We start from the raw sequence: 72,089 nt of genomic DNA on the forward strand, positions 1-72,089 counted from the left end.
GTAATATCTTCTGTACAAAATTAACCTCCTGTAAGATGTGACCTGAGTCACTGTGAAATACACACCATGTCTGTGGAAAATAAGGTATGGAACTGTGTAATATAGAGACTGTCCTGGAAAACGTGTGCAGCCAGACAAGGGAAGGCTGTTGGGGTGGCCTTTGTTGTGGTCCCTAAAGTGTGCATGCTCAATTTTGTAAGCTTATGGCTCCTTCAGCCAAGACCACCTTGAAACAGCTGCAGGTGTTAGACCTGTGGATCCATAGGTCAGGGTTGTCTTGCGAGAAAAAGATTGGTACTAAGAAAATAGTAAAACATAGTTTTCCTGGTTTGCAGATGATGTTACTGCAGTTCCAGCTTTCCTAAACTTGTGAGGGTTTCTTTCAGTTTTTTCTTTTTCTAAGAAATGCTGATTATTCAAAGAATGGTAAGGTGAAAACATGTTAAATTTTCAGTTATTATTAAAAACGTATTTACTACATTATTCAGACAGACTTACAATAAAATACCTGTTTTCTACTAGTTTAGCAACTGGACTAAATCTATCATATATACAGCTGCTTATGAGTATGGAATTGCTATCAAGCGAGTCTAGAGCTGTTTGTTCTCAGCTGTTGCAGGAAAAAAAAAAAAGAGGAAGAAAACAAAGTTGCATCTGTTTGCTTGGTTTTTTTGATGACATGTAAAAGTCTTAGTCAAGGTGCTTTTTTCCTTCATTTGAATCCTATCTGTACTTTGCTTGCATGGTGTGATCCCCACTTTTGTTACCAATTCAAGGAGGAACCCCTCTACCTGTAGGTAGGATTGCACATATGCCACCTGAATGGCATTTCTTAATGAGTTTTTGAAATATTATTATGGATCTGTGAGGGGTACAAGTAGAAATTGAGACATTTGAGAGACATCAGAGGTATTTTGTGCTAGATTTACAAGAAAGTGACACTGAGGAAGTTAGTATAGCTTGCTGATGCCAGAAATTCAGGACAAATTAAGGAAAATGTTAACAGCCCAGTAAAAATTGTCCTGTACAGTTCTGTACTATTTTAACTTGAAAAGAATGAACTAAAAACGAACCTGTGGAATACTTTAATTCCGGTCTCATTTCCATAAGAGTATTGTGGAAGATATTTCAGCCAAATGGAGAAGAGGACTTGATGAATGTATTTTTGCTTCACACAGGATAGAGTAATCAACAATATGCCTCACTCAACTCAGTGAACAAAGTGAAGGATTTTTGCAATGACATCTGGGTTTAGATATGAATTTGGGTTTGGTCACTGTTCTCCACTACATCAAATCCACTTCAGGATTAGAAGATTGCACTGAAATATTGACGGGAAATACTGTGGGCATCTGATTTGAATGGCGGTTGGCGCTGTTATGTTGCCTGAAAAGTATAGGTTTTCACTTTCAGATGTTTGCTTAATGTATGTCTGAGCTTAAAGTAACTAGGGATTTGCAAAGCTAAAAAAAAAAGTAAGGCTTGAGAAGGGCCGAGATACAATTTAGGGTCTTGAGGAAACTATTGCTTTATTTAAGTCTGAGTACACATCTTTGTTGGCAATCAGTGGGTGCAGGCAGTGGCTTGGCTAAGCAAGGCTGCCATTTATACTACATAGAAATGTGTAACACCTTTGATCATAACAGAAAGCTGCGTTTTCATGGTAAGTAAAAAGTAAACTCACTTGTCAGGTAGTACATGCTGGGTTGAAAGAAGGGGTTCTTCACTGCCTACGTTACAAATGAGTAAATTTTAGTTAGTATTTACTCTTGACTTTATCACTGGGGAAAAGTGTGAACAAGCTCTTTCTAACAAAACAGAAAATGAGTAGCAGCAAAGACAATAAAAATAAAAGTATTGTGTGACCAGGGAGTAGTGAGGAAGCAGGAGGTGGCGAAATGCAAAATAAAAATAGCTTAAAATAAGATTACAATGGATTTATTACTAAAATTGAAATGGTACGAAAGTGAATGACAATCAAAGGACAGATCTATGTGTTTGGAGTATTCTTTCATTGTTTAGCAGCTAAACTGTGAATCTGTTTAATGTCCGCTGTTCTTCAGAATGCGAAGAAACTAGATTTGGTATTTGCTCCTTCTCAGGTATCCCTTCTGATCCATGATGAAAAGCAAATTAGGAACTGTTAGGACAGAGTGTCTAACAATTATATGCAGTTTCATTTACTGATTTGTTTCAATTACTTTCTCTAGCAAATGATTTTGAAATATCTGCTGGATGTCACTGGGTAAGCAGCCCGTGAATAACTACTGAAAGCTGAAGCAAGTGTTCTGCTTGAAGCATAGCAGTATGCATCTATGTTTAGACAAACAAAAAGTGGTTTCAGAAGCAATTTAATCCACACCTAGCTAATCATAAACTAACATAAAAACAGGGATTTGTTGTATACTGTGGGGAAGAGCATTGTGAAACTTAAATACCTCATCATTACGTGCAAGTTCAACTTCCACAGGTATATAATAAGTAATATTGCTTTTCTTCAGGCAACTTTAGAGTACAATTTTGTCTAGAGGGGGAATAGCAGGTGAGAAATCTCTGCCCGTCAGTAGCCCTTCTGAGGAAAACCACAGCAGTAAAACACTATGAAAACATCAATATAATGAATACTAATACAACACAAATGATGAACACTCGGTGTTCAGTTGGCAGTTCTGAAAAGACCCGGAGTAAAAGCAGGACCTATTTATGTTGCCTTTGGAAGTGTAGCTTAGACCTACAGGGGACATGGGGGATTCTGCTCTTTCGAGCCATATACTGGGAGGATATAACCATGACTTCAGCTGGTTTTGCTGCCAACCTGTTCCCTCTGTGTGTGCTTACCTGGGAGTGAGAAGGTGCCATGGCACGGTTGTGGCAGCTATTGTCTATCAACAAGTTAAAAAAAAAAAAAAAAGTACAAGTAATTGATATCTTCCTCAGTTCTCTGCACAGATGTATACTGCAAATTGTTGTGTGTTCATATCCCCTTCAGTGCCAATCAGCTACAGCTACATGCTGTTGTATTTAACTCTTTAAGATATGTTTTGACTTTTTCTTCTCTGTGGCTCCTCTGCTGCATCCCAATTATAGCTGGAATGGTGGTCAGTACAAGGGGCAAAGTCAATTTGCATGGATTGAGTTTTTAATTAAATTAAAGCTTAATAGCTATGGTTATAAATAATTTTAAATGGATGGAAGTTTGGAGAAGAAGGAATTAATCTTGTCAGAAAACAGTGCATTTTTTATCATTTTTCATTCTGAAGATTTTTTTTTTACCACATTTGAAGTATATAACTTCATTAAAGTCCCTTATAAACATGCCAGTCAAACTTGAAACCAATCAGAAGTCAAAGGTCCGATGGTTGTACTTTTTTCTTTAATTTAAAATAAATATATGTAACCTACAGCCAAGTAATGCAAATCTTTATCTGAGGGATTTTTAATATCTTCCAAAGCAGCAGTAAATCTTTACTCTTTCATGCATACCTCACAATTATCCCAAATCCATATGCAATTTTGAGACTGTTCCTAAGTACTCAAGAAACTTGTGCACTTTTAACCATGTATTCTGCAACTTCACAGTTTTATCACATAAATTGTGTCCTTAACACTGTGAAACCTGTATTGCCTGGTAAGCTTAACATTCATGCAAGCTCATTACATTATTATTTTTTTTTCCTGACAAAGTACTGCTTTCTATAGCACGATTAATCACATATATCTGAAAAATCCATTCCTTAAAACATTCATTCTTATTTCACAACTCTGTACATCTTTCAGAAAAGAGTGTAACAAGTTTCCTAGCAGTGTTTCTGGGGCAATCAATGAATTCCCTGAGGTTTTCATAAGTATCAATGTTATCAAAAAATTATAGATTTTTCTGAGTGGTATTAACTTTTGAACAGTATATGACGTAACGTACTTGCCCCCACAGACTTACAGAAGTCTTCAGTGTGAATATTAGATTTTGCTGACTTTGTTGTATGCAAAAAAAAAAAAAAAAGTGGCATACTGGTTTCACTTTTTGAGGAAGGGTTTGTACAATGTCATACAGCAGAATTTAATTGTAACCCAAAATTTCAGTATGACTTTTTACTGATAATAGTTTTGTGCATGTTTCCACTTAGAAATCATGAACTAGGGTGTGTGGTGTCTTACTACCCACTACTTTTTTTTACCAAGCATTAAATGATTTTCTTTCTTCTGAATAGAGAACAATGTTCTAAAATAGAGGAAATGTATTGATAGTAATACCCTTACTTTTCCTAAACCATGGAAAAACACTTCAGCTGATACAGCAGGACATTTGTTACAGAAGTTGTCCTGGTTCTCATTTTTGTTGGTTTTCTCTGGTTTTTATTTGGACCACCACTGAATTTTCATTTCACTCTCTTTTTTTGTTAATGTTACCCTCTTACAAATGCAAGTAGTGTTAACTTACTTTCTGTAATTTGTTATATTTGTGTGTATATATGTTTATGGAGAAAGAACTGGCCAAAGTGAGATTTTTTTAGTAATATTTAAGTGTGCCATGTTAGAACCATGCTCACTTGATTGAAGAAGGATGGGTCTCATTACTTTCTTCATCTTGTCTACAACTACGTCTTTGGTGGATGCCTCCCTAAGATTGATTGTCTGTATTGTACCAACATATCTTTCATGAGCTCAGATTCTTTAGCAGACTTGTGGTGATGTGCTTACTACTTCTTTGAGTAATGGCATAACTTATTTATATCTTCCCAGTTCCTTGCTTTTAATTAATAGTAAAGTTTCTGTTACCAGCAAAAGAGACAAGACTTCTTTAAAAAATATTTTTTGATAGAACTGTATTTTTCAAATATGCAAATGTGAAAGGCAGACCTTAGCACAGATATCATTCACTCAAGGAGCAGGATTAACTAAATAGCAGAAGAAATAAATGAAACATGGAACTGTGAAGTTTAACATTCTATAATTGCTGGAAAATTAAGTTATATTTGTATTCTGTGGTATGGCCCAAGTTTAGCCCATACATATTAGGAGGACAATGAGAAGAAAACAAGTAACTCCCCCTCAATTATGGTGTCAGACAATAGGGTGTGTGTGTGTGTGCATTAAATGTAAAAAATACTTCAGACTCCCTCTCTGTGTCTTCAACGCTCTTTCAGAGTAAGATTTATTTATTCTAATGGTCCCCTGATAGCTTATAGCCACGCAGAAAGTAGTAAATGCCAGAGGTGTCAGCAGCAGCAGCCAGCAAGTCTGTCAGATAGACTTTACTCATGTCCCGACCTGTAAAATGTCTGATCTGACACATCCCTTGGCAGTTCTGGTTGTCCGGCCTTTCCCACCCTGTAATTCTGCTTGCTAGGCTTGCTATACATGGTATTAACACATGCAGCAAAAACTGCATGGCTTTTTACTGGAGCGATGAAAACAGCTGCCTGTGATAACATGGGAATAGACTTGGTGGTCCAGGAGGTCCTTTTCATCTCCTGCAGTTTCCTCTTAGTAGATGGGATTCTGGGTTCATCTTAGTATATTCTGAATAGTGGTCTAACAACTTAGAAAAAGTACAGAGTGGCTCCAACCGACCTGTTAAATTAGATCCTGTGCAAGAATTAGCCATTTCAGGTGGCCAAGAGCCAAATCCTTCCTTTCCGTTACAATTCTCCCCCCTGTGTGAGCCCAGTCACAGACCCTGCACCCATATCTACCTCTCCTCAGGGTTTTCGTTCTCCTTCCACTCTCTAAGATTGCTTATTCCTTGACCTTGACCATGCAAACAGCACCTGTTTCTAGAACTTCATCTCTCTGTTTTTTGCAGTCCTACAAACTACTAGCTGAACTGGCTAGGGGCAGGGGAGCCCTTGAACTGAGTGACATTCACCACCTAGCTAATGAGTCCCTCTCTCAGTATTTGCAGAGTGTGAATGTCTCAAATGCAATAAAATTTCTGGTTCTCCACAGCAGGGACCAAATTCATGGTCTTTATGGGTGGGGTCTCATCTTGCACATTTGAAATTATCTACTTTTTTTTTCTTTTTTTACCCTTCTTTGAAACTCTATGCCCTGAATGTAAGAATTTGCCCTAATCTGTGTTAGAGATGTGTTGGGATTCACAAAACAGGATGGAAGTGTTGCTACTGCAATGCAGTTGCAAGTGAGCCTCCTTATCCTGAGAAAACTCTGGAAGTCATGTGCCCAGCCACATGTTAATCAGTCAATCAATCATGTTACTCAGTTTCCTTTGGTCTCTTTAGACAGAGATGCATAAAAAACACTCACAAAAGAGATGAGAGTCCTGCTTGCCCTCTAACTGCTTTTCCTCTGCTTGAGAGCCACTGTTTTTATCTTTCTGTAACTTTTTTTTTTTTTTTTTTTTTTTTTTTAGCTTTGGTAAATTGTACTCTTGTTCCTTTTGTCTTAGGGCCGTGTCCTCCTGCACTTGCCTGTAGGCTCATCTTAGATGCTGCTCCATATGGCTAACCTGTTCTTAACGTATTTTGCCAAGACAGCATTGTCTCCTCTTAGAATCATAGAAACATAGAATCATAGAATCATCTAGATTGGAAAATACCTCTGACACCATCAAGTCCAACCATTAACCCAGAACTACCAAGTCCACCACTAAACCATGGCCCTAAGCGCCGCATCTATGCATTTAGAACTAAACACCTCCAGGAATGGTGATTCCACCACCTCCAATACTTGACCACCCTTTCAATGATTTTTTTTTTTTTCCTAATATCCAATCTAAATCTCCCTTGGGGTAACTTTTGTCTTGTCACTTGTTATCTGGGAGAAGAGACCTACCCCTACCTGCCTACAATCTCCCTTCAAGTAGCTGTAGAGAGCAATAAGATCCCCCCTGAGCTTCCTTTTCTCCAGGCTAAACAGCCCCATCTCCCTCAGCCGCTCCTCATCAGACTTGTGCTCCAGTCCCTTCACCAGCCTCGTTGTCTTTCTCTGGACGCGCTCCAGCCCCTCTGTGTCCCTCCTGCAGTGAGGGACCCACAACTGAACACAGTATTCCAGATGCAGCCTCACCAATGCCGAGCACAGGGGGACAGTCACTGCCCTTGTCCTGCTGGCCACACCGTTTCTGATACAAGCCAGGATGCTGTATGCTGCATTGGCCACCTGGGCACACTGCTGACTCCTATTCAGATGGTCATCAAAAAACACCCCCAGGCCCTTTTCCAGCTTCCCAGCCACTTTTCCCCAAGCCTGTAATGTTGTGTGGGGCTGTTGTGACCCAAGTGCAGGACCCGACACTTCTTGTAGAAGTGGCCCTGTAGTTGGCCCTGGCCCATCAGTCCAGACTGTCCAGATCCCTCTGCAGAGCCTTCCCACCCTCAAGCAGATCAACATTCCCACTCAGCCTGGTGTGGTCTGCAGACTTACTGAGGGTGCACTCTATCCCCTCATCCAGGTTGTTGATAAAGATATTAGATAGAGCTGGCCCCAGTACCGAGCCCTGGGGAACATCACTCGTGAGCTGAATGGGACTCCATTGACTACCATGCTTTGGGCTTGGCCGTCCAGCCAGCTTTTAACCCAGCATGGAGTACACCCATCCAAGCCATGAGCAGCCCGTTTCTCCAGGAGAATGCTGTGGGAGACGGTGTCAGAGGCTTTACTAAGGTGCAGAGTGTAGGTTACTTTTCAAAATACTCATATTCCAGAAGGTGCATAGAAAAATACTTTGTTGCACTGAGATGGCAGTCACTGGGAAAACTGCTAGGTATAACAACAGGAGCTCTGTGGTGAGTTGACCCTCACCAGCAGCAAAGACTCCTCCCAGTTGCTCACCTACTGCCCCATGGCCCCCTGCCTGCCTGCCCCCCAAAAGATAGGGTAGGCAATCAGAAAAGTTAAAAAAAAAATAAAAATAATTGTGGGTCAAGATAAAGACATGTTAATAAGAGAAGAAAAAAACCCACATAAAAAAACAAGTGATGCAAAGGCAATCACCGCTTTGCACCAGGAGACTTAATAATACATCATGCAACACATAAACACAAAAATCACAAAAGTGGTATTCCCAGCTCCAGGTTCACTGTTGTCTTTTTCTTGTGCATCATCCCTGAGTTTATAGAATACCTCTCTCACTTTGGCAGAGTGGGGAAAAAATATTGTTTTTAAAATAGTTTTTAATAGTTTACATTTTTTAAATAGTTTTTAATAGTTAATGTTTTATGAAACTTTCTGTACCATGCTAATGCTGATATTTCTGTCAGCCACTGTTAACAGAAGATGTATCTTTGCCATTATTCTTATCTATGTAAAAGCTCAGTAATGGGCCTGCTAGTGGCTGAATGTTCAATTTATTATTAGACTCTGTATTAAAATACTCCTAAAGGGCTTCAGTGCTGCTTGCTGCTAAGGTTCATCTATAGGACTTAAGTCACCAGGTAACAATTTATTTGCATTTTAAGTAATATATAAAAACACACTGAAAATGTAAGACATTTTAATCCCTTATCTTGTAATTAATTATTTGAAATAATCAATTCAATAGCTTTTTTTAAAAAAAAATCTGCAATCAAGCTTGTATTAGGTAGTTAATTTGAAGAATTTGTCCTAATGAGGTGATCACAGTTATAAAGTGTCCATGCTAAGATTAAATTTGGGGTCTCTGACTGGATCCTTTACCCATGAGAAGGTGCTGTGCTGCTTTTTTGTTCTAGTTGCAACAAAGCTCTCGTAGACAGGCTTAGCTTCAGCGGGTATTAATGCCTATGCACTTTATTTTGCTTTGAGGTATTGTGCAGAACGCTGCCGTTTTCAATTAATATAGATTGCCATGGTACCTTGGGGAACTTTGGAGAATACTGATTTTATTTTCTCCTCAAAAATACTAATAAATAATCTTTTAGTTCTGTGATACTTGGGTTGCTTTGGTGGAAAGGGAAGTGGTATATCTGATAGCCAATAATTATGGCTTTTTAGGTCAGGCGATTAATTAATGCTGGGTTTTGTTTCAGATGTAATAATTTTTATTTTGTTTCTGAACACCATTGTAAAATCCCAGATGACTTTTACTGAAACGGGAATGAAAAAATTTAGCAGGTGTTATTAAGAGAACATGTCTGTTGCTTTTGCAAAATGCCAGAAGTTGATTTCAGACCAACTGGGGAAGACCTATGAGACCCTTCCAGTGTACACAAAAGGAATGAACCTATAATTAAATTACAGTTAAACACAGATGGTTATTTTACAGCAGGTGCTCAACTTTGAAAATGTATCTCTGGACTATTTTTGTTCCAACATGGTGTTTGGCCCCTGTTGGGTTTCTGGCATCGTTTTATGGTTGGACAAAAATATTCCTTTGTATACTTTTTTTATTTTTTCTGCTGGGATACAAAGCTATCATGTGCTGCTGTGTTAAAGGAAATCTAGAAGAAAAACATGAAGCAGAGATTAAACACAGCACAGGGAAAAATAAATATTAGATAGTAAAAAGGATATCTGCATACCATTTATGAGATCTAGAGGACTAACATACAATTAAATGAAGAATGCAGAATTTGTAGTTATCCAAGGTGAAATAATTGCTATGCAAACGTTATAACTGAATGTATCTTTTATTTGAATGATTATACCAGAATGTTAAATCATTGCAAGGTACATTTGCACAATTTATTTACATAAAGTATAAACATTTCAACGACTACATAGTCTTCGTATGTGACCTAAGTTAGCTAGACGTTAAAAATGCTTCTTAAAAGTACCTCAGTTCAAATTAGAATCATTCCCTGAAGTATCACATGCTGAGATAAACAATTTGCATGAAAATCAAATTTGATTTCGTATTTGATTTCAAATATGGCAAAGATCTCTCTCACAGATGTTGACATGCTAACAATCAGGGAAGATATAAAAGGTAGTACTGTAGTAACCTTGCCTTTTCATGAGTATTCAGGCTGTGGATGTAGGTTGATAATGAGTGAAATTTTAGTGAAATTAATTCATCTATTATTACTATAGCATTGTATATTGAATTAGACTTTAGAGGTTTGGTTTGTCAAGATATTGCCCAAATAGCTGAGGTTAATAGTTCAGCTTGGGTATATCGACAAATGTCCAGAGGGCATTTGACTTGAAGTAACCAAACAGGTCAGCCTATATAAATAAATTTATATAAATTAATATAAGTTTAATACATATATTAAATATGTATGGATATGTTTAATATATATTAATATAAAAATATAAAAGCAATACAGATGCAGGAGTTACAGGATAATTTTAAGAGCAGTTTAGATAAGCTTTCCAGTTCTCTCATTGTTCAGTTCATATTTTTAATGTGCACCTCCACCTTCAAGCAAAGAGTTAGCTCCTGCAGCCCTGAGGCAGGAGAAACCTCATGAGATGTCCAAAGAGTGAGAGGAATTTTGATGCTTTTTCCAGCCTAAATGCTGCTGAACAAAAGGAGTCTACATTTACTTGGACATTAAAGTGGTCCTTTGTGTAGCCGGTAAGCTTGCTATTTCTAGATCTCTAAATATCTCTATTGTAGGAGAGGTCTGCCTAAATATCTTGTTTCCTAAGCTATAGAAATTCACAGAAGGATGTTTTCTGGTAATATTCCCTTTGACTTACTTGCTTAGCTAAGTAATGAAGATGCTAGTATAAGAAAAATCAATTTGTTTACAGCGGACAGATCATCACTTATAAATGGCCAACCTGTCTCTTCTTTCAAGAAAAAAACCAGGAATTTTTACTATGATCAATTGTGCAAGATGAGGAAAAGCATTCTACTCTAAATCAATGTAATAATTGTCTGAACATTTCCCATTCATCTCCTCTGGAATTGTTCTTGCTCTTTACCTTTGTGATATCAGTCCTACCTTTGTCTACCGTTCTCTCTCTTTTTTCTCTCACCCTTCCTTCAACTCACATATAGCAGTGCAGTATGCTCTGCTCCCTAGTGGTGCAGACAGAACCTCTCATTTATACTGAGATACCCACTCATCCCATTCTTCTTTTGCTTTTTTTTTTTTTTCCTGAGCTCCACCATTCTTGTTCTTATTCTTGCCCTCTCTTCTGCATTGTGTCTCAGCATTGACCTTCCTAATATATCTGATGTGTTGACTTCATTCCTGGAATATTCTTCATGTATTGGATGCCTGTATTGCCTTTCTTTTTCTGCTGCTGCTTTTGAAATAAGATTTGTTGTATCCTAGCATGGAGTCATTGGTCGGAACAAGTTGATACTAGGTGGGTAAGAAGCAGTCCTCCTCCAGGAGATTCTGAAATGTTTGGTATTTCTAGGTAAAAAAGATTGTCCACTGCTCTCTCACTTTCCTCCTCTCCTCTTTTTCCTTCTCTTCTTCTGCTCTCATCAGTTAGAAGGGAGGAGTGGAGAAGTACACAGGCACTTTCTTTCTCAATTCCCCATATTGCCCAAATCTCCCTTCATGGTCTTCCCAGACCCTGCTCTATAATGTGGCCTCCTCTGCCGCAACATTGCTGTGTTTTCTGCCCCACAAGAGCTGCAACGTTCCTCAGACAGCTCTGGTGTTGGACCACTGCTCCTTTGCTCACTGTCCTATCTCAAAGCCCAGACTGAGTTTTAGGCAAGACATCCCTGCTCTTCCCAAGACTAAGTATTGCTCAGAGGGGAACATCTTTGGCCTCATTTGGGCCCCGAACTAACTGCAAGTCAGGGTTTTCCACACTAGCCCTCTACAGCACTTTTAAAACTCTGAAAATGTGGTAGTTCACTACATTCTCTTATATGTACATGCAGTCTTTAGAATAATAGAGTATATCTTGAAAGAATTTCTTAATATTTGTCATGGTATTTTTCCCTTTAACCAGTTTCTGCAGTGACTCTAGTGCTGTTATTTTAGTTACAGACTGGACAGTTTTCTTTTATTCCCTGATGTCACAAGATGACATTTCTACTAAATCCCAGTATATTTACAATTTAAATTGGTAACTTTAAAAGATGTTGCTTACTGAGATTTAATGTTTAGAAGGGATGTCTTAGAATTTTGAAAAATTTGCAAAACCAGAGAAATATCAACTGTATTTTTATGCATTATGTGGTAAGGGATGTATTTTTCTTTTTCTATATCAACATTTCTTACCTGCTATTTTTAGCACACTTTTGTTCATTTTTTAAACTGATCTGTGATATTGAGACAATGAGATTGGAGATTTCCTTGTTACGTTTGAAACAGTATAATTTGCTTAACATTAATCACATGAAATTAAGTGCTTATTTTTGAGATTTAGGATGAGTTGCAGAATTTATTCTGTTAGTTATGTGAAAAGACTACAGTGTTTTAAATTAGTATTATACAATGCTGGCTAGCTGCGCATTGTTTCTACTTGAGATTCACCTTTACAGATTTTAAATTAAAATTTGCTTAACTTTATTGAAGCAAACATTATAGTTTTATAATAGGCCAATATAATAAATGGAAAAGGTAATGGTAGCATGGCAGGAAAAAATATTTATAGCATAATAAAAAAAAGCTTATTTTTTTCTTTTTTAAGATCAATTCACATTTTTTGCTAATATTTAATCAATCATACTGACATAGTGATTTACTTGGCACTACCTCTGATGCATTCCACTGAGGCTCTGATTCTTAAATTATTTGTCTTTGAACTCACCGTGACCTATATTCAGTCTTCTGTGGCTGATGAAAATTACTCCTTTACCTTTCACTGCTGATGACTAAACCACCAAAAAAAGAAATATGCATTGACACTCTTAGCAGCTGCCTTAAGTCTTAAAGTATTAATATATAAGAACTTTTTCATCTTGTATACATAATGTTGCTGTAGTGAAGAGCAGCCATCCAGATCACACAGGTATGCATGACTTCTGAGTGGTGGTGTAAGTGCAGCCTGCCACATGCGTTTCAGCTATGGCAGCAAGGAGAACAGAGATGCTGGAGTTTGAAAAAGGGATCTCCATCACACAGTGGTCTCTGTGGGAAACTGTCAGGAACAAAGAGAGCAAACCAAGTGTGTCACAACAGCAGTATGATAGACAAAATCCAATTACTGTAATATTATGCAAGATAAATTGAACTGTTAACACTAATTTGGATTCTTGAACTTTCTAGTCTGTAATTTCCCCTTTGTCATCTTGTTTTTTTCCATTTAGCTAATGGACATTCCTTCTGTTACACAGGAGGACTTTTTTCCTCTCTCTGCTTTCTTTTGCTGCCAGCTGCTGCATCTCATAGCTGGGAAAGAACAGGTGTGTGAAAAATACTGGTTGGAAAATATTCACTTTAATCATACATATTTGTATAATTTTTAATTAGTTACCATAGTTGATGGAATCTCAGGATAACATTTTCCACAGCTCTAAAAGAATAAACAAACATAAATTAAGGTACAATTTGTATCCTGGAGCTGCTTTCGTCTGGTGATGTTATTCCCATCATTGATGACATAGTGGTATTGATGGAGGCAATGTCTGATGAGCTTTTTGATACATTAGTATGTCTTAGGCACAGAAGGTGTAACAGCCTTCAATGTGAAATAAAAGGCAAGGAAACATGGATGCTCTGTTTATTTTCTTACTATTTACAGTGTAAAATGTCGCTCTTGCAGAAATGCTAGTGCTTGAAACTGATCTCCTATCTCCAAACCTTGGTTTTGCAAGCCCCATGCATGTGTGTCTCCATGTCCGCACAGTCAGGTTTAGTGATGCTGTACAGGTTTGTGATGCACCTGCATCTGCACATCTCTGTGTTCCCCACGCAAAGAGCCCGGTGCAGCCCTGTGTCCTGCTGGCTGCCTGCCCTGCGGCACCACGCACTTCAGCAATGACAGCTAGCACATTCCAGGGGCTGTTCACAAAGGCATTTGGTAAACAGTGTAGGGCAGGGACTAGCCTGCAGCAGCCCAGGGAACTGGTCCTTAGTCACAAGAGGTGGTGTGCACCCACACTGAGTCCTTGCTCACCTGACAAGGAAGAGCTAGAAAAAACTCTATTTCGTGTGATCATCCAGAGTGGAAGGAGACTCTAAACGTCTTCCTTCTGAAAGGAAAAAGTGGGGAGGTTTTTTTGTGCTGTTTGTTTCTGTTTCCAAGACCCACAGACTGATAGGATGATATGGCCCAAAGGTAGCAAGAAGTGATCAGGAGACAGGAGAGGAATAACTGAAAATCCGTGAACCCTGTAAAGATAAATAAACTTATTGTGATAGAGTTCTCAAGACATTGAAACAAGCTGTCTGAAGGCTCTGTACCTGCATGGAGAAGGAGCTAGGAAAGGTAACTGAACGGGAAGTGGATGCACTGCCTACTTGCCTATGAGGAAGCCCATGGTACAGCCTCCTCCTCTAGCTTGTGCTTATTTGTTTTATCTAAAATCACTTTACAGTTGATGACTGCATCTCAGTACTAAGCTGCTTTCCCCTGTAAAATGCACTAGCCTAAATTGTCTGTTGTCCTTGTTTCCCTCTTTTGTGCATCATTGCCAAGCCTTCTACTTGGAAACTGGACCTGTCTCAGAGAAATGGTTTCCTGAGTAATTTTTTAGGGAACAGTATACATAGTCTCATGGCTTTCGGCTGTAGTTAAATAGAAAGAATACATACTCTAAAGACCAAGCACCTTTCCTCATTGCCAAAAATCCTCTCTTCTGGCTGGAATTGCAGCCAAAAGTCAGAAATTCTCAGCAGATAGATGTTACCAAAAAATTTCTCATATAGTTAGATTCTGCAATATCACTAATGCTTATCTACCAGTAGGATGCACCTTTTGCTGTTCTTAGATGTACAGGCATTATGTTTATTATCTCCTTTCTAGCTGTATATATACACAGTACAAAACTGTAAAGACACCCTACAAGCTGGGACCTTCAACATATCAGCATGAACCTCTAGGGCTGCTATTCTAGAGTAATTTGTAAAAAGTGTTTTAGTGCTTTTTTGATGAGATACTCGACAATCTCTGCCTTTGTATCTGACTCTCATGAAATGTTAAACTCACTTTATTATTATATTTTCTCCATTGTTGCCTTTAATTAAATTGTAAAGCTGTCATCTTTGTGTACTTGGTTCCCAAAGGAGGAATTATAGCTAGACAAACTATTACTGACAATATTGTCAGAAGAGAGATGTGGAGATATTATGTTCAGGGTAATAATAGAAAAGGAATTCCCAAAGCTGACTTTTAATGTGTATGCCATTCCCATTCAGACTGCAGGGCCCATAGCTCAATTCTTCTTTTGGGTAAAGAGAATGACAGTACGAGTTAATTTGGTCTGATTTCATAGGCGCACCAAACCTTCTCTCTGTCAGCTCTATGGAAAACACGGTGGTCTGCAGCCTTCAGTCTGAGGCCATGGGGGGCTGATACTGTGTGCCGGGCAGGTACAGCTACCACCGCTTCTGGTAACTGCTTCTTACCCAAAACATGCACGTTTTTCATAAAGGAAGACAGCAAAAGTTATATTTAAAAAAGTGAGCTTTTCCATAAAAAAAAAAACAGAATGAGACTTTAGAAACCTAATTCCTTGGTTGTATTCCTAGCTTTGGGAAATTAGACCTAGCTTTGCTATAGTTTTGCTTGTCTGCTGGAGAAAGGAGTGATATTTCGAGAGGCGTCAGGGAACTGGATAACCACTGCCTGATTAGGATGTTTGTAGGAAACAGTTTGTCTGGGTATAATGAGCACTCGGAGGAAGCAGCTATTTCCAAATGGATTCTGGGAACATATGGACTTAATTGTATGCAACATATTGAAATTTAGTGGATTAAAACAGGACAGGACAAATATCCTCTCTGCATCTATGTATTCCTGTGCTCAATGGCTTGTTTTGAGCAAGGGGAAACACATCAGGTATATGAAGCTAAGAATTTATTTTCATTTTGATTAAGAGTGTGACCAAAATACAACAAACAGTGATTGCTAGTTCAGTTAGAACGACACTACTATGCACAGTGTTATTGTTAATATAGATAATTTAGTTATGTTTAAAAGTTAGAAGAAAAACAACCTCATGAATTATTGAACATTTCTGCTTTTTGGTATTGTGCTCAACCTGCTGCTGCTGTTCCCGGTCTGGAGGCCATTTCAGGATCGCATTGCTTTGGCAGCAGCCTTTGGGGGCCCTGCAGGGAATCATGTTACTGATGGAGGTTTCTTCCTCCTCCTCTTTGCTGGGAGAATCATGTGAACATTTACTCTCCTCTCCAAAGGTCTGGTCATTTCTGTGTTTTTTGAAAAACTCTACACCTCACTTTTCATTGGCCTGCAGCTCCACATTCTACCTGACTTTGCTATATGTATTTTTGAGTATGCTCAGTTGTTGTTCTGTGTCCTTTCCCTTACCCCTAAAACTGGTTTTGTCCAGCTCTGAAGCATGCATGACCAGTAACTTACCACTGCCGAGCTGTTCACAGCTGCAGGTCTCGTCCTTTGGCTGCTGCATCTCCAAGACCCCTGCCTCCGCCACAGGCTGCGCTTCTTAATGCAGCAGCATAATTTTAGTGCCTGAGATAATTCATTGTACAGAGGATAATTCCTTATTATTATTATCTGTATCAGAATTATTAATAATGTGTCTATTATGATAGGCAACCACATGAAGCGAAGTAAAACTAAAATGAATTAGGCAATAGCAACCTGCTCATTAGAAGCTTGTCATTACAGCTAAAGCTAAACCAAAGCTCTTGGCAAGCCAAGTCCAGGCAAAGCAAGTCTGGCAATTCTTGCAGCCTCTATTGTTAGCTAATCACAAAGCCTGTGCCGATGGCCTACAGTATGCAGCTACAGTACAGGTCCGAATTATGGCACAGTAATTTTCATTAATTTCTGTTGATAGTCCTGGGGCCATAGATGAGATTCAAGAGCAAGGTAGGATAGTCCTGGCTGGGGAAATCTGTGAGCTGCACCCTGGCTGAATGGGACTTTCTTTCCTAACGCAGTGCACACAGCAGTCTGCAAAGGTGTGTGGCTGGCTTTTTTAAACATTAATCGAATAAAGATTGAACATAAACCAATATATATGTATATTTAGTACAATACTCGATATCCCATCAAATAAGAAATATTTGAATTATCCACATGTAATTCAGTTAGTGGCTTGCACAAAGAAAGAAGTGCTGTATGAGTTAAAAACTTTTTTCTGCAAAATCTTCAATTGTTTGTTTGAGCATCTAGAGATTATTAATGTTTTCATTAATGGAAATAGTAATTCTCAGAAAAGTTGGGGATAGTGCTGTAACCATATTTAGAAATTGATTCCATAAGAATGGTCAGGCAAAATGATGGAAAGTTCAGATGGTATTATCATGGGTAAACATGTAGTGCTTTTAACTAGAGTATATTTTTGTGAGGAGTTTGATGAATAGAAAGAAAACATGTTCCTCTTTTTCTTCTTTTGAGATACATTCTGAAAGTCATTCACCAGCAGATGATGTGTTTTCAAACTGATGTCTGCCATTAATTCAAGTAAAGTTCTTGGGATATGAAAATAAAATTACCTTTAATCAAGATGTTTTATGTGTAAAGAAAAATGACGCACAGATAAGAGTCAACATACTGTATTGCCAAATAATTTCTTCTAAATCTAAATTAAGCACCTAAATTAATGCATGAAAGCTTTTTTAGAAGCCAGCTGCTATCTGTATTTCATCACTTTATTGTACTGTGTCATAAACATAGGTTAGGAAAACTGTGATTTTGTAGAATATAGCACATTGGTTTCAATTTGCTTTAATTTGGTATCATAAATTACTCATCTCTTGTAGCTTAAGTAACAAACTTAAATTAATATTAGAGACTTTTAAAATACATTTACATCAATAGTGGTATTTTAGCAATATTATAACTCACAGCAGCTTTTAATTACTGTGCTTGGGGATGTGTTTGCCTGAATAAAATAGATCCCTATAATATCCATTGTAAGTTGTTTAATACTTGGACTGTTGGTTGAATTGCTGATGAGGGGCATAACATGTTCTCTAAGGTAACTGGTTGATGAATCTGCAGTCTAAATTTATACAATTTGATTAGTTCCACTGGCACATAATTGGTAATTAGATGGTACACAAAATGTCATTTTCTTCCATGCTTCATCTTTCAATCTTATTTCCCAAATAGCATTTGTTGGAATATAAAATCATAGGCTAACATGAAAACAGCTTTATATCCTAGATAATGCCATGGAATAGAGAATTTGGATTGATTTATACAAATTTTTATACTGATGGTAACAATTAATTTATTCCTTTATAAGAAAATATGGTTTAGGTTTATATTTCACCATAATATTTTAAAGACAGATCATCTAACATGCAAACCTTTTATCTTGCAGGAATAAAGCATGTAATGATATTGCCAGTGTTGTTTGTCATGTTCAATTTTGTTTGTTTGTTTGTTTTTTTATTATTATTTATTAAAACTGTTCTCTTTTTAACATGTATGGAATGGATTATTTTGACATGTATGAAAATCTTATTGAAAGTTTGAGATATCCATTACTGGTTAGTTATAAGACAAATTACTGTAAAATCTGCTTATTAGCAGAGCAGAGCAGTGGTGCATGTCCCATTATTTCAACAGGATAAGGCAGCAGTTTCATTAATTTGGAGACCAACAGTAACTAGACAAGCTATAAGTTGTCTTTAGACCGTTTAGCTTCTTGATTTCTTAATGAATGCTGTTCGAAACTGTGTTTTCCATTCAAGAATGAAAACCAAGGAAAGGAAACATTGCTTAGTAAGAAAGACTGTAAGGCCCTTTATTCTGAGCCTGGCTTCAGAAGTGTGCTAGTGAGCAACCAATTCCTGGAATAAAATGCATAATTGCAAAATAAATAGGAAATAATCTGATAAAGGGTAGAGTGAAATGAACGTGGGAGAAGTTACAAGATTTGGGCTATACCCAAATAGAAAAAGCAACAAAGCCCAAGTACAGGGGAAGTTATACTAAGTTCTTGAATTCTCTAGTGTTTCTTTGGCAATGTAAACTTGACTAGGTTTATTTAAACTCTTTGCCTCCACTTCACTCATAATTAAATAGCAACAAAGGGAAACAAAGGATTTGAATCTGCAAGTTCTTGCACTACACATATTCACCTGTGTGCTAACATTTCATAAATCGTTACCCCATGAGGATGTGGTAGTACTCTGAACCCATTTGGAGCAGACATAAATTACTTTGCAAAGTTAAAGTCAGTAAAGAAGCAAGTTATATTAAGCTTACATAATTTTTCTGGTTCAATTAATGTTTGTAAAGTTCAAGCCCTGTAAAGCTGAAGGAAAGCTCCAGTAAGGATCTGCACATCTTCATATTGATTGTGTGTATAACTATCTATGAAGCATAGCTATTGCCGTGAAGATGACGGGACAGATCAGAATTTGCCCTTGAGTTACTCTAAGTAGAAGGAATGAAACGCTGGGTAAAGTGAGAAGCAAGTCTGCAGCCTAACCTAAAGCCAATCATAAATGAGTGCAAAAACAAACCAAAAGTGTGTGATGTTAGCTCTGAAATGAGTATGTGATTCAAAGCACTTGCTTGTATACATGGCATCTAGATTTAAATCTTTGTGGTTTAATGCATAACCTCAATGGACTTTAAATAGAGCTAGTAGTCCTTGTTGAGTGCTCGCCTAGCCAGTGAGGCTTCACTGCCTCAAGGTGTATCCCTTCCTCCTGCCACATGCTTCCTCTCCCTTGCATCATTTCTGGCACACATCACAACTTTTGTTGAGTCTATTTTAGTTCACTTATTCTGACAAATGGGTTTCTGCTTGCTCATTGACTTAAAGACAGGTTAAACGAGTGTCAGTCAGCACTTTGCTCAAAGAGGAGCTGTTTTGCACAGAATGAAGGAGGTGGGGGCCCCAACAGGGGATGGTTCCCACAGAGGAGCAAAGAGAAAGGGATACAAACAGCAGATTCTGCTGGGTCTTTCGTTGTTGGAATGGAGAATGGCAGCGCAACGACTTGGTGCTGACTAATGTCTGCATAAAGCGGAAGCTGACTCCATTGTTACTTCTGCACAGCTAGATTTACTACATGACCTGGTAGATTTGCTCTAAAATGCATGTTGGTGTGTACTCTGCTCTGTGTCTGGAAGCAGTTACTGCATTGCAGCCCCAAGCTCCACCAGAAGCACTTACTGCTTGGTTTCCTCTTTTACACCAGCTTGTTTGCCAGGGTGCAGTGGTTTAGCATCAAGAACCTTGGGATGAGCACATTTGTGGAGTTAGTGCCATCTTTGTGCATAGGGAAACAATGGCCAGGCCATATCAAATCTAAATGAATATTCTGAAAATCTGTATGAAGTGTGAACAATCACAACCTTTTAATAGTGGTTGGGGGTTTATGTAGAATTCTAACAAAAATGCCTTCAGTTTTGGTGGAAACATTCACCAGCAGCGCAAAGTCTGGCAGCCTTCTGTCTGTCTCACATACAGCTCAGTGCTGAAAAGAGCAGCATCTAGATGTCTGCTAAACGGTTTACCTGGCCAGTGACTTCACTGAAACTTAAAGGTAAGTACCTCTCAGTTTGTGTTATCTTCACAGTCCAAGTTGGGAGCTTTCTGAAGTCATCATAGCAAAAAATGACAAGATGATGTAGTTTGTCCAGTGAGCATCTAAATGCACTTTCTTACATGGCTTTTAACATTGTTTGTGGGTACTAGTACATTGTGTTCGTGGTTAGCAGCTGATTTTACAAGATGTTCAGCAATATACACCCACATATGAAAGGAAAAAGCAAACCTTAAACCACTTTTGGCTTGCCAAAATCATCAGAAACAGTTGATACAGTGCTTTTTTCTTCTTAAAGTTTCAAGGAAATAATTAATATTGCCTGATTGTATTTTTATGCATTATACTCTCAAAATAAGCACAGTATTAAATAAATTCTTCAACATACTATTGTTTTGTTGATTAAAGTAAAAGTTCACTCCTGCACAGTATAAAGCACGTGGCTTTATAACATTTGTCACTCTTTAAATAAAAAAAATGGATAGCATCCAGCAGCAACTCTGATAGCTGAAAGCACATTTAAATGCCAGTATTTTATTTCATTTAAATTAAAAAAAAAAAAAGAAATTCACTTCTGCTGCCATTATGAGAAACTTTGAAGAGACTAAATTGCTGTGAATCACTAGCCTAATTATTGTAATGTCAGAGCACTGTTTAAATGCATAGAAACTTTTATTTTCCATGTCTAGCTAGTTCTCTAATAATTACTGAAATTTGGCAATGCTTCTTGTGTAAGCGCTGACCATCAATTATACTCAGACCAAATATCTTTGGGCGATAGAGGCAGGGCATCCTACAGTTGTCACTTACACTACGCTGTCGTTACTGTGTGTGAAGCCAGTGGCAAGGCGAGCGGGGGGGGTCAGGGGAAGCCCCTGCCCGGCGGAGGAAGGCAGCGGGCGCTCCCCGTCCCGCTGCCGCACCGCAGCCTCTGAGCGCCAGTGACATCTGCCGGCACCCACAGCAGCCACTAACGCTACAGAGCTCCCTGGCTTCTTCACAGCCAAGCTAGCCTTGATCTACAGCTGCCAGATTAAGTGGGTGATGAATTAAAAAGAGTCACTGAACAAAGCAGCGTGGTAGATGCTCGTTAACTCTTCAGTCATTGTCCATGTGGATGGCTTTCATGGCAAGAGGGTTCTATAGCAAATTAATATCAATATACCGTTGCCTGACCTGTGCAGACCAGACCAGCTTCTTTTATTTTAATCTCTTCTTTTGAGTACTCAGTACCATTAGAAATCTACTCATTACTGTGCCTGGCTGCTTTTATTAGTCTAAATTAAGGCGTTCATTTTAGTTTTTAAAATTATCTTCATAGTAAGCTTACAATGAAGGTGCTACTAAACGTTATGTGTCTATCCATGGGCTGAAATATGTAATCTATGCGGTTGGAAATACTCTGGTTTTATGAGCTGGGATTTTCAATTGAGGGAAAGCATAGGGCTAGTGCTGTTCTTTGAAGAAAAAGCTGTTTTCATACAGTTCAGGAGCATGACAAATCTCTGTTGTATGCATCAGTACTTTCAAGATCTTGCGTTCCATCTGCAGGCTGGCATTGTCTTGCTTGTGGGACTTAAAGTCTAAATATTATGTTAGAGCACTCACATGTTTGTCTTTCCTTGTGTACAGAAGTTTTTATTAACCTTTGAGTGCTTGATTCTCTACTAATTGTCCTTTAAAAGCAGTCTTATATATTAAGCTGTTAAAGGAGGACTGGTTGAAATCATCAGGTCTAGTCATGTTTTACAGAAGTAATGTGGAATTTGATTTTTAATAATGTATTTGGCCTTTTTCTTTAACTGTAGCTTGCTTTTTTTTTTTTTTTCTTCTCTGCAGTAATTTTAGGTTCTTATTCTTTTTAGAACCTTCCGGTACATAAATTTTCAGTTGATTGTTGCATTTAAACCAAACAGAATTTTTTTGCTGCCTAGGAGACTGCACTACTTCAGTTTTTGTCTTTCTAAGCAATTTTGCCTTTATATATGCTTTACTTTCCTGCTGTTTACTGTTGGTGGAAGTCTTTTTTAATTGCTCTTTTATTAGAATTTGAATGGAAATTAAGATGGAATTATGGAATTATTTTGTGCTTTGTTTTATTAGTTATAAAAGTTTACATGTGTTCATAGAATTGTTTAAGGAAATTTAACAAATTTATGCCAAATGATTTGTTATGCAGGGGTTATATTGTACAGTTAAAATGCTGAGCTACTCAGATCAGAGCTGCAGCACTAGTAGATCTGGTCCTCTGAACCTCTCTTCTTTATTTGCTCTATTAAAAATGAGAAAAATAAGGCTTATTCTTTACCTTTTTTTTTCCCCTTGAATAAAATATGTTCTAATTGAATCAGTTGAACCTTCTGTGCCTTCAGGAAGGACAGTGTTTTTAATCAAAACTTTCAAGTGTGAAGGTGTTTGCAAGTTTCCAGTTCTCACCATTGTTGCTGAATGTAGGTGGTTTTGAATGCTAGAACGTGATTGTAAAAGTACATCAGGTTTCTGGTGTTACATGAATATATTTTGATATAAATGCATTGTGTAGAAAAAAAACCTGAGGATTCTCTATATGCTCAGAAACCAGAAGTTTCTCTTTATGCTTAGAAACAAAAAGAAACCTAGATGGTGGTATTTGTAGTCACTGGTTTATATTATTTTTAGAGTTTTAAGGACCCTGCTTTTCATTTGTCTGTTTTTATGCATGCTTCATGTTTGCAGAACTATATTGCAACACAAGTCTGGAAAGAAGTACTCCCAGTATGTGCAGGGATCTGGCAGTAAACTAAAGTACTTATACTGACCAAAATATAGGGTGGAGAAGGAAAGTTTCTCATACAGGAACAGATCTATCACAGGTTTAGTCCCTGGCCCTTGTTTCCCACTGCTATGCCCTGCCTCCTGTTTACAAACCTAGTACTCATGCTACAAACTCCAGAGATGTTATACCTCTTTATAAAACGGAGTGGAGTTTTCATAATAGAAAAACAGTCAGATAGATGGAAGGTGGTTGATCACTTTACAGTAGGTGATGTATTTTCTCCTTTTTAGAACTCTATGGAGTTATATAAAAGTACAAACACAATGTGTTTATGTGTGTTATTCTAAGTGTACTTTGGGGCATGTTGTTTATAGCAAGTTCATGTTTAGAAAAACTCAGCTTATGTTTGCAAAACAGGTGTTCTTCCTTAATATTCCTGTACTAGAAGATGGTGTTGGTTGAAAAGGTTAAAGGTTGAAAATTCTAAAACGTAGCTATAAGCTTCTAATTTTCTTCTTTTAATTTTTGACATTACTGTAGGTTACTTGAGGAGGGGGTCTATTTGTTTGGGTGAGTTTAAGGTTTGATAGTTAAAAGACATTCTTGCTTCAGAAGATGGTGTTTCTATATATGCTGGAATGATGATAATGCGTTTGTATACATACTTACCCAGTTCTTTTATCACCAAGCAATTTTCAGTGGCACAGCTCAGCCTCTGGAAAGTAGCTTTTAAAATAGCTGCGTTTCTCTACTCATTCACTACAATTAACATCTCTCATTCCCAAGATTGCACAGAGCAAATAAATAATCATGGCAGGAGTTATGGAATTTAGATGTTGTAACTTGACAAGTAGATAAACACATGTGGCAGAGCTCACTATTTTAACACAAGTTTACAGAATCTTATTAAATGGCTTGTGGGATGTAGTATCTGCAAGAAGTGGGACAGGAGTGACTCAGGAGACTTCAGTTTGATGTTAAAATGTCTATCAGGTTTTCATGTTTTAGGATAGGGATGTGTGTCTCTGATACAAAGAGTACATTACTACCTTTCCTTCCTCTCAGTCATCCACCTGGCTTTTTTCATTCTGTCTTGCTTGTGGTCTTGCTAAAAGAAGAAGAGCAAGGCTTGCCATTTCTTTCCCAGTGGATTAAACCAGCCCTGCAAATTGTCCAAGCTCTTAAATTTATGGTGCTTATGGCTTTCAAATGCCAATGTTTCATATGTAAAATCATCTTTGCAAATACAAAAGTCAGAGTGACACTTGCATTGCTCTCTGTTGCTTCTTGGGTTAATACATATGATTTGCAACAGAAACAATAGGCAGCCCAGTTTTTAGAATATCATCCCATTCCTGGTCTACTTCAGTCATTTATAAAGCTTAGAAACATTTTTCCTACTGAACTTGTGTAAGAAAATGACCAGTGTGTTTGTTCTGTTTGCCAGTTAGGTTTATTAAGCTTTTCTCCCTCGATTATCATAATAGTTACCTTTATCTTCATAAACTTGTTTCCTGAGCAATAGGTTTTCTTGTCTATATAAAGATACATGTTTTTTCCCCTCCACTGCAATTTTTGCTACTTAATAAATGCGTATCTTTGGGTTGCCTTCACTAGATCTCTTGGCTTAACTCACTCCTGGGGTAAAATCCCAAATGAAACCATGCTTTAGGAATGCACTGTGGAAATGAGCTGTATTCTGAAAAAGCAACCCTTTCTAGATGCCTTAATATGTCTTAAAACGAACCACAGCTAAGCAAGTTACTTAACAAATCACTATCTTCACAAGCCCAGATCCCTTTTTTTCTTACAATGGGGCCAGTCAAGCATAAAGAGTTTGATTATGCAAAGCAGATATTGTCTTTGTGGTCACTGCCATAAATAGAAAAGAGAGGAGATGTGGTGATGTCTGTAAATTCTGCTATTATTCATATAGAAAAATACATTTTGATTCAGCAGACAGTTTTATCCTTTCAGAGACACCGCAGAACCAATGCCCTAACACAGTTTCATGTTTCAAATGGCAAAGCCAATGTGGCGTAAAGCACTTGGAGCAGCAAGCATAAAGCACAGGTTACGTTTTCTCAGTTTAGGGGAGAAGAGGGGGTGAATGGTGGGGGCAGAATAAGGCAGTGCAAACTTCCAGTCTGGCATCTCAAAACCAGGCAAACTTCTCAAGACTGAAGCCTGTTTATGCTCTACGAATTACTGGGATTCGTGGCTGGCTTGATTTCATTGCCTCTCAGGGCCATACAGAAAAAGTTTACCTGAATTAGCATCTAATGGTGATGTCCTGTGAAGAGGAGGATGAAGAAGGCAGTAAATTGTTTTTTACTGTCTAACAACTGATAGATTTTTTCCCTGAGGAAGTTGTGGTTGTGTAAAAAATTATCTTGGAGTACCTCTGGAACAGACCAAGTACAGCAGCCACTAGGTCATTACGAAGGTTGCAAGCAGCATATTCATGTCCTGATTTAAAGTCGTGTTAAGGAAACTGTTAGCCAGAATATTGAAGGAAAATATCTTTGAAAAGACTCTTTTATCATTACTGCACTTTTGTAATTGGGAGTTAGAGATTATCTTATTTAATGTTTTTCATTTTTTGCCTCTTATCCCTTTGATCTTTTATGCTTTAAATTATCCCTCTAATTTTTGTGTTTGCAAAAGTTTGTGTGCCCTTAAGCCAAACTGCAATGATTTTTGTTGGAGGTGAATCCTGGATCCCTTAGACTTTAGGGAAGTCATGAATTATAAATTGGTTTTGCTTAGCCTGGCGTGTGAGGAGTCACACCAGAAGCATGTGACTTGCTGTTTCAATCCACACTGCATATTCACAGTGTCTGCTGCTCTGATGGCAGTAGCACATCATTTGATATCGAACACTGTGGGATATGGTGTGGCAGCTGCTGCTGGCTGCATGTCTGTGGTATATGGGACTCACTAGACAATGTGGCCATAAGTATTATAATGGGGTAGTTTAATATGAATGCATCATATGGTTTGCAGTCACCCTTACTATTCACTTCCATTACCATAAGCGTTTGGAAGCAGTCAAATTTCTGGCAGTGCACAGATGTTACTCAGTAACAGTATCTTGCTTGTATGATGATGAGGGTTTTTTTGTATTCTCTTTGGATATATAATATTCAATATCATGTGATACTGACATCCTTTTAATTTAGATATCCTAGTGAGTAGTTTGTAATTTCAGGTAAGCAGTTTTCACATTTACAAAGTCAGTAAAGGACATGGAGTGTCATTTGTGTAAATAAGTGCAACTGTTGTGACATCAAGTGTGTTTCATTTTATTAGATTTCGTTATTTGGGAGTTCAGAATAAATCCCCTGGCCTAATTGCTGAAATGAATTTCATTGAGTGGAGGGTATGCTAATATCCTAGATCAGTAGGGAGCTGTACTTGCCATTTATGTTCTTTGTATGTTTACATTGAGTCAGTTCAGTCTATTGTACTGGTACAAGAGAAATAAATGTTTTGGGTTTTTTTCTAAATGTTGCTGCATACTTCTCCAGTCCACCCCCCCCACCCCCCCCACAAAAAAAAAAAAAAAAAAAAAAAAAAAGCACAAGCAAAGCTGTTGGTTTTATTGTATCTGGGTTTTATGACCCCATTTGTTGAACTTTTTTTTAAGTATGAGAATATTTGTTAACCTTTTGCTTGACACAGAAGTGTTAAACAGGCTGAACTGAGCCTACATACCTTCTCTTCAAGTCAAAATTAGGTAAGGAGTCACTCCTCAGGGTTCTTTCAATGTTTGTGCCTCTGACTGAGTATTCAATGTTCAGGACTTTACTGGAAAAACGGTGTTTCTGTGCTGAGTGTCATGAAAAGCAAAACCGCAAAAATATAATCTGCGTTATGGCAGTTAGAGACTGTGGAAAAATCCTAAATCTTGTGTTCCAAAACTACAAACTTGTATTTATTAAGCCAAAGGAAATTGGCTCTCAGTAGGATTTCTCTCTCCAACTGTTTGAAAAGTTCAGTTTCAGGAAGCCTCTTAGAAATGATCTATTTCTATCTAGAGAGTGAAGTTTTAAGTCATTTGTATTAAATCTAAGGTATGGTAAAGGTTTTCTTTCCCTATGTTTTCTTTCCTTCTGCTTAGTGCAGAAAAATAAGGAGTGTAATTCTCAAGTGTGGTCACACCCCTCAAGTCATACGTAGATTGTAACAGGAAAACCTGAGCCCCACAACCAGGTTATCCTTTGTTATGGATCTTTCCCAACTTACCTGTGAGCTTGCTCATATTTCACTTTCTTCTACTAGGAAGTGTGTACCAGGTAAAGTTCACCTTGAGTTATATATGTTCTGCATGAGTCTGTCTCCTGCCTCCTGCCGCCACACTCCGCCCCCACCCCCATTTTGTTGAGGCGAAATTACGTCTTTCAAACAAAGCTATATCCATGCATTACAACTCTAGCTGAAGGTACAATTTGTGCCATGCTATTTTAAATCAGGCTTCAGTTACAAATGAAAGCATCTTGCTTGATCTTTACTGCAGAATGTTCAGGTGTGCAAGATTCCTTTCAACCTGCATAGAGGGGTGAGCTGATGCAGGGCAGGTATCTTTTACATAAAGGTGTTAACAGCACTGGTCTCGCTGTGAAAGTATTATTTTAGGCAGTAGCTTTAAAATTTTAGGAGTGGGTGTTGACTGCATTTCTTGCATTTTTAAAAAAGACTGCCAGCCAGCAAATGACGTGACAAAAAACCAGCAGCTGCTCAAGGCGTCGTGCTGTTTCAGCAGTTCAGGCTGCTGGGACTGATTTTCTAGGACAGTTTTCAGAGGGACACCCCAGGACATTGTCTCTGTAGCAGCATCTCCTCTTATTAATTTAATGCTTTAGAAAGTGAGAAAATGATAGGGTTTCTTCCTCCACCCCAAAGTAAACCTCATATAAGCAGGCTCACAAGCAAGCCTCCCTAGCTGAGGGACGCCTTTGATGTAGCATGTTACTGGCATTTCTGACAGTGACTCTTGCCTTTATGCAGACTGCTGGGAGAGCTGTGGCGTAGTGAGCAGTGAGGACTGTCCATACACAAATGTGAAGCTGGAATTCCACAAGACAAGAAAAAAAAAATGGTTCTGTTAACGTAGGAGATGTTTTTCTGTCACTGTTTGTAGATGTTTCAATTCTTCCATCAGTTAAGACTGGAATGGCAAAGGACAGAGAGACACTGTATGGTAAAGACCAGCCCTATGGAGAAAGGTGATAACGAGATGACCCAGTCTTCCATTGCTAATATCAGTTTTATTCAAATGCAGTTTACTGTATTTCTCTCTTACAGAGTAAACAATCAGATCTCAGTGGAGAAAATGAGGCAGCTGGCCAATGCATGCATACTCAGAAAAGGGCCTGGCCCAAGAAGCAAGAGTATACCAGCTGCAAAACACATGCATTTTGTCCCTCTAAAACCCTTTGGGTCTGAAGTTGTAAGATTTTTTAAAATTATATATATATATATATATTTAAATTGTGTTTCTTGCTAGATAGAGCTGGAGTAAAAATGAAGCAAAGATTTTTCTGGGAGTGTAATTAATTCATTTGTCTTTCCATCTATCTATTCTTGTGACTGGAATACATTTGGCTTCAAAGGATGGGGGAAATGGTTCAGCCTGAGATATAATGGGAATATAAGTTAGAATAAATACTTAAAGGTGTGTGGTTTTTATTGTATTGCTTTAGAGCAGGAGTGTACAGAGAGAGATGGTGACTAGTCAAATCCATGGAAGAAAAATCCACCGAGGGACAAAAAGATACAACCCATGCCTCAAGAACTTTCTGAGAACTGTATTGCTAAAGCATAAGAGAATTTGAAAGAAATATCACTACGCACTTGCCTTTCCTGACAGTCTACTTTTGGCCATTGTCAGAGAGAGGATACAGGCTATATGGAGCTTTGTTCTGACCCAGCACAGCTGGTCTTATGTTCTTATTTGATTTAATTTCATTTCATCTCATATGCTGTCAGTAAGATTGTGGGTTTTTCCAGAATATATCTCTGAAGAGCTCTTCACAGGAGGATTTTCTTGTTTAAGAATTATTATCATATACAGATAGTAATTTAATAATTTCCAGGTCTTCAAGAATATTAGCAACTTATTAAGAATTTTAATCAGAGTAGTATATTGATGACTTTTTTAAACTCCTGAATAATTTTAATGTATCTTAATAATGGACAGTACTAGTTAATTACATAGAAGAGGAATCAGATCATGGTATATAAAGGAGCTAGTCTGCTGGGTAATTCCCTAATCTGCGGTTATAGCTGGGATTTGGGATTAATCCTGTGTCTAAGGCAGTTTACATAATAAAAATTAGAGGGAGCAGTGTGGTGAATGATAGAAGAGACTTTTTCTGTGATGGATGAACAGAGCCTGAGCTGCATCTTGCATATCATGCTGTGGGGGTATTTGCAAAGACAGTACTGTGTGATTTGCTGTACCTTCAATTTTCTTCTCACATAATAGTTGCACCAATAAGGAAACACTAAAACACCATCGTAAAAATTTAGAACTTAATGTGAACTGGTCTCATAATTTACATTACCCTGTGAAAATAAGTTGCAGTATCTTCCTCTTTAACCTGACTGATCAGAACTTTTCCTTCCAAAAGTTCTTTTGGAAGCCTTGTAGTCTGTCCTTGGGGAAAAATAAACAAATTATATATCTATATCTATATATATAAATTGGCATCACACAGATATTTCAAGTGATAGATGTTTTTATTTATGGCTTTGAAGACATAGAGAATTGCTTGCTAAATTTCCAGACAGGACTAGGCTGGGAGGGGATCCAAGGACTTTGTAGGACAGAATGGCAGTCCAAAACTTTTTTGTCCAATTGAACAAAGGGTCTGATATGAAAAGCTATAGTTGATTAAGGAGAATTCAAAGTACTATTCTTAGGGGAGAAAATTCATGTATAAAAGTTAAAGAACTATCTGTAGGATAACAATATTGCTATCATAAACCTAGTGGTTTACAAGTCCCCCTTTGCGAATCGTAAACTGAATATGAATCAGTAATGTTCTGCCATTGTGGAAACAAGCAGGCCTCACCCTGGGGTGTGAAAGCAGGAGTGTATTCTGAAATACGAAGTAATCCTTGTGCTCTACTCAGTGTTAATAAAGCCTCTGTTGGAGTCCTTTTGCCACTTTTTGACATAAACTTCAAGAAATGTAGGGACCAACTGGGGAGAATCGAGTGATGCAGAGAAGGAAGGATCCAAAGTTTAGAAAATGTAACTTATGAAAAAAGAAATGGAGGGTTATTGTGGGTGTTAAGAATAGAGAAGAGAGGACTTGAGACATGGTAGGTCTTCAAACGCTTTAAAGAAAACTGAAGAGAAAAGCAAGAAACCCCCCACCCCCCAGGGACAGCTGAGCTTCTGTTGCAGAAAGTGAGATTTATATAAAGTCTTAATAAAAACTTCCCGAAGTAAGGGCAGTAGGAGATACTCTCTTGTATAAGTTTCATAGAATTCAGTGAAATCTCCATCACTAAGGGTTTTTATGAACAAGATGTACAATTATTTTCCAAAAATGGGTTAGGTGTTTTTAATCCTTTGATGTGGTAGCAGGCTGAGAGTAGGGGACTGCTTGAAGTCTCTTCCAACTATTTTTTCTATTATTTTCTGCAAATATTACCCATACAATAACAAAACACTCAGGATTGAGCATTTTTCTCCCTGAAAAGCTATAGATTTCTTTTTTATAAACTTTCTGGGAATGATAAAAAACACATGGGTTCCACTATCAAATTTGACATAGAGTTTGCAAAATATGTGTACCTTGCTGAAGGACAATTCAGTTTAGGCTTCTACTATAAACAGTTTTTTGTGAATTTTCCCCTTGATATATATATATTAAAATCTATGTTTAATCAGTATTCACGGAATCTTTCCCCAAAGGGAAGGGTACTATTAGGTGCTAGTGTGTGATGAGTGCTATCCTTGAGTTGAGAACAGGAGCAATAAACAGGCTGAAATGTTTTATAATGCAGAGTGGAAGAAATATCTCAGCATTTGAGCTGATTTAAATACTCTTGAAGCTAGCAATTTTGGTGTTTTAAAAATATGTTTCTGTAAATCCACAGCTACTATAAAGACAGCAAATTCTTGAGCATCTGTATTAGCAGCAGGATTTACATCTTTCCTATAAGCAGGGGGGGTGCAAAAAAAAACATTGCCCAGGGGCTGAGATGCAGTGCAAGTGTAGACCTAGACAGGACTGCAATACGTAATTTACGACAACTAGAGGCAGCATTAAAATGTCAATTAAAATTGTTAACATTCTTGTCGTGGAATGAATGTGTGGCAGGTCACTTTGTCTGACTTTCTTGCAAATGATATGCACTGGGCATAAATATAAAATGTTATGGTCATGCTTTTCCACTGCAAACCATTTAAAAGTCTGATGAAAGGAGAAGAAAAGCCAAGCAGGCAATATTACCAAATATTCTATCCATCCCTTCCAGCTGTTTAGTAGGTTCCAAAGGAAGCTATCCAGTTGGAAAATATGCCCTCCAAGTTACCAAATATGAGAATTTATGTTCAATCGTTGTTTTAATGTTTATCACAAAGACCATGGAAAAACACGGTCTCTCTTTTTGATGTCCTGTAGTCATTTTTGTGCTTTTTTGTTGGCATAAAGATCAGAATATATTTTCAGACGAGCCTGCACATGTGTCTATATGCATATACAGAGGGATAAGAGCCTGCTGGGCACAATGCTTCCTACAGAGCATTTACCTGAATCTTCAATAGTTACAGAATTTTGTTCATTGAGCTGTTTCCAGTGTTGGCAGAAGTTATTCTTGAGGGAAAAATCTAAGCATCAACAAAATGTGTTTCTGGTTAGATAATAAAACCTTGGTGAAGTTGATCAATTGGCAGTCTTCCAAATCAGAATCTGACATGCACCTGCTTCATTTATTTATTTTATACAGCTTCTCATTTAACATACTGTAATGTTCAGGGAAAGCAATCAGGTTCTACTAATCAAATCGCTAAAGCTTTTTTTATTTAGTTCAGGAAACTGCAGACAGTAACACCAGGCTGTAGTTACAATGCAGAGATTCTCTCCAGAGGATTGGAATATAATTAGAAATATGCCAAATTTTTTCAATAGAAATTCTCTAAAACAGAAGCCTGTGGGCACTGATGCTTTTGGTGGCTGAAATTGCTCTGCGGGGATGGATGAATATTAAAATACAGCAGAGCTGAGATATTAAAAGACAAACAGAACTACTACTTCAGTTTGATCTTTCATGTTATTCACATTGATAAATATTACAAATATTAAAAACCCAAGCACCAAAATACACAGAAAAGTCAGGCTTCAAAATGAAATATGTTGTTTTGACCATCTTAGGAGATGTATCCTCTTCATCTAACATTTCTTCTGAAATCTTTTATCATATAATCCTGTTCTGCCTGCGGACAAAGTCACATGTTTTTGTAGAATCCAGAAGTCCTTCTGGTCATTCTATTTGAACCCATTATTGTGTGTGGTGTTATTTGGAATGACTTGAATCAACAGAATATTGCTAAGGAAAAAATACATGACCTAAGAAATAATAAAATCCTGATTGTATTCAGTGAAACAATGTAAGATATATTACTAAAGAAAATAATTAAGGAACAGAACTTCATAGGATGGCTAGTGAATTCATGCACCATTTATTTCTAGTCTTTTGACTCTTCCCAGCCTTCTTGAATCAACCTGTCTAGTAAAAGCAGTTGAAATAATGATTGAATTCCAGTTCACTTACTAACAGGGAGTTTGGGTGATAACTGTTATGCGTGTAGTCCGGTATGTGTAATATACATGGAAGTAGTTATCTGTCTATCATATTCCTATTTGTTATGATAATCTGGGTATATTGCTGAATATATCCTTTGCATACATTTGTGAGGTTTACAAGTTTGATTTAATTATCTCCAAAGGTAGCTGAAAAAATATTCTGTCCTACTTCAAATTCCGGTTGATTTTCCTTTCTAATTAACCTTTGTCCCCTGCTTCATAGCTGTACTTTTTAATTGTTTAATTGCTTGTAAAGCAGTGACATTTTTGACTTAGCATTCAACTGTGTCCCAAAATACATTGCTGAGTTTGGAGCTCAGGGTGGGAATTTGGAAGTGCTTCCCTGTGCAGCACTGGTTGCACCACAGCTGCCTGCCCGCTGACAGGTATGGAAGTCACTGTCAACAAGATTTAAAGTTGCTGTCATGTTTACACAGCCACGTAGAAAAGGTTGAGAGAGGATTGTGATTTTGTTGAAATTAAGTACCAACAGTTACTGGACCATAGCAGTGTGTTATGGTTATGATTAATGTTTGACATCTGCATCTTTTTGAGATATTTTAACCACTTTTGTTGTCAGATGAAAAGCACACTGCAATGTGCTTTGAATTGTGGGGTTGGGGGTTTTTTTTCAGTGTACTGAGGTTTCCAGCATTAAGACTGATCTATTGAAGTTGTTTAAGTACTTAGTTCTGAACCCTCAGAAGGATTTTCAAATACATCTGGGCAGCAGGGAATTACATATTTTGGTGTTAAAATTCCCACTAGACTAAACAAATTTCTAAACTATTAAATGCTCTCCCTTGGCATTCTCTGTGGTTTCTGTTTTGATCCCCTGGTAACTGGTGATGAGTACTAGCAATAGGGATATGTTAAAGGAAATTTTTTGCCTTTACATATGAAAGTTGCTAGCAAAACTGAGAGATGTTTCAGAAGAATTCTTTATTTCTGACAGATACTGAGATATTAGGCACAAAGATTTCAAAATTTAAATACAAGTTCACATAGATTTTATTGAAAGTTCAAGAATGAAAAAGGCAACACCAGTCTGATTCTGCAGGAACTTTTTAGCTTTAGTTTTATCTTTAAAATATGTAAAAAAATATTTTTATTTACTTCAAAATATCTTTTAAATATTTTTTTAAAATATTTTGCTGTTTTTAAAAATTTTGTGAGATTTCTTTCAAAACCTAAACTTTTGCCATTAAGTTTTTTGACAATTAATTTCATCTTGGTGCACATGTCCAACATGGCCAACTCATATATAAAAATTTTTGCAAAGGTAGTTTTTAGTCAAGTTCAATGACAAATATTAACAATATTGGTCATGTCCCTTCAAAAATATATTGTGGGGACACCTGAAAAAAGAGCAGAAGGGCTGAAGAGCTCCAGTTCAAAGCTATGGCTGTGTACCTGGACTCCTTCAGGGCGCAGGATGATACCTTTACATAGTAATGCAAAGTGTGAGTCAGAGCAGCATGTTGGAGGAAGCCCAGCAACGCTCATCTGTGCTCCACTGCCCTCTGTAGATATATCTGTTGCTAAAGAAGTCAACTTACACAATACTTTATTCCTCTTTTAAATGAACAGCTATTACAGTGATATTTTTATGGAGCAGGTCTGATGGACGCTGTGGATGCCATCCCCATGGTAATTAGTTGGAGAATAAGATTAGGGGTGTGCATGTAATGGGATCAAAATGCTTGACCCAAAGTTTTGACAGTCCTTACCCCCAAAAAGAATGTGAGAAATAGAATAGAGTGTACTGTATTGGTAAGGCACTGGTTTGTCAGGGAAGTAAACAAACACCTACTCAACCCTACCACAACTCTTAAGTGCATCTTTTTTACTGAAATGAACAGTATTAATCTACATTAAGTAGACTAATTATATGGACATCAGACTGGCAATAGTTCCTTTCTTGACACCTCAACAGATTCTAAGAGAAACAAAGGAGCATACAAAGATAACGAAAGGGTAGGCCATGCAGAATGCCATTTTTAACATCCTGTAAACTGCTCAAATTATAGAAACAGGCAATTTCTTATACAAGAACTGGTTTTAGTCCACAAGAAAATGCAATTACCACTGCCTAATGAAAGAAGTAATGGCTCTCTACTTTTGGTAAAATCATCTTTTTCGGACTGCCTGAAGACTGTGAGAAGTTAAGTTTCTATCATGTAGAACTACTGGTTTACAGTTCAAACAAATGTATCTCAGGCTGATCTTAAAGTCCATGGATGACTAATTGACCACTGCCAACTTGATTGTTTTAAGGCCTTTTAGCAAGTAGCAGACATTCCTTAAAGTAGTTGCCAAAAATCTTCCTTTGATAATATTTAAATCTTCCTGTCTCAGCTAAGCTATTAATAACAACAGGAAATTAAAATTTCAACTCTTCATTATATGTCTGTGAGAAGCAGATAAATCTTACATTCTCTTTTAGAGATTTTCTGTGGAAACAAACAACGCTGGATCTCCATGAGATGATGATCGTGTTATTTTGCCAAGATTTTTCAAATAGCTGAAAGTATGACAGAATTTGGGTAGGAATCTAGCCAAATATACTCTAAAAGGTTCACAGCACAACCTGTTCAGATGGTGTTTACTATATTGACCAGTTTGAAAGTATTAACAGAAGCAATCGCTGCTTTCAGTTTTCCCAGATTCTTCAAGAAAATACATGGGGGCAATCAGAAAGTAAGCAGAGACTTGGCAGTCACCATCATCCTGGGTTTTGCGCTTAAAAATTGAGATCTGGTTGTAGCCAGCTGTATCTTATTAGATCCTCCATTATATCCCCTTGTCTCAGGAAGACTATGTGTGTGACTTTCTCCAGAGGAGTTTGCTAAGCTGCATGTATATTACATGGAATATTTTAAAATCTGTCCCTTTCAAACATAAATGAAAGTTTGGATTAGAGGAGGAAAAACCATCCAATGTGGCAGTTGCCATCGCTTACAATATAATAGTGCTGATACCTTGCTTTCATGGTAAAAACTGAATAGAAAAAAGATATCTATCATGTAATTTTGAGACTTTCCTATTTAGTGGTAAATTTGTATTTCTTTCAGTCTTAAGAAAAATATGCCTAGAAACCTGTGCATCGGTCCTTTGTAGCAGAGCCACAGTCCTAGGTGCTCAGTAGGCTCTGTGACACCTTCTGCTTTTGTTCTTGTGTTTAAACAGTGCTGGCATCACAACAGCTTGTTGTTATTGCTTCCTGCTTATAAGAAGTTTATTTCCTATGCACATACTTACGTAATGCTAATGGTGTTTGAGGATTGCCGCCACATTCACCAAAGGGGACTGAATGTACCTCACTACAATATCAAAAATACAGACGCGTTTTGCTGTGCTCTGACTTTTGTCAGAAATGTGTAAATATCTTATGACTCTTTTAAAATAAAATACAACTGTTTGTATTACCAGGATTGCAGGTTTTGACTGTAATGCCCAATCCTGACTTGAATTACGATCCTGTGTAGGTGGCGGTTGCCCCTACCGACTGCCTTTTCAAAATATGACTGGACATTGTAAGCTGTATACTGCAAATCACAGCCCCTCAGAGCTCTGTGTGCTCCAGGCTGCACACTTTATACATCTTGCTTTGTTTCCCCATGTTTTCAGCATGCATTGAGATGACCCTAAATCAAAATGCATATATCTAAATCCCTCTGACATTTGGACTAGTTTGAAATCCAGGTCCAGATTTTAGAATCACTGATTGAAACTGAGATTTTGATCCTGAATATATATTGAACAAAACTTTTTATTTATATATTTCATATACCCAAATATATCAAATTTGAATATATGAACTTGCCTCTCCACCAGGACTGACCTTTTATTTTCTTGTGGGTTTTCTCCTATGGTAAAAATCTAGGACAAAATTAGTAGTAAGCCAGAAAATGTTCTCTGTACATGTTCTATTGTTCTCATTTTATTGAAGCATCTTAATGCGTGCAGTTTTCTGCTGGATTTTTGAAGAGCTCCCATAAATACTCCATTTTAGTCACCTAGTAAATTTGAAATTTACCTCTGTTCCTTACCAAGTGTCATAATCTGTTAATAGGTTAAACATCTGTAGTGACATCACTGCCAATTATTAATACTTTAAGGTTATATATCTGGAGTTGTTGACCTTGCACTCAAGGCATACTCAGGAGATGCATTCTGGCAGGGGGAAAATTTGTTCTCCTTTACTGTTTATGTGATTTTGCTGCTGCTTTTTCTAATTTGCATTAATATTGATTTATATTTCACTCCCCTGTATGTGATATGATACTGACGCTGGAAGGCCAAACACGGCTTTTACTTTATGTTATAAAGGATTCTCTGTTAAATGATTAGAAAAATATAAATTATTGACAATAATTATTTTCACAGTGAAATAATTATAACCCATCCTTCATTTGCATGTCAATGAAAATCATGCACATTAGTTATAATAGTACTAACACTATTTTGCTGACAGTGTGGGGGTTTTTACTGCAACATGATTTGTGTATGTGTGATATGTCATGGGAGTTGTAATCTAAAGGTATGTTCTTTGCATATTAATGTTATGCAAAGCATTCAAATTAAATTAATCATCTGTTTCAGCTTTATTGTTCATAACCTTATGACAAAGACAAAAACGTCTTGGCATGCAAAAGAGTTAGAAGGGCTAGAGTATGCACAAACAGGTAAAATGTGAAAACTGCTAAAATAGTTGTGAACCAGCCATGTGTCTTGGGATACAGACATCAGGGAGCAATATTAAGCACTTCATCATTCCTGCCCTCCAGTGTCTGATATTTCTGATTTCTTCTTTATTGATTTCAACTAAAGAAAATATAGAAGAGTATAGAGGTGACCCATTTTGTTGACAGATACACATGTTAGTCTTGTACTCCCAACAAACAGTTTAGACATCAGGAATAACGGCTCATAGGCAAGAGATAAACACAATTTCCTGTGATTTCTAAACCTAGTGAATCAGCAGGCAAAAATTAAAGACACAGTCTGCTTTTATAGTTTCAGTCGTTTATCTTTTATTCAACAGACTGGAAACTTAACAGGATACTGGGAATTATTAAAAATAATAATAAAAAACCCCAAAACACAAACATCCAAACCAACCAACTAACAAAAAAAACCCCAACAAAAACAACAAATCCTCACCCACCAAAGTACTAAAATTATTGAACTTCCATTGCTTTGGGAACATATTCTGTACTGTTAACAAAACCAGTGACTAACTACCCATTTTCAACCTTGTGTGATTTTCTAAGCCTGATCATTTCATAAGTTTGGTTTAACGGATGTCCTGCACAACATGCGATTATTTTATATAATGAAAATTGGGCATATAATATTAATATTTAGATGTGCTGGTACATTACACTTACTTTTCCTTGGGTGAGATGCTTCCAGGGCTATGGTGAATTTCAGCTAAGGGCACTCGTAAAGTTTTTTTGGTCCCTTCCATACACAGTCAGTATCACGTCTTTCCACGATGTGGTTAAAAAATACCAGTGGCAGTTATTTGTAGTCTAGGTATAGTATTGTCCATATTCTTAGATTTGTCTCGCATGTTGAAAAAGAATACCAAAACAGTGAAATAAAAATAGAGCATCTGAAACAGTGAAGAACTGTTTCACAGTGATATTAGTATTGTTTATTTTGATGCATATAACAGTCATGCCCTACTTTCACATGATTTCCATTGTTTGTTTAAAAAAAATGCTCTTTTCAAGTTAAGTTATAGCTTGGAAATGTATGAAATCCTCTTTTATTTATGCTCAGCTAATCAGTTTTGCAAACTATTTATTAAGGAGGTGTGAATTGTGGAAGAAAAAGGAACTCCTAGCTTTTTGAGGAAAAAATTACTGCACTTTTTTTTTCTTTATTTTTTTCCCCCACAAGACAGTGTGTCCTAGATGTTCAGTGTTTTTAAGTATGGCATAGTTCCAGGGCACCAAATATGTCTTGTTGTATTTTATTCCATATTAGAAATGACTGTGAATGAGAGATCCAAATGATTTACAGCTGGGATTCAGATTTGTGCAATGGAGTTGAGATTATAATGTCTTTGAGACAGGAGATTGTATCTGCTACTTAATGAACTATACTGAATGCTTTCCACACATTGTTCCACAGCCTGACCAGCTGCCATTCTGATCCTTGAAGATCAGATGCTGTTGATACAGGAACATATGCATGAGCTGTGGAAAGTTTAGATATTGGCTTTAAAAAAAAATATCTGTACATATAGTGCAGTTCCTAAATAATATGAACGAACTGGATTTTCATATATCCACTTACCTTTCAGTGCATGTTCATTTCTTCTGCTTTCCAATGATTAACTGGCCTCTTAGTGTGCATCTGCCACAGGTTATTTTGTGCAGGTTTATGGCTTGGGTTTTTCCTGTAATCCAAGTAGAAGCATTTTCTGTTCCTGAGAGGAAAGGCTTTCCCTGTGGAAGACAAACAGCCTTTTGGCAAGTCCAGCAGTTTCTAATCTGCCAAAAAGTTCTGATGGTATGCCAGTTGCCCCAGGAATCTTTTCAGTACCTTTTATTTGTTCTAGAATTGGAAACAGAATGCAAGTGCAAGATAAAGTTAAGGTCAAAACCTTTATCAGCTCACCAGCATCTCTTCAGCTAAGGACCTAATAAGCAAACAGCTACAAAATTTAGTCTTCTACTTTCCACAAACTTTTTTCTTTTTTTTAATCCTGTAGCACAATACTTACAAAACCACTTTGTGTAATTTTCCCCTAATATAAATTGTTTATAACACAGAAAATAGGTTTTCTATTGGTGTAGTATTATTTAATTGTTTTCATTTAAGTGTATATTGCCCTCTGATTTGCCTATGTCAAAGTAAACCGTAATCTGGAAATTGATTCATGATCTATAAGACCCTGTATATTCCAATCTTTACAGATTCCTCTTGCTTATTTTTGTTGAGACTGGAATAAAAAAATATTACATGTAGAGATCTAAATCTAGAATTATAATTATCTATCTGGAAATTAAAGGGAAAAAGACCAGTAGAAAATATTTTTTCCTGTGATTACAAGCACACTGTTTGCCTGGATATTCTAAGTCAAAGGGTTTTTTTTAAAAAAAATATTTAAAAAGTGAAAAAGATTGGAAATGCAATGTTATCAAAACAGGCTGAATGGGGCCCCTATTCCCTTGTGATTCTATGACTGAGATATTTGTGACATTTTTCTTGTGACTTAAAGCTGTTATAAATAAAGATTTTTGCATTTCGTTTTTTTAAAAATAAAGACTAAGACTAAAAATTTTTCATGTTATAGTTCTCAAAATAAAACAAGAAAAGCTTGGATTTGTTACCTAAAATAAATCCTGTCATAGTCTTTATTTAAAATGAGTAAGTTATTTAATTACCAGTACATTCAAAAAAAGAAAAAAAAGCTGGAAGCCCACACTAAAATGGTGAATAAAAGGCGTAGGATAAAATTATGCCTATTTCTACAAGTCTTCAAATGACACTGCAGGAAGCCAAACACCTTCTACTACTGTTGAGCTGCAGTATGTGGGTGCAGGGTAATGACAGAATATTTTTAAATAAGACATTAGTCTTTAGTTAACCTTAGTGAACCAGTTAATGAGTGAATCATGGTGTTGTGTACACAGGAAAACGAACCATTAAGACCCCAGGAAAAACTACACGGAGCTAAAGGAAAATTCTTCTAAGACTTGAAAAAAATGTTTCTTCAAACTTTCTAAACAGAAGTAAAAGGTCATTTATACTGCTCAGTCCCACATATGACTAGCAAAAGATTACTTTTTGTCCTTAGCTTGTCACTTTCTGATGGCAAATTCTCATTTATAAAGTTAACTGTGGTGCAGTTCATAAGGTAATAACCCTAGAAAAATTGTTTGAAGAAGTATTAGTTATTTGTGGACTGTGGATAATCTAAAAGCCCTGGTGATTAAGAATGAGAATCGTGTTTCAGAACCTTTCTATTGCACTCCTACCAGCAAACCCTACTGTTTTTTTTTCCCCCGTGTATGATTGTTTCTCTGGAACCAGATCACCTTTTGTTAGGTATTTCAATTGCTGCTAGGCTTCTGTCTTTACAAACAAAGCAAAGGTGCATTAGTTTAGACATCTATACTTAAACTGATCTTGAGACTGTGCACAGCAAAGTTGGATTAAATGATTAATAATTATATCAGCCTTAAAAATCATATAATGCCTTTTGAATAATTATTATTATTTGTATTACTGTAGCTCAATTGGATCTGAGAGCACAAACATAAATGTGTGACCCATTTTGACTCCTCAGAGGGTGATAGATTATTCATAGTAAATAGTAATACTTGGAATGAGAACAACAGGAAGAAGTGACTGGTAATTAAATGTCCACGAGAGAACTTGTTTAGGGACCAGGTCTTTCTTAAAAATCATTAGCTCCCCAGAAAAGGGATTTAAATTGAGAATAGCTTGTGTGTGTAATTGTGCTTTCAAAAAACACATCTTCACCTTAGAAACCTTGAGGTGTATGAGAAAACTCCAAATTACTTCAGTGAAGCTGAGAGTTAGCTCTTCTTAATATATTGTATGTCCTTTGCCTGACTTATTTTTTGTTATTATTTTTCTGGTTTTGTTTGTTGGTTTTTCACACCCAGTAATTGACTCTGAACACTGATTTTATATTTTCCTTCTCTAACAGATGCCTTTTCACTCTCATCTTTTTTCTCATACATGGTACAGCTGCTCTGAATATATTTCTCTGGATTTCAAATATAAGCATACAAAGTCTATTTGTAGGGTGTAATACCTAGTTCAATTATAAGAGAAGAAAAATTGTAGGAATAGAATGTATGAAAGAACATACATCCCGTTCCTCATAAAGAGAGAACTCTATTAGGTTTTGAAGAGTTAAGGACAGAATTCTACTAAAAACCTTCTCTTCTTCTGTTGGCTGCAGATCAATTGTTATGCCCAAAATCAAATGAATAATGTTAAATATTTTACAACTTCAATAACATGAAAAAATACTAGATAGCTTTTTTTTTTTTTTCAGCACATATTTTTCTGTAGCTACCTCTCTTATTGAAACTGTATTTCACATGCGAGACCCAAATCACCTTGACAAAATCACAGTGCAGCTCAAAACTTTCCATAAGAAATAGTAGCTTGGTCAAGATGTTTGCTGTTTGGTTATTTGTTGTTGTTTTTTTTTGTTTTGGTGTTTGTTTTTTTTTTTCCCCAGAGTTAAATATTTGAAGATGTTTCAAGTACCTTTTAAAGACCAGATGAAAAACATGGAACTGACTGCAAGTGAATTGTTGAAAGTCTTGCAATATATTGAATAATGCTAGCGTTTTTCCCCTGGTGTGGTCTGTAGTGATGGAACTCCAAAAAATTTCTTTGAATTCAGCTTTGGTATGGATGACAACAAAGACCCAAAACAATTAATGAATTCTGTGGGATTTTCTTTCCCAGACTGTATGACTATGTCTACATTAGCAAGTAATGTGATTTCAACAAAGGTGATCTGTATGAACTTCTCTGTTGGTCTGTAGAGCTGATCAGATGGGGCAGAGAACCTGACATCCACACCGTCATTTTGCAGAGTTTTGCTTCGGACTTGCTTAGCCTGTTATTGTGGGCTGAATGCCAGTTAGAAGTTGGGATCCTTTTATCACCTCGGTTTCATCTGAAAGCCCTCTTCACAGTGCAAAACAAGTAGCATACCAAGCAGGGACAGTTTAGAGATGCACTTAAAAAATACACTCCTGACCCCAGTGAAATTCCCAGTGTAGGTGCACCCTTGAAGTCTAGTAGCTAAAGAAAAGGAATCAGGAAAGGGGACAAGAGAATCACTTTATGTTAATCTTTACAGGAGAAAATATTTAAAATTACCAAACCCTTCTAGTAAAAGAAAATAGAATGTAGTGTCAGGGGTTGTTTTGGATGTGGAGTGAACATAGTTCTGCCAGGTAAATGAAGCTCAATTGTAGTTGCTTGTGGCAACCTTATTCATGGAATGTGAGCTAAGCAGTGGTCAAGAATACAAATTCACTAATTGAAAACTTGGGCGGGAAGGAGCTCACATGATGGTGGAAAAGTGGTCCTGTGCTGCTGCAGGTTTACACATCTATTTATATATTGGAGAAAATACGTTGACAGTGTTGGCATGAACAGAATGCCATGGCTCCAATTTTCAGCCCTTTCTAGACCTGGAGTTACATTTGGTTGAGGGCTGTTGCATCTAGTGATAAATCAATGAAAGTTGCTAAAATAAGTATTGTGGACTATAGGAGTATGTAAATCATAGTACTTTCAGGAACTCGCCATGGGCCAGTCCATTTACACGCTATACTTTCAGCAGCTCTGCAAATAACCTGATTTGCAAATAAGCTATGATCATTTGCATTAAAGAGTTAGTTTCTGAATATCTCATATCAAGCTGTTTCTCATAATTGCTATATGCCAAGTATAACATGCCACTTACCCAGCAGGGTCCTAGTAGTAATACCCTTGCAAAGGCTGGTGAAAATTCTGCCCAGTGAATACAGTATTCTGATTCTTTTCATGCCTTTTTTGCTCTTTTGCTTTTTTTCTTCAGTGGTTATTTCTGGAATGAATATGCTTGCTGTTCTTTGAGTGCTGTCAGCATTCTGCTGGAAAATACACGTGTTCTCTCAATAACTGATAGTAATGCATCTTGGTGTTCAGATACTTTTTCCTGTATTTTATATACATTTGTAATTTTATCTTTTAAGTCTGAGGAATGTTGCTTATTATATTTTGGCTGCCACCATAGATCAAAATAATTTCTATTTGAACAAGCTTTTAATTTGGCAGCAGCTGACTGACAATGAACAGAAGAATGTCTTAATTTTTTTTATGAAAGAGTTCTGAATAATTTAATCCAAAAGCTTTCAAATTATAGCTTACAAAAGTATTAAGGGGCTTTCTCCTCTCTTTTTTCTTTCCGTGCACTACTACATACCCATCTGCTAGATTTTAGTATATATATAGCTATTATGGCTTGAAAGTATGAACAGGAATTTCAGAAGTGAGTACTCACCATTACCATTGTTGTTTCCCCTTAGAGATACTTTAAGAACTCTTATGCAGAGATTTATTTGTGCAGCTGATGTTTCTTCTCACGCATCATATTTTATACTTAGCCGAATTTTTTACCCCAATTTATGCAAACCTTCAGTTTGCAAAGATAATTTTTAATTCTACCATATATTTGCAGTCCTTCCCAGCCTCATGCTACCCTCAACTGTGGCAAGTACACACTTAGCTAAGTCAGTATTATTAAAGAAAATGACAGACAAATACAAACCCCAAAAGGTTTCTGCCAGATAATTGCCCTTTGATTTTGGTAACAAATTATGGAAAACTTGTTTTGGGCTATAGTTGCTCAGTCAGGTTTTGCATGTGGTTTTTTTTCTGTTTTACCTGGCCAGTGTGCTCATCAAGTGCTGATGAGAATGTCAAGTGAGATGCTGTCAAAGCTTCCCTAAAATCAGGATGTAAGAGGATTTATTTCCTGTCTCTTAAACACAGAAGATCTGCTGGCCTGTTGGAAAAGGAAATTAAATTGGTTTGAGTTTTTTGGTGTTGACATATCTATACTGTCTGTAATTTTTCTGTAGTACTTCCTAGATGGCTACAAGTAGGTGGGTAATTTATTGCAAAAAATTTTGGGGAAACTGAAGTTAACTGCCTGGCCTATAATTTTTCATTTCCTTTCTCTCTTTCTCACTTCTTTTTTTTTTGTTGGGTTTTTTTTTTTGGTTTTTTGGTTTTTGGGTGTTGTTTTTTTTTTAACACAAGCACTCTGTCACTCTGTTCTCCCATTTTCTGTTTTCTGGCAACATTGCAAGTCCTCAGAGTTAACTATAAAGAACTCAGAAATTACTATAGCCAGTTCTTTAAGTATCTTAGAATAAAACTGAGCACATTCCAATAATCTGGAAACAAGCTGCTTTTCAGACATCTTCCTACACTATTTCTTCCTACGCTATTTACTTTTAAGGATGCACACCATACTTCAAATATCATTTTAGCTAACATTTTAATACTTCACATTCAAAAAAGCTACATTTGTATGAACTACATTTGTATGAACGTTAGAATGACCCATAAGAAGGAAGTGATAAGGAGGAAGACATAAAAAAGTTTTCACTCAAGGACTTAGGAAAAAATGAGACTAATAAGTCACCATTGCATTTTATATGGCTGCAGGGAATTATTTAAAATAGGCAAATTTATACTCTACTTCCAGCTTCTTCATTGACTATTTGTTTTATTTAGTATTTAAATAGCATCTTGCTATTTATAAGGTTTATCTGGCCATTAATGCGTACCTCTTGACATCTGCAGGACACTTTAATGGAAAGCATCATTGATGCAACTGTTTCCTCAAGGTGTAAAATCTAGACAAGGGAGAAAATGATTAGTCACAGTGACAGAGTGAACATTTGGGAATCACTTTTCTGTGCATATCATTAAAAAATCAATAAGGTGAATATATAGAGGCCAATAGTATTTACTGTAGAAGAAGGGAAATACTTTGCATTACTTAGATTATGCTCTCTGATCTAGTCCTCTTGTGTGATGAAACTTTGAAGAGATGTAATAAAGGTCACCTTTGCTGTTCAGTGTTAGTTCTCTTCGTAGTCCTAGTGCACATCCATGCCTCATGCAGAATGACAGATGGTTAATTTTAAAATCACAAATTTACCTTCATAAATTGTATTCAGAAAATTAAATTATTCCATGCATTCTTTACCAGCGTGATTTTTGCATCTCAAAAAGTTTATTGTACTTTACGTTGCATGAATCTAAGAATATAATTTTCCTGTTCGTCATTGATGTATGATTAACAAATAGATAAATCTGAAAAAAAATATAACTCCAAACCTATGAACTCTTCATCCTGAATTGTATATGGAAGATTATGATTAGGTAGTTCCTCCCCAAAGGAGAGGCTACTAGATAGCATGACACAACTGTAGCTAGTGTTATGCTTAAGGAAAACTGACATATTACAAAGATGGGGAGATTAAATATACCTACTTATATCCAGGTATTTATATGTTTCGACCAGTGCTTCCAATATACCCAGTTGGATGTACACTTACAGAAAAAAAAGAGACCTGCATGTGTGCGACAGACATGTAGTACCTTCAGCCATGCACACACATTTGCACATAATTTGATTTGATATAGTTTTAATAAGCTTTGATGGAAGTTCCCTTTAATGCTACTGATACTGACTAGTCCTGTACACCAATTGTGCTAATGTTTCAGGCTAATGTGTTATTATATAATTATATAAAGTTATATAATATCTATAACTATTTCTCTATTTTTTGAGGAAGCTTCTTGGTTTGACAGCAGAATACAGGACTGATGTTTGCGGTGGCATAGGTATTGGAACAGCATAGTGTGTTAATGTGAGAAAGTAGCTAATGCACATGATAAGAGTAGAACATTAAAAAAGAATCAACAAAAAAGGGTTTTAAATCCAGCTTAAATAGTGAAGGCTGTTTCTGATCAAGAGTAAGCAAGTGTTTTCACAATATGTCTCTACAGTTTTTCTAGACTTTGGTGCTTTTTGATAAGATCTTTTATCTCTGTGGAAGAATCAGGTGGATATATACTATGGTGGCCATGTGCAGAGATCTATTGATATTCTCACTACTTACATCAAAGCCATGCCCACAACTACTACAGATGCTGTAGGAATAGACCCAATTTAATTAGTAGATCTTATTTTTTCTGTCAGATTTAGCATGTATATGAATTGCTTAACCTGTAAATCATCTCTCTTCAGAATGTCAAGGTAATGTTTTTGCATGGGTAGTTTTTTCTCCTTCTGCAGTATTTTTGCTACAGCAATAAGAGAAGAACGCTCTTCCAGACTTTCCTCAGTCTCAAGCGAAGAGATGAACTACAAATGGATTCCAAAATCATCAATTCTCACAATACATTCTGCACTGCTGTGAGTACTGACCTACAATAACTTCTGTTTGTGTGTACGTGAAGAATTGAAGTATGACATTAAAAAAAAAAAAAAAAAAAAAAAGGCAGGCCGGGAGCAGGAAAAGCTTAGTGTCGATCCCTGAAGCTAAGCTCACTATTAGATTCTTCAGGTGTAGCAACTTGATTCTGTCTGTACACCTATTTGCCATAGAGTGGAACTCAAAGGGATTCACAGACTCTTTTGGCACGTACAAGCACTGACTGTGGTTGTAGGTTACAGTACTGGAAATGGCAGCTTCTAGCTCACTGGTAGATCAGGCAGCATTTCTGAAGTGTCTTGCAAACCATTGTCTGGGGCAGGACGCTCTCCTGTCCTACAGAAACACAGCCATTGAGATTGTGCTTTAATTTCCAGTCGTCTCACAAATGCAGAGGCCTGACTCAAGGTAATGGGAAGGTGCCCACATTAAAGTCATAGTTCTCAACACTGAGTCCTCTCCCAATACAGGTGTCTTTCAGGCATGGAGCAGTGGGCACTTTTTTTTTCCTCCCAGTATTCTTTAAAAAATGCTAAATATTCTTTGTGGATCCAGTTCAGCAATAGAACAGCAGTGCTGTACAGATTAGAAAACATTTATTGTCCAAGTATATGGAAATAAATATCTATATGATCTTTAAGAAATAAAATTATTCATGAAGGCATCAATGGTTAATGGAAACCAATAGGGAGCACCTTACTTTTTATGACTACTTTACAAACTTACAAAGCCAGCAAACCTTCTTGAAATCAAAAAAAATATCTTGTAAAAGTGATACAGGTTCAGACCAAATTCTGAAACCTTCATAAATGAAATGTAAAACTTTAAGGGTCTAGATTTCTTTTTAGTCTCTAATGAGAGCTCATCTCATTAAAAATTAACAACTTTTTATTATACCTAATTTACTTATAAATCTTATTGCCACCCATTATCAACTTCCACAGACATCTCAATCAACCTTATGATTAAATCTATTTTATTCAGGCTATTCTTTTCCAACTGATTTTAATTCTACCTTAATGACTTTCTTTTTTTCTTTGAAAATTCATTCAACTTTGGATACTTTTTCATTGTTTCATGTGTCATTTTCATACCTTTAAACTTGACTACTTCTGCAGCTTCTAGCTGAGTCTTTTTATTACAGGTATGATGTGTTTGTTGAGAAAAAAAAATCTTCTAACTGTATAAACACTTTAGCATCCATGAATGTTTGTTTTGTAAAAGTTTTTTTTTTCTCACCTCCCACAAGTGTTTTAATACAAATAACGAGAGCTGCATTTTATATCTCACTTCCATGTTTTTGCTAAGCAACGGGGGCCTTAATTGTGACTGAGTGGCCACTGAACATCAGCCCTGTCATGTGACAGGGTATTAAGCTTGATAATCCTGACCAGGTGAAAGGACCAGAGGCAAGCAAAAGAGTCCATCTATTCCTTAGTGCTCTGGTGTGCCAGAAAATTATTGGAAGTGTGTGCTAGAAGGTCTCCTATATCTGAAAATGAAATCATTATTTCACCTGATTATCTCCTGCTCTCTGATACATCATGTGCCCTAAGGTAATGATAGACTATCAAAAACGTATTAAAAATGTTAAGCCACCTTGCAAATAGAATTCAACCTTATTCTACATAGGTTCCTGTGGCATGTTATGTCTCTGTACTTCCTAGGACAAGTTGTTTCTCCTTTTTCAGGCAAGTGAGTTGGTAGGGGCTTCACCTCATACTATTTACATATTACACTCTGCTTTGTCATGTTCTCAAAAGCGTGAACTTCAGACTATTTAAAGTGAGTTAAACATTGTTTCTTCCAAATGAAAAGATTGCGTTGATTGTTCCTCTGTCTTGCAGTGATATAAACCAAAATATCTCGGTATATCTCAGTACATTTCTTCTTATTAAATGGGTGTTTGATGTGGAGTTTGCCTCACTGAGTGTACTTACAGGAATATGGAGCACTACTGCTATCAGCAAGACAAAATCCCAGTAAGGGCAAACGTCTCAGCTGTTTTCATAGATGTGTGTTCTAAGAAATAATGTCAGTTGTTCCATTAAGAGCTACAACAAAAATAAGGCTTAATCAGAACAGTGTTTTTGAAGGGGTTAAGGAAACTATAGCAAAATGTGTTGCTTTTCTTAATTTATTTCAACAAATGCATATTTAATGATATATTTGTCTTAATTTGCCACAGACTGCTTCAGTCTTAGGAGTGTTTTTGGTAAGTGTTTTTAAGAATAGGTAGTCATTTAGCACATACATTTGTTTAAGCATTCTCCAGAACACCTGACCTTTGAAATATAGCCATTTTTTCATCCAGGAATGGCTTGGCATTTGTATCTTCTGAACTCCTATCAGTCATGACAAATGTTAGTTACTTGTTTGTTTAATTTTGCATTGTTTTTGTCTGTACAGTAAAGAACTAGCTATAGAGAACTATTTTAAGGGGAAATGCTATATTAGCCTGTCATTCATTCACACTGCTCCCATGGCATGATATTGTTCCTTTATGCTCTGTTGTTGTTACTCTGCCAACTTGGGTGAGATAATTATAACACAAGTTTTCTGTAGAAAGCCTAGAAACCTTGAAGTCCCCATTGTATGTTATTCGGAGAAATAGTTGTGCCTCTCTCAGCCTGTATGAGCTGTATCAAATTAATTGAAATTGTGTTTTCCTTCAGTGATTCCCACAGGTAAGGACTCTCTGCAGCTTCAAAATTTTTTTGTCCCATTTGGCACAGGTAGGTTTTGTTGGAGGAGCTTATCAAACGTGAAATAACAGAAAGTGTTCTTTGGTCTTGTATCCAAAATTTTCCTCAGTTCTGTCTTTCTAGCTCCTGCCTTACTGCTTCTGACCTTTTCAGACAGAGGGTGGCTGAGTCCTGAGCCTATGGATTCCTCTGAATAAAAGTGAAATAAGTTGATGTCTTTGCTACCTATATGACATGAAAGGATATATTTCTATTACCATTTTCACTTGAAAGTGAAGTAAAATTCAAATGCTTTGAATTTAACCAACACCCCTGCTTAAAATACTTATCAATTGCTGACCCGTGGGTCATTTCTGTCTAGACTGCTTCAGGCTGCTGCTGCCACCATTTGATGTATAGACCTTTTAAAGAGTTGCCTCTCCCTTTTTTTTTTTTTTTTCCTAATAAAGGAATTTTGTTATTCTTCGTGAGGAATGGAAATTGTTAGTTTTATAGATAAATGGTTTCTAGTTAATAATTCCATTTCTTTTTGAATGAATCTTTCATTCAAATGAGGCTTTAGAAAATTTCCTGATAGCTTTCTTGAGCAGTATTTTTCACCAATGTGAATAAGATGAAATAATGTAGAACTCCTACCACTTTGATTTCTAGGAGAGTAGTCTCTTCTGCAGTACATTTTGAGTGTTTTGCAAGAAATAAACTGAGCAGGACAATTCCAAACCCCTGCACATTCAGGAGCATTATGGACTTACACCCATGATAGCTCCCTGTGGCCAAATGCGCTTGAATATTGTTGGTCTCTACCTGAGAGCCCTGGTTGCCAACCAAACAAAAGAAGCTGTTATGGCAATGTGTTGGGATACGTTGATTGACTGGATAGAATGCCAATAGTTTCCCTTCAAATGCTATGCAAGCTCAGTAATAACAAACTGAAGCATTTTAGAAATGGTTTCTAATCTTCTAACAAAACGTACACTGCAAGATTTGCAAGTCATATTCCACTGAGATTGCACATTAAAATGTATTTGAAATACTGCTCAAATAGATAGAGATTTTAGAAGCAAAATGAGGTGTCATAATTTAAGCATCTTATCCTGAGGCAATTATGTGATTTTTAATTTGATAATGGCATACTATATATAAAGCATGTCTAGCATTTACATAAAAAAAGAAAACTTAGTTGTGTTCATAATAAAGTGGTGACATTGACATTAAATAAGTAAGTTCACCATAATGTTCTAATCATATAATTGGCATTTATTCAGAAACATAATTCTCTGAGATTGCTTGATTGTATTCATTATCACCAGTTAGAGTCTTCTTAATGTTTTTATCAGCCTGATTCAAAACTCTAAATTGGAGTACAGATGTCAGAATTTGTTCCTAAATCGGCCTGCAGTTCAATATTTTTGTATTTTAAAAATTTCTTAACTTAATTCCTGTCTTGAACTTTGTTTTGAAAAGCTGTTGCCCTCTAAATTTTTAACTGCGTGTCACCAAAACTTATTCATACAATTAAAATAAATTAATCTGAAGCTAGTTTATTTAAACTACTGTCATCCTCAAATCATTTTAGGTTGGCTTGACTATGAATTGGTTTACTGCCATGCATACATTGACAGAGCACCTGTCTTACAATTTACCACTTCAGGAATTGGCTAATGACTCCTCAGGCCCTTAAAAAAACTCACTGACAGAATTTTAACTTAAATGTTGGTAGGTAGCTGAAAATTTGGACTAAAAGCCTCCCAGCGGCCATGCAAAGGACAATGAAAATTAACACTGTACTGTGGACTAAGAAAAGCTGCTTGGTAAGTTTACTTTTAGGTCTTCCAGCCAGAGCATCTCTATATTGATAGCTAAATATCCATTTACCCTTTGAACTTTGAAGTAAATAATCATTCACCCTTTGAGACATCCTTGACAAACACAAGCTACTTTATAACACTGCAGAATGACATTTATCAAGCAGTTATAGATGATTAGCTGTGCTTCTTATTGCTGGGAAAGGAAAGGCAGTGGTGCAGTTTCTCTTTGGTGATGGTAAGGTTTTGAAACGTTCTGCAATTATTTTGCACAAAAGGAACAATACACTCATAAAAAACTTACTGAGCGATGTTGGATAAACCATGAGTTGATCTTGGTGAACCTAATGTTAATCCTATGAGCATGAGCAGAAAGTTATAGGAATACTTTATTCGTTAATAGTATTTTCCCAGTATTGAGGTCAGTAGTGAAAGGTGAGAGGGAAGATAACTCAGATGTACACAAACCTGAAAGAATGTCAGCCCAGCCCACGCTGGGGCTACTGCTGTTATCAGGAATCTGAGGCAGGGGACTTCTGTTGTTCCAGGTTTGCTTTGTTTAGACTCAGCCTGCATTTTACTTACTAGGAGGCATGGGGAGAATGCCACACATACTCTGATCTTTGCAATGAGCAGTGAGGAGCACTGTAAAAGCAGCAAAACCTGGGATGAGTGCACTAGGGGAGAAAGAAAATAAACCCAAGGCAAAGGTACCTGCTCCCTAGGATCAATTATCTTTAGATAATGTGCATGTGTTACATTTGTCTATGTTATTTGAGACAAAGGCTATCTGCTTTTCCTGGGTTTGTGCAATGCTTGTCATAACATGTCTACATTCTGGGTTAGGCCTTGGGCAAGACCATAAAAAATTATGCCATCAAAGAATAGCTGTGGAAGTATATGCCAGTTGTTTTTATTTTCAGGCATGAAGCACACAAATTTCTATACCATAGAAAATAAATAAATTTATTCTATGAATATGAGATACTAATATTTCTAAATAATAACAAAAAATATAAATACCTACAAGGTACCTTTAAGCTTCAGTGCTTGAGCAGAAAACATCCCCAGCATTATTGGTCTCATTCCTTTGCTGACTTTTTTCTTCCCTTTTTATAAAAGAAAAATCTAGGAGTGAAATTCCCATGGTGGCAACTTCATTCATCTGTTCTGATCCGTTTATTTAGCCCCAGTTGAACTCAAGTAGAATTAAACAGAAAAGGTGGTTAATTTGCTTGTGTTCATTTTGAAGAGGGTGCTTTTGCTGCATACTACTGCATGTTTGCATGAATCTCTTTTTGGCAAAGATTAGACTTTCTGTCACTAACTTCATTTAGTAACATTCTGTTACTCTCTACTCAGTACTTTGGAAACTGGCCACACTGCAACCCATTGAGGTTCAGTGGAAATAGAAATTGCATATCATGTCATTTAAGAACTTTCCCTAAGTGTACTACAGGTAGGGTGACCGTTCTGTGTCTTCTTAAGATGTCAGAACGGGAGCTGTTATCTGAGACAGTTCAGTATCCTGAACCATTGTTATCTGCAGTGACATTTGTTAGTGGGACAACGAGGATTTTCTAAGGAAACTGGTTAGGTAAATCTATTGCATTAATCATATTAAAGCATTTTGACAACGTATTCCTTGAGGAGTCCTAGATGCCCTGTGTATGGAGACTTAACATTCATCCTGTGTGCCAGTGATATGTGCCTTTCACCATTTCTGTAGAGAGCATCTGAACTTGGCCAGGTTTGAAAGGTCTGAGTACTCACAAGACTAGAAATAATCAGCTTTAAAAATTGGGTACTGAAAATATTCTTTGCATTGGGCATGTTCCAACACTGAGCAGGACTTTTCTTGCCATTAGACTTGTTGAGAACTGTCTGGGGTATGAGTTCCCAATCTGTGAACGCAGGGAATTACGTTCATCAGCAGCATACGATAATGATGCCAGGTTCCAGACAGCAGAGGAAGAAACTGTACTGATAAGCTTGCTGAGGAGACAGGGCATGATGTTGCTGAGGAGAGCTGTGGGACGGACTGGGATTACATTTGCCCAGAGGGTGATTGGTTTATTGTGGTGGAGAGAAGGAACAGGGCTGGGAATGGGGAGCTGAGTGAGATGAAGGAGAACGGGAAGACAGTTAAGTTAAGGGGAGACTGGGACTAGATGTTTCAACAGACAGGCTTGCTTTGCTCTGGTTTCTGAAAACTGATTCATAATATGTCTGTGCAAGGAAGCAGATCAAGGTTGCATTCCCAGCCTTAACGCGCCTAATTTCTGATGGTTTAACACTGTAACCTCAGTAATCATTTTTTAATCACAAATCAATGTAATGTGGGCCAATACGTATGTGTGCACTATATATAAATTTCTGGAATTAATGTTGCAAAACAAATGAACTGATACACGATAACGTTGTTCTCTTGAAAGACAATCTATGTATCTAGTGATTCTCTTATAGAGTCCTGGTTTGGAGATTAAACCCAAGGGTTTAAGGTATTAATTAATTTTACGTATTTGACTCAATCTATTTGATTAGAGGATAACCTGCTACCTGTCTCCTATTCAGGCCAGAGCTTAGGTATTATTCTTGATTAATGTCTGTCATTTAGAAATCATTTCTCTGCATGGAGTTATTGTGTCCAGGATGGGGCTGTTTTGAGACTTGGTGCATCCAGAGCAGATAAGTCTTAATACACAGCATCTCATTTCCCCTTCTTTTCAGGAGACCACATTGTTCTGAGTGCTGTCGTTCAACTAATGGAGCTGCAGTACCAGCACAAGGTTGTTTTTCAAGCTTGCTTGCGGAGGTATGGTGAAGTCACTGGGTGAAATCATGGCTGTATTGAGGTCAGTAAGAATTTTAGCATTCACTTCAGCAGGAACTAGATTTCAGTCAGCAGGGGAACTGCCAGGGCTAGGAGCTGTGAGCTTTTCCTGCAGAGGACAGAAATGAGCAACTGGCTTTTGCCTGTTGGCAGGAGCTAGGAGTAAGACAAACACTCAGGGACTAAGTGCAGTCATCTGTTACCATAAGCCTGAACACCATTACGTTTTGAAGCACATTTTGAATCCATGGTTTTATTATCTTAGGAAACAATTCTGATATAGAGATTTTGGAGCTGGATACTTGTGTGATTGTCCTGGTCTAACCCCAGCTGTCAATTAAGTACCATGCAGCCACTTGCTTACCCTACTCCCCACCCCACAGCGGGATGGGGAGCAGATTCTGGAAAAAGGTAAAACTTTGGGTTGAAAAAAGCATAATTAATAATTGAAATAAAGTAAAATTAATGACAATAACAACAATAATTGTAATAATAATGAGGAGAGGGAGAAAGGAATAAAATGCAAAAGGTAAAAAACCCCAAGTGATGCATAACACAATTGCTCATCACCCACTGACTGATGACCAGCCAGTCCCCGAGCAGTGACCAGCAGGCCCTGGCCGACTCACCCCAGTTTATACACTGAACATGATGTTCTGTGGTATAGAATATCCCTTTGCCTAGTCAGCTGTCCTGGCTGTGTCCCATCCCAATTTTCTGTGCCCCTCCAACCCTCTCACTGGCAGGACCTAAGAAATTGAAAACTCCTTGACTTGCTATAAACACTACTTAGCAACAACCGAAAACATTGGTTTGTTATCAACATTACACTAAATTCAGAACACAGCGCTGTACCAGCTACTGAGAAGAAAATTAACGCTATCCCAGATGAAACCAGGACAGTGATAAACTTGTCTTTACCAAGTTTCCCATCCAAAACTTGATTTTACTGGTGTTAGTGCTTTGGATTCATATTTGTATATAGATGTATTAAAACAATCATCTGTCAGAAGTGTTATAGACTTAAGCTAATTGAGAAAAAACACAGTGCATGAAAGAAACCAGTAGATAACACACAAATGATATGCTCTCAGGCTTCTTTCTAGTAAAGAACTTAATTGTGGACTTAAATGCAAGTAACTTGCATCTGTTTGTAAACTTAAATAATGGAAATCTAGTGTATCAAAAAAGTTAGGAAGTTTCTAAATAGCTTTGGTACTTCTTTTGCCTTAGTGGTATACTTTGAGAGATTAAGGTTAGATTAGTTTAGATTAAATACCCAAATAAACAAATTTAACAACCTGGTAGATGAGTGCCTAATGGATACCATATTTATTCTGCCATTGTCACAGATAACTAAAGTATCTATAAAAGTATTTGAAAAGAAATAAAATGTATCAGATAAAAACTTGGTATAATTCTGTTCAAAATACATGGAACTGTTTCATAAAGTACAGGAAGAAAATTCCCAACTTGTATAGGTTGGGAGCAAAAGTATTACGGATTTCATCTACATCTGCAAGTGATTTGGACCAGTATTTGTACAGTGAAGCCAGTGGCCATACTGTACCACTTTTAGGATAGATTACTTCAGACTCCAGCTAGTGCTGTCTTGTAACCTGAATGCCAGCCAGTGTGGGAGAATGAATTTCTCCCTGGACCACATCTGGTTAAGCCTCAAGTGAAAGGAGGATCTCTTTCCTTTCTCTTTCTTCTAAGACCACTCTGTGATGCAAAAGCAACTGCATGATATGAGGATAACTGAGCGATTCTTTTCAAATGTGAGGTCTTGGTCTGGACTAAAATACTAATATAATTTTGCCTGCTTTTAAGTAAAGTCCATCTCTGTAAGGAGTATGCACCTTTATTGTTGTTGCCAGTAGTCTTAGGTCTTAGGGTGCTTGTTCTTGTCTATGTTTTTCAAGTAAGAAGGAAATGCAGGACTATAAAAAATTAAAAAAGCAGCTGATATTTTTCGCTTCAAGAAGAATGCTGTTATTTTCTGTACATTGAGTGTTTCTTTTGTTGTTTGGGGTTTGTGGTGTCTTTTCTTGTGGTTTGTTGGTGGGGTTTTTTAGTTCCTCAAATTGATTTAATGGAAATATCTTGAGATGTAAAATATTTAGGTCAGTTCCTTACTTTTTTTTAATCGAGAGATGGTTGTATAGACAAATGACTAGTCACTGAACTGCAAATGCATTACTGATGTCATACAAAATATCAGAAGCAAATATTTTTTTATCTTTTCTTTCAGTTCTTTTCTTTCAGATTTAGCATGGTACAGATCTTCAAGACTTTGAACATTGATGCACATCTGATTGTTAGAGTATCATTTATAAAAATCAAAGACAAAAAGACCTACAATGTGTTTCAGTGAAATCCTAGCACTTATTGAGAAGTCTGACTATAATCCATAAATGCATGGTGGGGAGGGGTTGTAGTCTGGATTTTATGTTATGCAGGAACATTCTGCTTTAGATTAAGAAAAGAAAAAAATTATATGCCTTCCTAGTTAAATGTGGAAGAATATAAAAGAGCATTCAGTTAAAAGGAATACAAATAGCCAAAATAAGGATAAGAATTCACACTTCTATTTTTGGAATTGTGATTATATGCTTACTGGGGGCTTATTCATTAAATCAGTTCATTTATTAATTAATTAATAATTCATTAAAATTAGCCATTATTTACTCTCTTTCCACAGTGAGAGCAAAGTGACCGTGCCAAAGTGATAATCCAGCTGTTTCTGGCTGCTTTTACCTTGAGCATTGCAAAATTCATAGCTACATTAAGCAGTAGGAAAATATTTATAATTATAGGATTGCATATGGGGAATGACAGAAGCATGGGTAAACCCATAAATGAGTAACTTCATAAGGCCAGAGAAAAAGAGAGCACCCTAATAAAGCAGGGTGTCTTTTGTAAAGGTCTTAGTATAGTTCAAATACTTTTTTTTTTTTTTTTTTTTTTTTTTTTTTGCCATTGCTAGTGCTTTCTTTTATCCTGGCACAGCAGGATCCCAGGAACTCTCTGGGCTTGTGTTGGCCTGAGTTTATGGGGCTTGTTTTCCCATGTCCAGCAGCCTCATGCCTGTGGGCTCCCTGGCTATAGCTTCAGCTTTGGGAGCAGAGCTGAGAAAGAGCTGGCAGCCCCAGGGGTCAGTGCATTGGTATCCATGGCCTGCAGACACATGTCAATTGCTAACCAGGTGTGAGAGAATTAAACCCAAGATTGCAATAGTCAGATTTAAAAACTAGAATGAGAGGGATTGAATGGTTAAGGCAGAGGATTGATAATAGGAAAATATTGGATTAAATGGGAGGGAAGCAACATTAGTACATGAAAAAAATCTCAGACCTTTCCCCCTTGCCCCAAACAACTTTTGACTTAAACTTGATGTAGAAATTTGGTGCACTGTTGTCTAGTCAGAAAATTAAATTCCTTCCTAAGATAATGGAGAGGTTAGGAAATGTGGGACCTGAAGGTGAAGAAAGTCAAAGGGAATAAATTGAAATTCCTGGATATGAAAAATGACCATGCCCAAGTTGGCACAGGGTTGTAGAGAAGGATTAGTATATATGGGGGTACAGGTAAGAGGGGAGGAAAATTAAGCCAGTCCTTACCCCATGGAAACATCGGAACTGCATAGTTCCAAGTAGTCTTCATTTTCACAGACAAGAAATGTAGCCTATTAATATAATTTTAAAAAATTATGGGGAAGGTCCCTCCACAGAATCTGTACTTCTGAAAATTAGTTTATTTTAGAAAAATATAATTTGTGTTTAAGTCTTTCTCTGTAGGATACCTCTGATTCTTGAGTTAACGTTTGCATTTGCAAGCAGGAGAAGAGGCTGGGTGATGTGCAGAGTGTACTACGGGTTTCTGGGCTTTTTCAACACCAGCTTCATGGTTAATCTGTATATACTGTGTGCTGTACGTAAAAAGTTGATCTTTTTAAATTTAAGCTGTTATTTTTCTAACTATCTGACAACCCACATAAATTCACAACTGCTTTTATGGTGCTTTTCCATTATTTTTTGTTGCTTGCTAATTACTTTTCTTGCCCAATTTCATTTGCAGTTTGAATAAATAAACTGTTTGGTTCTGCCTTCAGGTTATTGTAGGAATAGTCAATATGCAGCTATAATAAAATCATAAATTTCTTTGAACAGGCAATTTCGAACATATCCTTCCACGGGGTTTTAAAGTCCTATTATTGTAGAAGCAACTTGCTTAGGAGCTGCAAAGTTTCAATGTTAATTTCTGAAGTTTGAAAGAAATTAAAATCATGCATAGCTCTATACACTATACAGGTAGTTCAAATATTTGTGTAGTAAGTTAGGTGAAAATGATTCTGTTGTGTACTGGAATGCAGAACACTGAACAATTTAATCCCCTTTCTATCTAAATTCAGGGAAGTTTTAGGCTTCAATCAACATGCCGAGAGGACTCAGACTGCATGTTTACTGCATAATGGACGAGATTTTGCTATTTTTACCCTGGATTAAATTTTATAAACTAGTTATATCTTTTTCCATGATGCTACTTTTTAAAGTGATACTCTAGCTGATCATATAAAATGTCATTATTCCTTTTCCTCCTGCTCAGTTTCAGACCCCTTGAGATTATCTTTATTACTCAGGTGGAATTTGCCTCCAGGCATACTTAAAAATCTGTAAAGAACAGGAGAATAACTAACTTCTAGTAAAATATCTCAGAAGTTACATGTTAACATTAAGGACAGGTGGATTCTTTAGAAGTAGGACTCATTTTCCCATTCTGTCAGTGTGCTAGCAAAGTTAGGTCCTGCTGGGTATAGGGGTGTGAAGGGAGCACAGTGGTGGCACATAAACTACACTTTCTTAGTTCTGTTAACAGCGCATAAAATAACTTTGCTTCCTACATGGGTTTAGTTACATGGCAGTTAACACTGCTCTCCTGGGATGCTTTTTTCATTTGTAGTTAGGTATATATTATAATCTCTACGTTTTCTAGTGACTGTCAACCTGAGTGTTTTAGACTTGGTGGGCTTTCCTCCTGCAGTCCAGTGAACTCGTGACTAACCTTGGAGCATGTATATCCCGTTTTTTCAAATACTTTGTTCCTTCTCCATATCCCTCAAGGCTTTGTAATTAGATCATAGAAAAGAAAATGACAGCTCCAAGTTGCTTTGCATGTATAAGCTTGAAAATAATAAGGCATTAATTTCATTTTGTCTAGTATTTATATCAACACAAGCACATTTGCATTTGTAACACAAAGCAGTGGGCATAGATTAGCCGTGATTTGGTATATCAAAGTACCAAGAGGGATCATTACCAGCACTATAAATGCTAAAAATTACTTAGGTATATCTAAATAGTCACAGAGATAATTGCTTTTTAGCTGCCATACAGCTATTTAATATTCTTTAGAGATCAATTTCCTAAGACATATGTATTACTACATTGTGCAAAAGCAGTTTGTAGGAGCTGTGAATAACAGAAATGTATGAAAGACCTTATAATATATAATTGTTAATAGGCCACTAGTGACTTCTGCCTCAAGAATAAAAATTAGGATGTCTCATGAAGAGTAATACACATCTGGTTGATGTTCTGTGGATCTAACATGACCTTGAACTCTGGACTAGAAGAAAGATCATGGTGGCAAAGAAATTAATTCAGCTTGGTTAGCCTGTATTAGTGGCAATGGATGAGGTAATTTTTCAGGCCACAGCTGAGTTTTCTGATTAAAATTTCCTTTCTTCCTCCTCTTTCCTCAAAATAACAGAGGGCTGGTACGATCTTTAGCAGTTGCATCTAGAGGAGATTTATAATCATTGTTGTGTGCTGCTTGTATAATGTATAAACTTTGGGAGTAGTCCAGGTAGGTAGTTTCATATCTGCCATAAGTAAAATATTTTGGCAAACACTGAATTAACGGATGTTTAATCAGCTTGGGGAAGGTGTTTTAAGGTCAGGGTCGCATCAAGACTGTATTCAGCCAGCATATTCCTTTTTGTCTCTTTGTTTTAAGGTAAACACTTAAATGTGTGTTTCTATTACTTTGGAAGGTGTGTCAAATAGCCTGCAATATGATGGGCCAAAACTCTTAAAGGTTGAAAGATTGAACTTGTGAACCCAATGAACGGTGCTGCAGTCTGCAATATCATACGAGTCCTAGACCTGGGAATACTGGTGTTTTCTATGCTGCTACCGCATGAATGATGAAAGGATATAAAATGTATATTAACCTTTTAAACCTCTGTAAGGTTAGAGACGGAAGCAGAAAGATGAATAGCCTACAGCATGCTTGTAAATTCTATACGTAAATGACTTCTCTGCTGCTATTACATTCCACATCTGTAGGCTGCAAATCCTTGTGGTTGTCCATATGATCGCAAAACATAGTATTCAAGGTGTATCATGGCTAGTTTTCCATGAAGGGGCTACCTAGGCATTGAAGGATGCAGCTAGATTTCTACCTTCATTTTCTCTGTTAATGTGCAATTGTTTTTCACCACAAAAGCTTCCGTGCTGTGCTTAAGTATTGTCCCCAAATAGCATTTTTCCCCCTTCTTTCCAGACAGCAATTTTAATACAAAAGAAAACACCAAGGACAAATTGAAATAATGGGCAAAAAATGGTCACGCTTTTTTTCCATGCTAAGGTACATTGTGCAGCTGGTCCATCCACATCTTAGAAAGTATCCAAAGTGAAGATAAAGGATGCAAAATGTGGTGGATGTGCCAGATTTCTGGAATACAATGACTTTTAGCATGGGGAGGTCAATTAGGCACCTAAGGGCTCTAGCAAGCAAGCTCTGGTAGATCTGCTTGGGGCAGAGAAAGAAATTACAGCCCTCACAAGACTTTCCCTTGTGCATCTTATACATATACATATATATATGTATATGTATATGTATATATATATATATAATTAGTATAACTGAAAAACAGGCTGAAGCTATTGTTGGCTGGATGCAGAATTGTTTTCTTATAGGTCAGGACACAGATAATGACTCTGTGTTCAAACAGAAAGCTAGACTCACAGAAGTAAATTTTACTAGGACTCCCATTTCTCAGTGAGATCTAAGTAATATCTTAGATTTATATTTATTGTTATGTTGATTATATTTACAGTATTTCCAGACCCTGGTCTTCACAGTCTAGAAGTGCTGTAAGTAAACAGATACAAACCTCTGTACACGCTAAAGCAGCAGAATACAGTTCATTTGGTCACCTGTAAGCCTGAGATGATAAGAGCCTGATACTGTACAGAGAAGCAGAAAGCCTCTCTCAGCGTGCATGGGAGAGAGACAGGTATCAAGGAAGGCAAGAGGTGGTCTGACTTTCACATTTTGCATATACAACTCACCAAATGCACCTTGTGTGACTCTTAGTAAGTTACTAACACTGCCTCTTGGCACAGATACACTAAAATGGTATGGATTTACTAAGAATTATGATGGAATAATATTATACTACTGGATATTGAGGTTCATCTTGCTAACTAGCATCAGTTAGGATTTAACAATAATATCCAGGACTTGGACAATTCTTCATATAGTGATGTCTCTCTGTATTACATTATGTTATGTGAAATGTGACACACTGTTTTATATTAGAGATACTATTTTCCATGAATAAATCCTTATTACTAGATGTGAAATATCTAGTCTTTTAAATGCAATAATGTTTATTAAGTGTAGAGTAAGCAGTGTAATAAAACACTGTAACCAATCTAGACCATTAGAATGCAATTATATAATAATGAATTTAGACATTAATTTATATTACAAAATTTAGTAGAGATTCTTTAGTGAGAATGGCTGTTATAACTATAAAATTACTCAACTGAATGAACAGAGTTATATCTCTGCTTCAGTTTGTGCAGAACTGAAGAACAGTAGATTTTGGGGCAAATATAAGAGAACAAATTGTTATCAATTCTAGAAAAAATATTCAGTTCAGGGACATTGTATTGCTTAACTCAAATAATTTCCCGTAAGAGTGTCAGTAGGTTCATCCATCCTTGAGAAACCCTGAGTGGCTTTTTTAACGTATTAAATTGTTTTAACCCCTCCCCCACAATAAGAGCATGAGAATATCCTTTATTTAGAAGAAATCCTCATTTCACCCTATATGAGGGTACTTAGTTTATTTTTTGTCAAATAAAGTCAGTCTGCTTTATGAACATTGTTGCTTGCTTTTAATGGCCCCTCTAAACCATTTGTTCATGCTCTTATCTTTGTGTGTATGGTCAGTCCTATTATATTGATTTTGACTGAAAATCAAACATTGGAGCTGAGCATAGTCCCAAATTTAGTTTTCTCTAAACACGAAGGTTTTCCTCGTGTCATGTTTTCCTTTAGTGATTAACACATGAGTTGATTCACCTTCCCACAGGAACATTGTCATTACTAATAGACTTTGACATTTAAAGTGTAAATCTTCTAGCAACAGCATAAGACAAAAACTCTAGGAGACAGATTTAAAAAAAAAAAATATTAAAAGAACATGTGACTGAAAGTATAAAATGATAAAATTGCTCCTGCTTGTGAACTGTGACTAACCCAAGTGCAGACAGTTCTTCCAGTAGTTGGACTTGAAAATTATTTTGTAATTTAACACTCTCAGGTGTCACTGTTAGATAAAGAATCCTATTCAGCATGCTATAGCGTGTCCCTGGCTGGTGTGAAAACCTGAGCCTGATGTAATTCTGATAGGTTAAAGTTCCAGCGCAGAAGCCTGATTCTAATATATTTTTCCTTTTGGCTACAAGACTTAGTAATTATTTTAAGATTTTACGTCTTCTACCTTAGAGGCATATACATCTAAAAATATTGAAGTCAGGTATAAACTCTTTCATAGGTAAAAGTTTAAACCCTCTTGGTTCTGACAGAAGTTATTTTCTCCAAAGCAATGTAGTTGGCAATAGAAAAAAATAAAGATATGTTTTAGAGATTTCTGAAATTACTATCTACTTCTAAAGTGAAGAAAACAAACCTGAGTGTATCCATTTACTTACCGGGGAAGCCCATTATACCTCACGAGCCTGACAGAAGATCCTGAAAAATGTCGACAAGTCTAAACTCCCTTCACACTGTCCTGGCAGGAGCAGGCATGTGTCCTGGGGGGGTATAAGAAAGGTTAGAGTGGCTAAGAATCAGTGCACTTACAGCCTCCTGTTTTGCTGAGGTAACTCCAGCAGTACCTGTTTGCTCTCACTGTTAAGCAGGGAGAAAATGTAGAAGAAAAATAAGAAAATTGTGGAAATCAGACAGCACAGTATTTTCCACAGTTACAACTTTCTTTCTGTCTAAGAGCTAATGGTTAACACAATGAAACCTCCCAGCTGTCCCCTCTGTAGGCAGGGAGATGTTACTACTTAGGGAGGAGCCGTGCTCACACAGCTCAGCATCAGCACTTTCTCTCCTGAGGGACTTAAGTACCAATGCCACAACTGCATCTGGTCAAGGGCCGGTATGAGAGTCTCATGTTTTATTGAAAGTGGCTAAATCCAACATAAAAGTGAAAGATGGCAAAATTTGGCATAAAACTAAGCTTTCCATAAAACAAGAGAGCTATATTACCTCACTCTGTCTATAGGGTTGTTGGTTTGGTTTTTTTTTTTTTCTTTTACTCTGCTTTCCTTTCCCTTGCTCTTTTATGTTTTTTTAGTCAATCTTTTATACTAGCTATATTTTCCTCTAGGCTGTTCCTTTCAATCTTCTTTAATTGTTTCCAGTTTTTCCCCTCTAGAAAACTCTCTCGATCTTCAAGACGTCTTCATATTCCAATTTAGCTTTTATTTATCAATTAATCTATTTAGAATTTTGTAAGGATGCCTTTTACTTTGGCATTCAAGTGTCATTTCTCAGGTTTGAGCATAAAATCCCCTCCTGACAAGAAGAGTTTTAAAATTATTGCTAACTTTATTATCACTATTATTTAGGCAAACACATAAAAAGAAGGTACTGCTGTGATCATAATGGTTACTTCAGGAAATCTAAACTAGTCTTGGATTTTGAATTAGCTTCCTAACCCTATACTTAGCTTTTTGTATATAGCAAGTAGGCAAACTTCTGTCTTTCTGCAGGATTCCATGTAAACTCCTTCCCTCTGCATCACAGACTTCTCAGTATGGCAGATCAAGAGGTAATTTTGTCCGCTAATTCCAACTTCACTATGTATTTGTTTGTTCTTTTCTGTCTGCTTTTATTTTCCCTCTCCCCTTTGCATTTGATAGATATGGACTTTGGAACTTTACTCTTTACAGTGCTGATACATTACTGGGTGGCAAAATGAAAATAAGCAATCCTAGATTTATACCATCGCACCTAAAGTTGGGCTTTGTCATCTGTGTCTTTCTAGATGGAAGAAATTCTAAAGAACTGTAGTAAATGGTAAAAATTAAAGTTTTATGTGATTGTTCATGTTGACAACCATTGCTACCTAAATAACAGGGAGAAGTCCTCCTGAAATGTAAAAAAATGCTTGTTCATATACAAAGGTCTCACCTGCCTAGGCTATGGAAAAGTAAACCAAACCCCTGCAAACAATACAGATAATTATACTGCAACTCAAAGCTAATGAGGGCACATACCAGGCAGTGGTATGAGACATCTAACTGTATTACAAGTTACAGTCCTTGTACGGATTTGCAAGCTAAAAGCCACCATAAAAGGTGGCAAGACAGAGAGAGAACATGGCTGGGATAGAAAGAGGTTAGTGGTGGAAACTGGATACATTCAGGTTTTGGTCATCCTGCAGCAGCAGTCATACTTCTCCCTCTGGTGAAACCAGAAGATTCCAGTTCGCATTATGGAAGAGGTGAGACAGACATAAAAGAGGATGAAGTGGACAAAGACTCCTCTTTTGTAAAGTTATAGACTATTGGGCATGAGAGAATTTTGAAAATATTTCTCAAAGAAGTAGAAAATCACAGATCATGCATCTTTAGTATCACTACATTGAGAGGTGCTCTAGAAACAACACAAGATCAGCTCTGAGAGGCCTTGTAACAAGGGCTAGAAACATTTATTCCATGAAGTGGAAAACAAAGATTGAGGGGGATGCAAACTGTGTTATCTAGTCCAATAAGCAAGCAAGATGATGAACTTTAGAACAGAGTCTACAGCAGATTTTAAAGGATGAGTTTTCAGATGTCATGACCATGGAGAAGGAGATAACAGTGGCTCCAGTTTGAGAGGGGAAAGACTGGATATGTTAGTCAACAGTCTGGGGAGGGAAGAAAGGTTAATTCCAGAGGGCTTTGTGGGAAGAAGCCTCATGACTTCTATTCAGTCTATGCAGGTGAGCAAAAAGCAACAAAAAATTAAAGTTGAAGTTAAGATTATAAGTAAAAGCAGAGGAAAGAGCTCATGGTGATGTTGACTGTAACAATTCATGGGGGGAGCTGAAAGGACATAGAGTAGCATTTCACAGGAAAAAAACCACCAAACAGTGAACATAAGGCGAGAGTATTCTAAATGCCAGGCAACAGCTATATTTATGTATATAACTGTAATTGAACCATACTCTGATGACAAAGTAGCATTCAAATAAAATTAGCCAGCAGTTGTAGCGATAGACTGGTCTAGAATAGAGCTTGCAATATTGATATGTTGCTTGGCATAATATTTATTCAGAAAACATAGCAGTAATATAGATATATAGATATAAATATTTCATTTCATTTTATACCAAACTTTTAAGTAAAAATATATATTTCTGCTTCTAAAATCTCCTTCTGCTGTGGTCAAATTTAATTTCTCTCCTCTCTCCTTCATCTATAACATATGTAAGTAATATTAAGGATGTCTACGCATGATAAAGTTTTCAATATGGAATGCTAATGGCTCTACGTGCATAAGCTCAGAAATCGGCATATAGATTTTCCTCATTTTACCTTTTTTTTTTCCGCTTTGCTACTTGTCAGCTGTTTTCCAGATTGATTTCACTGTGAACAGATAGAAGTTCTAACCTAATATTAAACCGCCGCTCCAGGGCTAATTACTACAAAACAGAGTCCTAGTCCCAGCTCCTGGCAGTGTCAGCTGCACCCTTTGCTTGGCTTCACTGGCCCACAGTCGCTCACCGTGCCTTTAGTCAAACCTTTCAGTCCAACCGTAAAAGTATCAGATCATAACATTTTATGAAATATGCTTAAAACCAGCATACACATAGTTGAACACACCACGCATCATTTTTTTAGCACAAAACCAAACAGAATTTATTCTGCTGTAAGAGAAGTGTCGTGGTGCAGCATTACAGGAGGATTGTGTTCCCTGGGCGAAACAAATGCTGTGTAATGAAGGCCTAGAGCATGGTGTCTGACACGGTGCAGTTCATCACTGAACATAGCCATCAAAATAACAAAACATCATTGAAGCAAAAGGATGTAAAGAGCTGACAAAGCCCATGAGACTACAGCCTCCCCACTTTCCCCATAGGGATGGGGGTTTGTGTTTCCCAAGGCAGCCAGTTTGTATGTCATTTGCCTGCTCCGTTCTGAGGACTGTTCACACGAATGAAGGTATTTATTTCTCTCTCATTTTAATGTCACTCCTGTCCAGGAGGATGCATAAAACGTGTAAATCTGTAAGTCCCATTAACACAAAAGGGGACTTGCCAGCTACCTAAAACTGTGTACAGGTATATAGCACTTGCAGGAATTGTTGAACTGAAGCATGAATGAGCAGGGAAATCAAACTGATAATTCCTTCCTGAAAGTCTACCACAAGTGCAGAAAAGGGATGAGGAGGAGCATATGCACAATGAAATTTTCTGGGTTTCAGTTAAAATTCCACATCGCTTCCAATTTATAATAAAAAAACCCCAAACCCCTCATGTTTTGTGGTAAACAGTCTCACAGGAGGGAAAACATTAATATTGTTGGTAATCTACTCTTTCACTGTTGCTTTACGTTCCTTTAATTATTCTTTTTCTTTCCATCACTTTTATGGGCCCAGGTGTTTTCTTTCCTAACATAGTTCAGTTTTACCACAGTGTGTGAGTCTCATGATACCCAAGAAAGTAAATAATGCTGTTTTATACATAACATCTGTAGCCTATGACATTTCTGATGAGACAAGTTCTTCACCAATTTTGCTTCGATTTCCTGTCCCTGACATAATGAAAGGGAGACAATCCTCCAAGAAAGAAGTAGGAGATGAGAAAATGCAAAGAAATGGAAAATCAGTGGAGAGCAGTAATAGGAGTTTTACAGATTTGTGCAGTTGTAGAAGGGGGAAAAAAAAAAAAAAGAAAAAAAAAAAGATTATTGCCAAGCAGAAAACATGACACAGAATGAATCTTCCATGGGAATGCTGCACAGCAGAATGCATATCTTACCTCATTGAGGCTCATTTCTTCATTTAAAGTCAGAACTTGCATTTATTGCTTGAGTAGAAGAAGAGGATAGAGGCAAACAATTAGTCAGCCCTCAGGCATGATTCCATCCCACCATGTATATATGGGTCTAAAGCAAGCAGCATCTATTCTTTTAATTAGCAGTGTAGCACCAAGGCTCCATAATGAGACTGCCTTACTGTCGACAGTCTGCTGAATCATATAGTCTACTACAAGCATATTGCCTGTTCGAAGACCTGGCACTGTTTCATCTGCTGCCTGCCATAAGTGTCCTATGCCAGCAGAGTGGACCCAACCACTGATAGAGCAAATTTCTTTCAGTCCAAAGGCTTTCATTTGTTTCATGAATTGGTATATCTTGCTCAGATCACCTTCTGTCAAAAAAACACCTTGGAAATGTTCTGTGACCCCTTTATCTCCATTTCCAAGCTGTCTGGACTTCTCAGCAGTTAATGTAAATGGATATGTAGAAATCCAACAGGTTACATCATCTCCAGAAGCATTGGCGTTATTTGAGTGAGTTTTGGTTTTGCTGAGCAGGAAGAAGTTAAAGTGTATGATTACTTTCTGAAGATATTTTTCTCTCTAGAGGTGAGTGAGCAGTTACTGGCAAGTGTTAAGAAAGTTTATGCTGACATTTACTGTTTGATATGAAAATACCGCTTCTTTCTTCTGCTTTCATAGGCACCTAGGTTTTTCAGAATTACAGAAAATTGAGCTCACTGAACTCTGTGCCTGGAACTGTGCTCCAAAAGGTCATGTGGCCAAGAGTTGCACTGTCCCCTGACTTTCTACCTTACAGTCTATACCTTTGCAAATGAGGACTGTGTCATTATCACTGTTTTCTAACTTCTCATGTACGACCTGCCTGTGCATGTGGAAACAGTTGAATATAGAAACCCTCATACACCTTTCAAATGCTCTTCTGACTTGGTTTCTCACACATGTAGTTTCCATATCAGCAGCACAAAGGCTCAGAGCAAGTACGTTCCAGTAACAGGGAGCATGATACATCAAAGCTGGAAAAAATGCAGCTTCTTGCTTGTTTGTTGATCCTGTGTGTCAGACGCTGGGGACTGACATGGTCTGTGCCCCATAACGTAGAGAGATTAGAGGCCAGTGTTCATACAGGTCCTTCTACAAAATCAGTGTTCCAGAAAGTAGCCTGAAAATATGACTCCCAGCATCCCTGTCACTCAGCACCTCATGACTAGATGCATCTCTAAATATGCTGCTCCTTTTTTTCTGAATTGAGGTCCGCTTGGCAAATTCTAGTGTTGGGTTAACATATAAAGCCTATTGAGGAACAAGAATGGAAGCCCTTCCAGTGACTGACTTAGGGCTGGTGCCAGGCACTTACTCTGTTTATAATGATACCTACAACAACTGGCTTTTGCAGACTTAGGATCCTTTAACTGAGATATTTTAATAACTGTAGATCTGCTGTAATCTTCAGTAATAAACAATACAGTTTCTATTAATGCATTGCAATTTACGCTCCTACTTTGAAAAGCAAACTTTTATCTTACTGAGAACATGTCAAAAAGCCATCATATGGAATGAGGACAAAGTGCAACCTGATCCAGTAGACAAAAGCTTAAGGAAAGACTGTAAGAAAAGATGAAGGATTCAGTCAAACTGTCCCTGATAGACCTTCGATTTTTCTAGCAGTCTTTAGCTAAAGGAGTTCCTAATCCAGTATTTAGTAGATCTCAGTGACTTTTTCTTCACAGAATGCTATTAGAAAACCCTACCAAACCCCAAAAAGACAGGTTTTGTGGCTCCAGAATATGATGCAGCTGTGACTTCCCTTATTTATTTATGCATTCTGTGTAATAAGTGCTTTGAGTAGTTTTATATTTGTTGTCTAACAGTATTATTTTATGCTCTCTATTATTTTGCTGTAAAAATAGTTATATATCATTGTTCTATTTATTAATTTATTTAATAGCTTTCTATCATATTTAAGTTGGGACACCTCTTTTCCAAACTGAAGTGTCCTATTCTGTTCAATTTTTCCCTACATATGGTGATGCATTTAACTTTAATCATCAATGTCAATCTTCATAGTATTTTTTTTATTCTGCTGTATCTTTTTTTAAGGTTGAGATCAGGCATGCATGCAATATTCAAGGTACAGGGATTATGCAGTGACCCTAGTGGCAATTGCTGGGTAGCTCTTTCTTTCTTTTTTAACAATTCTTAATCATCATCATCTTCCCTTCTTTGAGGTAACCATTTCCCTGAGTGCCTACAATAACATTAAGATTTCTGAGTACTGGCTAATTTAGAAGCCATCAGTGTATTCATGCGATTAAAACCGATTTTCCTCTATGTATGTTACTTTGAATTTATCAGTGCTGCATTTTTTCTGTCACTTTATCTTTCAGTCCCTCTATATTTCAAGCTTTCCGAAGGTATTGACTTCAGTGCCTTGAATACTTTTATCTCATCAGCAAACTTTGTCCTGTCATTATTTAGTCTCTTTCTAGATCGTTAAGAAATATGTTGAAGGACATCAGTTCTTTCACAGATACTTGTAGATATCTATTGCTAGCTCCCTCCCACCCATTTGGAAAAGTGACCTTTTGTTATCAGTTAGCTATTAATCTGGGGGGTTTTTCCTTTTACCACAGAACTTACTTGCTCTTAATTTTTTAGTGGTCAAAATAGTAAACTATGTTTTCAAAATTCCTGTAGCCTAAATCATCAAGTTTCTCCTTTATGTGCCTGTGGGTTCCCTGAAGAAATTCTGATTGGTTTATGTGATATAACTTTTCTTTACAAAAATATCCTCTTTTCTCCATTGCATAATATGTATCAAGGCATCCTCTAAGTCATCATATTATTAAAATTTCTGCCTGGCATTATGTTAAGGGTGCTGACATTGATTCTGCTGAGGGCACAGCTGAGCCATAAATGCATATTAAGGACTGTGCTGTCATTTTTTTTCTACACTGCCTATGTGTATGTTGATGTTCATGTGCTTGGCCCCTGAAACGTAGTATATGATAAATATTTGACTGTAGGCTGTGAAAAACACTTCATTAGTTTTAAAAGATTTTTTAAGGTTAAACCTTATATTGGTTACTTTAGAAAAGTTTATCTCCCCTTATAATATCTAATTGAGATTAGTAAATTGGAGATTAGAGGTTATTTAACAGATGGCAAAGATAAACAAAAAAGTAAAAAAGTCAGAAAATTAAAATCACTTTCCACTTTCCAGCATTTTTTGATATTTGAATGAGAATGTACTACCTCACTGTAGCATATCCAGTCCAGTTCTGTTGACCCAACCTAGCTAAAAAAGTAAGGAACTGAAACTACCTATAACTTTTCCTTAGTTGTCTTCAGGCACAACAGTATAATCTGAAAAGGTAGAATTAACCAAGAAACAGAGTAAAGCACTGAACTCAGGAAACATACTAATACATTCTTGTTCCAAAAGCCACGCCTAATACAGTCTAAAACTTTTTGCCATTATTTCATTTTAAATTATTTCATCTTTTTGTGGTACCTGTTACTTTGAGATGAATCTCACTCTATAAACATAAAAGGACAGAGTTTATAGGAATGCATAGAACTGATTAAAATCAGATGTATTTATTCAGAATATACATACTTATGCACACTCAGACACAAAATATGTTTATGCTAGCAAAAATACAATGAACTGCAAATGTTTCTAAAGCAAAAATAAAGTTGAAGTAATAACATGCAATGTGACTTTAATTCGGTGATACATAACTCCAATATCACAGTAAAATATAAGTAAAACTATCAAATAGTTTCTAGATGTTATCTAAAAACAGAATGTTGAGTATATTGTCTTATTTATTTCCATCTTCTAACCTGTCAGGATAGCATGATGGCCTTTCAAAGATGTAGTTCTTGAATAAGAGTCAATATAAACCAAAGTCTGTGGGATTATGTATCTTTAGCTAAATGGATGCAATATGATACAGATCATTAACTCTAAACATCTCATCCATTCATCTTTACAACATACATATTGAAGTTGCTGGATGAGAAATGTTATTGAGGGTACAGACCATTTTTAACAGCGATAGAAGAGTAAGACAAGTAAAAAAATGAAGTTCCTTTGAATTCTGTGTGAATTATTTTGTAGTTTAAATAATATTTCTTACATATACCCTCTCCTACAAATGGTTAGTATACATCACCCTGAAATATGAAATGGGGGTACATTTACTTTGAAGTGCTGGATAAACATGAGTGGTGTGTTATTTTCCTGGTGTGTTATATATTATATTGTTCTTTTTATCTTCCCACAAAGAGGACTCATGTAATACAAGAGAACAGTTCTCTGGCA

The sequence above is a fragment of the Falco peregrinus genome, chromosome 10, assembly GCF_023634155.1.
Source record: "Falco peregrinus isolate bFalPer1 chromosome 10, bFalPer1.pri, whole genome shotgun sequence".
NCBI lineage: Eukaryota > Metazoa > Chordata > Aves > Falconiformes > Falconidae > Falco > Falco peregrinus.